General features: G+C 41.2%; 3 protein-coding genes across 4 annotated transcripts; 1 reads left to right on the forward strand and 2 right to left on the reverse strand.

Moving 5' to 3' along the window:
- Positions 1–25202: 25202 nt before the first annotated feature.
- Positions 25203–37706, reverse strand: cnot6a (CCR4-NOT transcription complex, subunit 6a). 2 transcript variants are annotated; one of them, XM_072439245.1, is made up of 12 exons: positions 37553–37706; positions 36147–36268; positions 34461–34647; positions 34299–34384; positions 34123–34227; positions 33818–33886; positions 33562–33719; positions 32016–32170; positions 30688–30842; positions 30383–30616; positions 29859–30061; positions 25203–29254 (listed from the first exon to the last, which is right to left on the reverse strand). In XM_072439245.1, exons 2-12 carry the CDS (start codon positions 36256–36258, stop codon positions 29039–29041), a joined length of 1680 nt encoding a protein of 559 aa, XP_072295346.1. In that variant the 5' UTR covers positions 36259–36268; positions 37553–37706; the 3' UTR covers positions 25203–29038. The 2 variants fall into 2 exon arrangements, with proteins under 2 accessions (XP_072295346.1, XP_072295355.1); XM_072439254.1 differs by having other exon boundaries at positions 36147–36260; positions 37553–37683.
- A 439-nt stretch (positions 37707–38145) lies between these two features.
- simc1 (SUMO interacting motifs containing 1) lies at positions 38146–43340 on the reverse strand. The gene is made up of 10 exons (XM_072439268.1): positions 43162–43340; positions 40740–41846; positions 40043–40278; positions 39905–39974; positions 39487–39635; positions 39299–39373; positions 39091–39222; positions 38781–38937; positions 38544–38628; positions 38146–38458 (listed from the first exon to the last, which is right to left on the reverse strand). The coding sequence occupies exons 1-10, from the start codon at positions 43303–43305 to the stop codon at positions 38247–38249; spliced, it is 2367 nt and encodes a 788-aa protein (XP_072295369.1). The 5' UTR covers positions 43306–43340; the 3' UTR covers positions 38146–38246.
- Positions 43341–53890: 10550 nt separating this feature from the next.
- Positions 53891–55344, forward strand: adra2db (adrenergic, alpha-2D-, receptor b). Its single transcript, XM_072439277.1, has one exon. It carries the CDS (start codon positions 54070–54072, stop codon positions 55342–55344), a length of 1275 nt encoding a protein of 424 aa, XP_072295378.1. The 5' UTR covers positions 53891–54069.
- Positions 55345–70392: the final 15048 nt, after the last annotated feature.

Consider the following 70392-nt stretch of genomic DNA (forward strand, 5'->3'; position numbering starts at 1 on the left):
GTAACCGCACCCCCAGCCTGCTCTTCCTTTATATTACAGGTGTAAAGCAGCCATCTTCAGGGCCACCGCCTGACACACAACGCATCATCATTTATGAACAAAGTTGCCGGGCCAGTTTGTGATCGCTTTATCTATTCTGGACACGGTTTCTTGACTATGTGAAATATACACCAAAGACTCAATGGATTAAGAGTATACACGCCCGCTCTAAACTCAGATACATTTTGCGTAAAGCCAGCTATTTTGGTGGCACTGCGACGGTGTCAAGGTAATATGACATTTGGAATTTATTGCTGCCTTGGCGGTGTCAAGCTGAAAGAGTGTGCGGAGTCTATGGAGCGATTATTAGAGCGCAGAGCCCAGGACGCAGTGAGCAGGCAGGCTGCTCTCCTCAATGTCACTGTCTTTCTTTGCGCCTTGTTCTGCTTTTTGTCTGCCTCCCACCTCCCCTTCCTCCAGAGTCGCTCCAAGTGTCTTTGTCGTGCCATTTTCCCAGGGAGACATCTTTTGCCTCATCCTAAAGGAAAGCCGCTTGAGTGGCGCTGGCAGTGGGGCGGCGGCTCGCTAGCACATGTTTGTTCTTGTTGAAGAGGGCGACACTATTAAGACGAGCTCAGAGCCGTCCGTCATCCTCCGCTCCCGCGCCGCTCTCTTTTAACTTTTCAGAGGTCAGGGGAGCAGGAGCGGCACGTCGGATAGGCAGCGTTCCGGCCTGGCATTTTGTGCTTGAAAGTCAAGACGGAGAGGAACAGCAGCGCGTCTCTCCGTTGCGCTGGGTCAAACCACAATAGACCATCGACAAACATTCAGGTATCGCCGGGCCCGGGTTAAAGAGACGGCGGCGAGAACAGGCCATCTCGAAGGTTGTGTAACTGCACCCAGATCAAAGACTGTCCTTTTGGTTAGCTAGGTTACATAAGAACAAAAACACAGGGCTGGAAAAAGTACTTCCACATCCACAGAATATATCAACATTCATGGCAAAGTATAGTAAAGATGAATATCAAATCATGTCAAATTTTAGAATTACAAGAAATACAAACACAATTTTACGATTATTATTCACGATTGTTGGCACTCTGACCAGACAACAGTGAAAGCCTTAAATTGCTTTCTTTCATAAGTCAAGATCAAGAGCTGTTTACAAGATTACAAGATTTACAAGATACAAGATTTCTAGTATTACGTATTCATTGCAAATTACTTTCACTTGTCATGATTTGGGCCGGAACTGAGCCCATTTTAGTCCTAATCTGGACTTCGTTTGGTCCTGTTTAGTCCTGTTTAGTCCTGATTTAGTCCAGGTTTTGATGTGGTGAATGTACAAGTGAGATCGCACCCTTAATCTGCAGGTTTTACATCAGATGCCCATCCTAACACACTCTCAACCCATTTACATTGGCAGAGAAACTTGTGACCACTTGTGATTATTGTAGTGCTGTTAAAGCTTATGCAAATACTCATATAATCACTACACTAATTACAGTGTTTCTCAAACGGTGGTACATGGCGGAACGCAGAGCCCTCTCTATTCTAAGTATTTGTTGAGTATGTTTTTCTCAGTATTTAAACCCAACTTATTCATGATTCTACCATTTATTCATGTTTTAGTCCATGTGTTAGACCATGTTTTGCCCTAATTTAAGCCCAATGTAGTCCGGGTTTAGATCTAGTGGTTCTCCAAAAAACAAATATGATATCGATGGTGGAACTCGGTTTGACCCGTTTAAGACCATATTATCACCATAAACTACGATATAGAGCTGATCGATCTTATTGAAAACAACTAAAAATTGCATGCTGTAGTAAATTTCCTGAACATAAAAAAGACAGACTTTTAATTACTGCCAAATTTAACTCTCCAAAGTCTGAAATCAGCTGCAAACCACCTGCTTTTATTGACAATTAAAGTATTTCAAGCATAACATTTACAATTAGAAAAGACTAAATCTTAGAATCTCACATCTGATGCTGAGAAGAGCGGCGCACACAGAGTTCAGAGCATCCAGTTCCAAAGCAGTCGTAAAGAGTCCATCTGGGCGTCGTTCAGACTTTTCAAAGGCTCACACACATGTGCGCACACACTTTCTACACACACTTATTACACACACATGTGCGCTCACACTTACAAGAACAGCTGGGACACACTCACAACAATGAGACAGCCAACTATGTAAGAAAACAATGGACTAACAATAGCAGTGTCTATACATCTGCACACAAGGCCGCTTTCCCCGCTCTGCTGACAGTGTCATGTGATCGACAGCTCCAGAAGCACTTTTTCCAGAATCCTCGGGGGCTCACACACCGACTGCATCATTATCTCTTCTCACCTCCACTTCTTCCCCTCACAATAGTTCTCAGGAGATTAGAATCAATCCCTCGTTGGCCAAAGTTGGATTTATGTTTTATTACTGATCTTATTATTTCACCCCGAAAGAGAGAAAAGGCTGAGGCAGAGCACAACTGGACCTCGGCCTCAACAATAGGTGTTTATACAATCCTCAAACTCTAAATCAGATTATTAAGTGTTAACGATTGGCTTCACAAATATGCCACGTTCATCTTATTGCTTTATGTCCTTTCAATTGACAGAAATGATCTATTTTCTGTTGAATACCGAATCACTTTCTGAAGCTACAGTGGAAAAAGTAGTTCCCTTTTTTAGTCTATGCTAGAAGATGTTCGACTTTGTGTCACTTTTTTCCACGTGCTTCGGTTGTTATTGTAGTAGATCCACGGGTTTGGTCGAGTAATTACAGAGACGTGAACCTTAAACCAGGTCAACAAAGCTTTTTGACAGTTAAACATTACACCATCGAATCTTGACCTGACCTCCCGCTCGGTTTCACATGGAGTCAATCAACGTTCAGCGATATGACAGACAGGTTTGCACAAGTTTGACGGGGGGAAAAAAATCTACTGGCAATTGGACATTTTTCTGATGGAGCGATTGAAAAAACACAGCAGATTGTAAACAAGACAGGAGAACTAATGAAAATGCTGAAATAGGATGTGCTAAACTAATAGTACAAAAAACATGTAGCGATCTTAAAGGTGCACTGTGTAACATTCACACACACACACACGCACGCACACACGCACGCACGCACTCATACACACACACACACACACACACACAGACACAGACACACACACAGACTCACACACACACACACACACAGACACAGACACACACACAGAATCACACACACACGCACTCACACACAGACACACAGACACACAGACACACACACAGAATCACACACACACACAGAATCACAAACACACACACACACACACACACTCACACACAGACACAGACACAGACACAGACACACAGACACACACACAGACACACACACAGACACACACACAGAATCACACACAGAATCACACACAGAATCACACACACACACACACACACTCACACACAGACACACAGACACAGACACACACACAGACACACACACAGAATCACACACACACACACACACACACACGCACGCACATGTTTTGTCATTTTGTGCATCTCTTGTATCAGTTTGTAAAAAGAGATATGTAAAAAGGGTCATTTCTGCACTTGTTTTAGCTACTCCGAGTTAACAGCTTTTTCCCTTGGACCAAACTTTTGCACCATTTAACAGGCCTATATTTTGCAAAAAATGGTGATTGGCAGAGCCCTGGGGCCACTCAGTCGAGCCTCGCACAGCACTGCAGAATAGGGCTTGTCAAGTAACGCCATTCCACTTGCCTCACTCCTACTTTTCGTCACCATTTTACTGAAACAAGCCAAGATGATGGAAAGCATAATAATAATTGCATATGTGATGGCGTTTGTTGATCAGTTCCCAAGTATCATGTTAAAGTGATGTTGTTTGTTCTGCGCGCACATAAACTCATGCAGTGTGTGACTCAGTGACAGAACATGTTGGACTTAAAAGTACTTGGCGGATCAGTAAAAGAGAAATAAAAGCTGTGTTTGCTGTGCGCCTGCTGGTCACTGCACGGGCTACAAATCAATAATGAAGTGTAACAGTGTTCAAGCAAAACATGTTACACACAAGAGAGGAATACAGTGGCCCTGAAGGGGAAACACACACGCCGATTCAAAACACACACACTGGTTCAAAACACACGCACATTGATTCAAAACACACACACTGATTCAAAACACACACACACTGATTCAAAACACGCACACCGATTCAAAACACGCACACTGATTCAAAAAACGCACACTGATTCAAACACAAACACACTGATTCAAATACATACACTGATTCAAAAAGACACTGATTCAAAACACGCACACTGATTCAAAACACGCACGCTGATTCAAAACACACACTGATTCAAAACACGCACGCTGATTCAAAACACACACTGATTCAAAACACGCACGCTGATTCAAAACACACACACTGATTCAAAACACACACGCTGATTCAAAACACACACGCTGTTTCAAAAAACACACACTGGTTCAAAACACTCACATTGATTGAAAACACACACACTGATTCATAACACACACACACTGATTCAAAACACGCACGCCGATTCAAAACACGCACACTGATTCAAAACACACACACTGATTCAAAACACACACGCTGATTCAAAACACGCACACCAATTCAAAACACGCACAACTATTCAAAACACGCACACTGATTCAAAACACGCACACCAATTCAAAACACGCACAACTATTCAAAACACGCACACCGATTCAAAACACGCACACCGATTCAAAACACACACACACTGATTCAAAACACACACACTGATTCAAAACACGCACACTGATTCAAACACAAACACATTGATTCAAATACACGCACACTGATTCAAAACACGCACACTGATTCAAAACACGCACACTGATTGAAAACACACACGCTGATTCAAAACACGCACACTGATTCAAAACACACACGCTGATTCAAAACACACACACTGATTCAAATACACACACACTGATTCAAAACACGCACACTGATTCAAATACACGCACACTGATTCAAAACACGCACACTGATTCAAATACACGCACACTGATTCAAAACACACACACTGATTCAAATACACGCACACTGATTCAAAACACACACACTGATTAAAAACACATTTTTTACCATATGAAACACACACATTGCATATGACTTAACTATCCCTGCACAAGCAGACTACACCAACAAAAGCCCCACCACCCATCCCCCCTCGCCTCTCACCTGGTCCCAAACTCTCCTTGGCTACAAAAGCCCCACCACCCATCCAACCTCGCCTTTCACCTGATATCTCCCATAGCTAGGATGCACTGGGTCTCAGCGTTGCCGGGACTTATTGTCACATTAAAAATCAAACCAACCCGGGGCCCTATGTAAAAAGAGCCCCCCCTAGTGCTATTTCTGTAGTCACATCAGCACACAGATGGAAAAACTAAATGCGAGTCAGGCCCAATCTGAGAAATGTGATTCATATTCCCTGTGAAAAGATAAAGCCCAGTCCCACTGAAACTAGTCTGAAACTTGCTGTGCTAAATGTCAGATCCTTATGTAACAAATCTCTCTTAATTAATAATTTTATTTCTTCTTATAATCTTGATTTTATGTTTTTAACTGAAACATGGCTTGACAAAAACACAGAAAATGTAGTTCTGATAGAATCTGCTCCACCCAACTTTAAGTTTGAATCTGAAACACGAGAAAACAAAAAAGGGGGTGGAGTCTGTGCTGTCTTTAGAGATGAAATAATTACCCGCAGGTTGTCTTTTGGGGTGTTTTCATCATTTGAGTATGTATCCTTTAAAATGGAGCTAAAATGGTCTCCATCCATTCTCTTCATTGTTTTATACAAGCCTCCCCAGCACTGCCAAAGTTTTATTGATGATTTTACTGAGATGCTTTCAGTCGTATGCACAGACTTTGATGGTTTGGTCATTACAGGTGATTTCAATGTGCATGTTGATAATATTTGTGACAGAAACGCTAAAGAGCTTGATACTGTCCTTGAAACCTTCAGTCTTACTCAGCATGTGAGAGGCCCCACCCACAGCAAAGGACACACTCTAGATCTCATAATTACAAAGGGGGTAAATATTTCAAATGTTAATGTGATCGATGTTGCTCTGTCTGATCATTTCTGTGTCTTCTTTGACCTGTCTGTTTCTCCCAAACCTCCGGTTGGTCCTGCAGTTGTTCAGAGGAGACACATAAGTGATGGCACAGGTGCACTGTTTATGGAAATGATAAACTTTGAAAATGTCTCATGTTCTAATGTAAATGATTTGTTGAACTCTGTTACATCTAGTGTTTTGAATGTTCTGGACACCATCGTCCCTATAAAGGCTAAAATGGTTAAAAATAAGCAGAAGGCGCCGTGGAGAAATGATGATTCGGTCAGGGCACAGAAAAGGGAGTGCCGCAGGGCCGAACGGAAATGGCGCAAGTCAAAGCTCCAAGTTCAAAAAGAGATTTACAAAGAGAAGCTGAACATGTACAACCTAATCTTATGTAGAACTAGGGAAAGATATTTTTCTGAAACAATTGGAAGCTGCAGTAACAACTCGCGTGTCCTGTTTGCCACAGTAAACAGATTAACAAACCCTCCAGCTCAGCTGCCGTTAGAACTCATTTCCACATCCAAGTGTAATGAGTTTGCATTATTCTTTAATGACAAAGTTCAGGGCATTAAAAATGCTATAAATCCAACAATGCAAAAAATTACCCTAAAACCACCAAGACACTTAGAGCTAACTCACTTTGCACCAGTAACTGACAAAACTGTCCATGAGATCATCACCAGTCTGAGTTCATCTACATGCTGCCTCGATGGGTTACCCACCAAATTTCTAAACTCTGTGCTGAACAGTTTGTTAGCACCATTCACTCACATAGTTAACATGTCGCTTCAATCTGGAACATTCCCAATGTCTTTGAAAACTGCGGTCATAAAGCCTCTCCTAAAGAAGAGCAGTCTTGATGCTGCAGTACTGAGTCATTACCGGCCCATCTCTAATCTGCCATTTTGGGGCAAAGTCCTTGAAAAGGTTGTTTACCAACAGCTCACAGATTTCCTCTTAATAAACAACTCATTTGATGTTTTTCAGTCAGGTTTTAGACCTCATCACAGCACTGAGACTGCTCTTGTCAAGGTGACAAATGACATCCGCCTGAACACTGACACGGGCAAAGCCTCAGTCTTAATTCTGTTAGATCTGAGTGCTGCTTTCTGACACTGTCGATCATGGGATCCTCTTACAGAGACTAGAGGACTGGGTGGGCATCACTGGCACTGCCCTAAACTGGTTAAGGTCCTATCTGGAAGACAGGAAGTACTTTGTTGAAATTGGTAGCTGTGTCTCAGACCACATGACCCTGACCTGTGGAGTGCCCCAAGGGTCAGTCCTGGGTCCCCTTCTGTTCAACCTCTACATGCTGCCGTTAGGTCAGTTGATACGCAGTGAAAATGTGTCCTATCACAATTATGCAGACGACACTCAGATCTATGTTTCACTATCGGCAGGTGACTATGGACCAGTAGATTCACTCTGTCACTGCATCCAACAGATCAGTTTGTGGATGCAAAACAACTTTCTCCAGCTGAACTCAGACAAGACTGAAATCATCGTTTTTGGCCCACAGAAACAAAGAGAAAGTGTTAGCGGTCACCTCCAGAGTCTCGCTCTAAAACCTACAAACCAAGTTAGAAATCTGGGGGTAATAATGGACTCAGACTTGAACTTTAATAGCCACGTCAAATCAATAACATCAGCAGCTTTTTACCATCTAAAAAACATTGCCAAAATCAAAAATATAGTGTCAAAACCAGATTTAGAGAGACTTATCCATGCGTTTGTCTCCAGTAGATTAGACTACTGTAACGGCCTGCTCACTGGCCTCTCCAAACGAGCTGTAAAACAGCTGCAGTTCATCCAGAACGCTGCTGCTCGGGTCCTGACTAGAACCAGGAAGTATGATCACATTAGTCCTGTTCTCAGGTCTCTGCACTGGCTCCCTGTGGCTCAGAGAATAGACTTTAAAGCAGCTCTGCTTGTGTACAAGTCTCTCCATGGCCTAGCACCAAAGTACATCTTGGATATGTTAGTGCCATATGAACCATCTCGGACTCTGAGGACCTCAGGGACCGGCCTCCTGCTGATGCCCAGAGTCAGGACAAAACATGGGGAATCTGCGTTTCAGTTTAATGCAGCTAAAATCTGGAACAGTCTTCCTGAAGATTTGAGACAGGCTTCTACTCTGACAATGTTCAAATCTAAGCTAAAAACAGTTTTGTTTAGCTGCGCATATGACTGAAAGGATTTTTTCTTTGCACTCTTCTCTTTTGTTTGTGATTGTATTAGTTTAGACAATCAGTTGGATTGATAATTTTTAATTTAGTTAATTTTATTGTATTTCTGTTTCTGTAATTTCTTTGTGATTTGAATGCATTTTTCCTGCTGTGTGAAGCACTTTGAATTGCCTTGTGTATGAAATGTGCTCTACAAATAAACTTGCCTTGCCTTAACTATGTTTGCAGCAGTTACACACCAGGTACACACCAGTTACACACCATTTACACACCAGTTACACACCAGTTACACACCAGCTACACACCAGTTACACAACAGTTACACACCAGTTACACACCAGTTACACACCAGCTACACACCAATTACACACCTGTTACACACCAGTTACATACCAGCTACAGACCAGTTACACACCAGTTACACAACAGTTACACACCAGTTACACAACAGTTACACACCAGTTACACACCAGTTACACACCAGCTACACACCAGTTACACATCAGTTACACACCAGTTACACACCAGTTACACACCAGTTACACACAGCTACACAACAGTTACACACCAGTTACACACCAGTTACACACCAGTTACACACCATTTACACACCAGTTACACAACAGTTACACACCAGTTACACACCAGTTACACACCAGTTACACACCAGTTACATACCAGCTACACACCAGTTACACACCAGTTACACAACAGTTACACACCAGTTACACAACAGTTACACACCAGTTACACACCAGTTACATACCAGCTACACACCAGTTACACACCAGTTACACACCAGTTACACAACAGTTACACACCAGTTACACACAGCTACACAACAGTTACACACCAGTTACACACCATTTACACAACAGTTACACAACAGTTACACACCAGCTACACACCAGTTACACACCAGTTACACACCAGCTACACACCAGTTACACAACAGTTACACAACAGTTACACACCAGCTACACACCAGTTACACACCAGTTACACACCAGTTACACACCAGCTACACACCAGTTACACACCAGTTACACACCAGTTACACACCAGTTACATACCAGCTACACACCAGTTACACACCAGTTACACACCAGTTACACAACAGTTACACACCAGTTACATACCAGCTACACACCAGTGACACACCAGTGACACACCAGTTACACACCAGTTACACAACAGTTACACAACAGTTACACACCAGTTACACAACAGTTACACACCAGTTACACACCAGTGAATTTGAAAACATGGCTCGGATTTGCACAACTGTAAACACAATGTCTGCTCACACACAAAACAACACACACAGTGAACACTACACACACTTGTGTATATCACTGTATCACCACACATGACACAAGATTCATGCTGTTGACAATGTCATTTATTTTTTTCCATAAACTCAAGCCAACATGGTGAAAAAAAACACATTTCCCAGTTTTCATGAACATAACATTTCATCCAGTACAAAAAAGAACCCCAAACTCCTCCCCCTCCTCCTACTGCTTGAAGCCTTCCTCTTCCTCTTCCTCTTCCTTCCATTTTGGTTCAGTTTGGTGAACTCACCTGCTGCATTTTGATAGTGCTTAAACCTGATTGGTGTGTCTACAATTAAGCAATCTTGTGTTTGCACGCCTGATGACAGTGTTCAATGGATTGGCACATGGGTGTGGTCATTTGGCACATGGGTGTGGTCATTTGGCACATGGGTGTGGTCATTTGGCACATGGGTGTGGTCATTTGGCACATAGGTGTGGTCATTGGCACATGGGTGTGGTCATTTGGCACATGGGTGTGGTCATTTGGCACATGGGTGTGGTCATTTGGCACATGGGTATGGTCATTGGCACATGGGTGTGGTCATTTGACACATGGGTGTGGTCATTTGGCACATGGGTGTGGTCATTTGGCACATGGGTGTGGTCATTGGCACATGGGTGTGGTCATTTGGCACATGGGTGTGGTCATTTGGCACATGGGTGTGGTCATTTGGCACATAGGTGTGGTCATTGGCACATGGGTGTGGTCATTTGGCACATAGGTGTGGTCATTTGGCACATGGGTGTGGTCATTTGGCACATGGGTATGGTCATTGGCACATGGGTGTGGTCATTTGACACATGGGTGTGGTCATTTGGCACATGGGTGTGGTCATTGGCACATGGGTGTGGTCATTTGGCACATGGGTGTGGTCATTGGCACATGGGTGTGGTCATTTGACACATGGGTGTGGTCATTTGGCACATGGGTGTGGTCATTTGGCACATGGGTGTGGTCATTTGACACATGGGTGTGGTCATTTGGCACATGGGTGTGGTCATTGGCACATGGGTGTGGTCATTTGGCACATGGGTGTGGTCATTGGCACATGGGTGTGGTCATTTGACACATGGGTGTGGTCATTTGGCACATGGGTGTGGTCATTTGGCACATAGGTGTGGTCATTTGGCACATGGGTGTGGTCATTTGACACATGGGTGTGGTCATTTGGCACATGGGTGTGGTCATTTGGCACATAGGTGTGGTCATTTGGCACATGGGTGTGGTCATTTGACACATGGGTGTGGTCATTTGGCACATAGGTGTGGTCATTTGGCACATGGGTGTGGTCATTTGGCACATAGGTGTGATCATTTGGCACATGGGTGTGGTCATTTGACACATGGGTGTGGTCATTTGGCACATGGGTGTGGTCATTTGGCACATGGGTGTGGTCATTTGACAACCAGTGCTTTAGAAGGAAGTGACATCTTGATAAACTTCTGTGTCTAAATGCACAAGTGTGTTCAGTGTTGTAAATCACAGTGTGTGTTGTTTTGCACAAAGTGTGAACAGACTTATTGTGTTACAGTGGTGCAAATCTGAGGCCGAGTTCTGCTCCTTGAGTCTAAGGTTTTGATAATTGTGCAAAACTTTGGATTTTAGTGTTTATTCAATTGTAAAAAAACTGTAAATTTGCAAGGTTCAGAACCACACAACCAAGTGACATGCACGGGTTATAAATCATTAAATGTTTAATTAATATTAACACTTTTAGCAACAACATCCCATTTGACTGGCTTTGCACAATCAAATAGATCTTATAACTGTCACGTGGTAAAAAGCAGCACAGTATCTTTTTTTCCTTTTTGTATTTCGGTGGCCATGCGTCCTTGGGCTTCCGTTTTTGCTGTTGATTGTTCTGTAATGCAGCCTGTGTTAGTGGACAGGCCTGAGTAATGCAACAGTTTAAAGGTCAGATCGTCTGCATCTTTGCATCTTGCCTAAGTTTTGTCAATAAAATTCTAATGTAATTTTCCAACGGAAGAGGAGGGTCATTTTATAAACCTAACATCAGTGCTCAGGTGTATACTTACGAAGAGCTTAACATGTTCTAAACTCTGGAAACGAAGCAAAAGTGAAGAAGGGAAATGAAGAGTAACCACAGAAATATGAAAAAACAAGCTGGTTTTGTGAAATAAAAGCACATGTGTGATATCCAAGCCTGGTTTAAAAACATGATTAGGCTCCATTTTTATTTATTTTTAATTAAAGGCGCAATGGACGATTTTTCGGCGATTTGAGAACGCAGGCAGAAGTGCACATGCGCACTCCCCCGTGCGGACTGATACAACACACACGTGCGTTTGTTTATTAGCGCGACGGATCACATCGCATCTCTCATCTCCCGTAGATTTCAGTCTCTTCTGAGTCAGCTCGAACAGTCTTTCTCCGTCTTCACTTTGTCCCGTACACGGAGGGAACTATATTATGATAGATCCATGCGCTTACGCGGAAACGTGGGGACGAGCCGCACGCGGCTGCAGTTAAGCGGTAGGTGCGTTTTATGATTGATACGTGGCAGGACTAATCGGCAGTCCACGCCACGAGGAAATAAGACTAAAATTTGGGCCAAAAAAATTGTCCATTCAACCTTTAATTTATAATAGAAAGCAAACATTTCAACCCTGGAATTTAAAATTTTTGCTTATTTTGTTTAGATATAAAAAGAAAACCCTTTTTTTCTTAATTCCAGAACTTTTGACATTCTGATGGGGAAAATGTGGTGGAAATAAATAAATTTAAAAAACACACCCTCCACAATGAAAAGCAGGCCTTGGTCAGAGTTGATTAGTGAAATTTAGTGGTGGGATTATATCGTCTGGTGCACTCACTGTTGCCACAGACAGTGCATTGTTTTGCGTCTACTGTTTTTCTCTTTCCACTCTTATTTCCCCCGTAAATCTCCAGCTCGGTGTACGACCCACAGGCCTTTGAGGCTCGTAAATTAGCGTTGACAGTGGAAGTGTCTCTCTCTTAAACCTTCAGACGCGTGCAGCAGCAGCCTCTGAAACAGTGTGATTGGAAAACGTGTAAAATCTGGATCCTGTGGCCTCATCTGGGCTGAATTATCTTTTAGGATTTACTAAGTGGGCTCTGTATTTCCCATAATGCCTGCTGTTTACAGTTCAAATCACAGACTAAGTAGATTTAGCATTATCGTGCTTGTTATCGGCCCGTCCCACGTGGCTCCAGGTGTAGCCAGAGTAAAAGGATTGTTACATATTTACTGAGTTATATTATATTGTTCAGTGCTAAACTAATGTTATGTCCAGAGGTGGTTAGAAATAAAGTACAAAAGTTAAAGTACTGTGGCAATAACATAATTCAATTTAATAGTGATTACTTTTTCCTTTTATTCCACTACATTTTTAAATGGACTGAAAAGTATTTTTATCTTTCTGTGAGCAAATGAAATCATATGATAAATTAAAAATACCAACTGAAATTAGGAAAGTGATTTGGTCGCTTCTGTTGACCGAACTCAGCACAATTCTTTATCAAGGTCATCCATTTTGATTCCTTGATGTTCTCTAAATCATTGGTTCTAAAACTTTTTTAGCTATGACCCCATAATAACCCCCAACTGTTGCCACAAAAAATAGACTACACGTAAAGTGATAAAGTTGCCTTATTTCTTTGATTGATTATATTTTCAGGGCGTAGTCCTAGATACATTTGATACACCAGCAAACAGAAACCTGTTTATCAAGCCGTATTTCAAGCACATTTTATTTGTAGAGCACAATTTGTACAAAAATACAATTTAAAGTGCTTTACAACGTTAAAAACGCATACAAATACAATACAATATAAATCTGAATAAATCTATAAAAACACATTCAAATAGTATTTAAAACAGTAAAAAACAGCAGTCTTTAACCTAGATACAAACAGTGCTGGGGGTATAATACTTTTGAGCACTTGAGCCAGAGTAACTTTACTTCAAAATATTATTACTCAAGTAAAAGTACAAAGTAGTGATCCAAAAAAGATTGTAAATAAACATTTGGGAAAATTCCATTCTTCGTACATGACTTAAAAGCGATGTACTGTTGAAGGCGGCGTCATGGCTACAAACACGGTAAACGGCACAAACATGCAAACTAGCACCAAGAATAATGACATTTTGATTGGTTTCATGCTCAAACACCGATGGGGTATTTTCAGCTTCAGCACCGCGCGTCGTTAGCACTCGCCTTATCTCGCTCTGTTGTTCAGGTCGGAAGGCGTTTGGAAGCGGGGAGCAAAAGTCACATTGAACTTGTGAACCTGGATCGTGGATTAACCGCTGACCTTCTCCTCCGTGCGCGCTCAGAAACTATCATTAGAGCCCATTTAAGTACATTCTTTGGTTGCGCCTGTGCATTTTAAGTGAGCCACAGAAGACGGAGACAGAGCCATATTGTCAAGAGTAAAATCATGAGACACCACGAGAGCAATTCAGACGTTTTTTATATGTTCGGGTGATTATGAAAACATGCACAGACTCAAACTTCAATCAGCAGCTCCAAATGCGTCGTGTACCTCAGAAACACAGATGCTTGGATAAACAGTTTTGGAGTTTGAGCTGGGGCAAGGTTATTGCTGCGGTTAAAGTACAGCCTCCAGACAAGAATAGCTGAGGAGTAAGATCAGGATTTGTTTTTACAGGTGACGGTCGATTGACTTGACTAGACACATGTTTTTGGAGATATTTACCTGTTGTTTGGCATACAAGTTGGCTGCAGTATCAGTACATGTAGGCGGTGAATACTTTGGAAATGTATTTAGTTACAGAACACTGAATACTTGCAATTAAAATACTTACCTGGTCCAATCAGAGCACTGTATTCTGACAGTTGCACGTTGAGTTCAATTATATTATTGTGTTAAAATGCAACAGATGATTATTGTGTCATGTTATGCATTTATTTATCGCAATTTAATAAGAAAGAAATCACATGTACTCACTCTTTTGCTCACAGGAATTTTATGCCACTTGTATCTTGTCTCTTGCCTGCATGTTTCTTCTGTGGTTTTGTTACTGTCTGTTGTTGTCTGCTGTTTGAATTATCTTTTAATCTCTGTCTTTTCATTGTGAAGCACTTTTAAATGTGCTATACAAATAAAAAATACTTACTTACACTTATACCGTACAGTTTAAAGTCTAAATTATGTAAATAAACACTGCCTTGTTTCCCTTTTTAATTTAGGACAGTAATCGTGTTCTGAATATAGGTATTTATATAGGTATAGGTATATATAGGTATAGGTATTTTCGGTACATTTACTTACCCACACATAGGGGGCGATGTCTGGACCCTGCAGAGGTGGCACAGACACTCCCGGACGTCCAGGTTGCCTTTGACGGATTCTTTACTCTCTCCCAGCACAGTTTTCAAAGGTGTGCGCGGGGAGAACTTAGCAGGGCAGTGGAAGGACAACAAACCATCATGAAACACCACTTATTTGCTCCTTGGTGTAAAAAGAGGAGCCCGACGACAAGAGCTGCCAGGGCCAAACAAAAAGAGCTCCAGCTGTGAGTGTGTCTGAGTAAACCTTTAGAAACAGACTTCATCCGGGCGGCCCATAGTCCACCATGAGATACTTACTTTATCCAACAGCAGGGGTGGGTTTTCGGAGTATCCCGTCAACGATAATCAGACGATATTAGGTCAATCCAAAGGGAAATGGGGTTTAATTATCAGACAAATGTGAAATGCCTGTAAAATGAATTGGAAAAGGGCAGAAATATTCATACCCTTTCATTTTTCTTTTCAGTTAGCTCTGTTTGTAGCATTTTGTAGTGATGTAGTCTGCTCATGTCAGACATAAACAATCCAATAACAAGCTGCACCTTCTTCTTGTTACGTCCCGGAGTAAAACACACAGGAGGAAAACACACAGGAGGAAAACAGTCGGCGTCTTCGGAGGCGGCCGTTTTTGCAATCACAGTGTTCCCAGTGCAATGAGCAGGAGCAGGTATAGCACAGCACTATATAAATACCAGAGACTAAACAGGAGTAAACAAGCAGCGACCGCAGCCAGCGCCTCAGCAGACTTCAGCAGCAGCAGCAGCAGCATCTCCGAAGTGAACGAAACATACCAACGCCTCCTTACGATGAAATGCTGGTGAAAGCTGAACACAATCGGACAGTCTTTTGATCAAATCTTATACATGTCTTCGCGGTGACGTCATTCAGCCGGGACTTCGCCATAGCGGCCATTTTAAAAGGGGCTCGCGATATATAAAAACCAACACGACTGCATCCTTTTCTACGGCATAATGAGCTACGAATACTCTGATTCTTTAGACGATAACGGAAAACTAAGGTAAACGACAAAGCTATCATTTCTTGGTCGGTCAACAGAGCAATGACCGAACAGAACGCAGGTTTTTGGCATTTTGGCCTCATATTTCCTGGATTTCGTATGTAGTAAACGTGCTGTTGTGCCCCTTTCAAAATGGCGGACTCGGTTGCCACTGCACAAGTTCTCGGATGTGCGAACGCATGTAGCTAACCCTAGCAGCAGGTGATTTCACAAGAGTTACCTAGCAACCATGATGTAAACAAGGCCAAAATGCAGTCAAACTACACAACAGTTATGGTTTGACACATAATAATACCTGATAACCCTTTTGTTTTGTTAAATGACTGATTAAACTGTCCGAAAAGTGTGTCAGCTGCGTGTACATTGCTCTACTTCCTGTCATTTTCAACTTATTTTCCAAATTTTCTCCACAAAACTGCCACTTGACTAATGTGAAACTATGATAAACCCGTCAAAACAAAGTACGGTAAGCACAAGTCACCATCTTAGGCACTCATCAGGCCATAAATACATTAGTTCTTCAAAATAAGTGCACTGCATGTACACACCAAAAGAAGTGTTTTCCTAGAATAATCACTATGCGGCAGTTAACGTTGACCTCAGATCTCTTGCACAGTCTAAAGGCTTGTTTTCATTGTTCTAAGAATGTTTTTTTCTCACTCAAAATACGTGCCGTGAATTCTTGTCGTGACTTCACAAGAGAAACCGGCTTGTTTTTCTGTGCTCTCTGTGGATAATATATTTTGACTGTGGCGCGGCCTCTGCCTGTAGACGGATCATTTATGTGCGTGTTTACGACAAGGTGTTGGGCAGTGCCTCCGCCATCTCAATTAGTGTTATATGTCTCTTATCTGCTCTGTTATGTCCACAAGAGAAAACCAGACGCGCCTGAAGTCATCTATTCTTTAAAAGGGAAGCCAATACCGCTTCAATATTTCAGCGTCTGGTATCATGCGAGGATTCTTACGCAATTCACGCGTGAGTTGCAAGAATTTCCGCAAATCCATCAAATCAACACATGTTTTTTTCTGTGTTTTGTTCCATCTTCCGTCAGCTGATAATTACCATTATCATGAGTCAGAGGGCGCCAAACTGATGATTACACCACAAGACAGCAGGAGGCCGGTCCATGTTTAGTCCTGACTCTGGCACCAGCAGGAGGCCGGTCCATGTTTAGTCCTGACTCTGGCACCAGCAGGAGGCCGGTCCATGTTTAGTCCTGACTCTGGCACCAGCAGGAGGCCGGTCCATGTTTAGTCCTGACTCTGGCACCAGCAGGAGGCCGGTCCATGTTTAGTCCTGACTCTGGCACCAGCAGGAGGCCGGTCCATGTTTAGTCCTGACTCTGGCACCAGCAGGAGGCCGGTCCATGTTTAGTCCTGACTGGCACCAGCAGGAGGCCGGTCCATGTTTAGTCCTGACTCTGGCACCAGCAGGAGGCCGGTCCATGTTTAGTCCTGACTCTGGACACCAGCAGGAGGCCGGTCCATGTTTAGTCCTGACTCTGGCACCAGCAGGAGGCCGGTCCATGTTTAGTCCTGACTCTGGCACCAGCAGGAGGCCGGTCCATGTTTAGTCCTGACTCTGGCACCAGCAGGAGGCCGGTCCATGTTTAGTCCTGACTCTGGCACCAGCAGGAGGCCGGTCCATGTTTAGTCCTGACTCTGGCACCAGCAGGACGCCGGTCCATGTTTAGTCCTGACTCTGGGCACCAGCAGGAGGCCGGTCCATGTTTAGTCCTGACTCTGGCACCAGCAGGAGGCCGGTCCCTGAGGTCCTCAGAGTCCGAGATGGTTTATATGGCACTAACATGTCAGAGATGTACTTTGGTGCTAGGCCATGGAGAGACTTGTACACAAGCAGAGCTGCTTTAAAGTCTCTTCTCTGAGCCACAGGGGCCAGTGCAGAGACCTGAGAACAGGACTAATGTGATGGCAGCGGTTTTACAGCTCGTTTGGAGAGACCAGTGAGCAGGCCGTTACAGTAATCTAATCTACTGGAGACAAACACATGGATAAGTCTCTCCAAATCTGGTTTAGACACTAGAAGTTTAATAATTATTATGCTTCCTACTGTCATGGACAATCACCACAAGCGGCATACTGTATAAAAAGCATGTTCATTCTTTATGAATATTACATTAAAGACAGTTGTGATATCAAATTTGAGTGTTGAGATTATTGCACGAAAAAAGCAACACAATTTAATTACTGAGACCAAACATTTTTCTTTCATTCCCGTTGTTTAACACGTATTCCTTAAGTTTGTGACCAATTTTATGAAATTGAACTTAAAAAATATAATTTATGTGTATTTTCTGGACAATAAACAGAAAACGATTAATATTATTATGTATTAGTTCTTACTATTACATTGTGACCAACCTACTAATCTTGACATCCCTTTAATACGTATCCCTAAAATGTACAGAAAATATTTTGAGTAAGTATCATATGTATCTGAAGCGAAAGATCCTGGTTTGAGTTTATGTCTGGACAGTCTTTACCTCCCTCAGGATCTCTACTCAAACTGGACACTAAAGTCCAAATGCTTTTTTTTTTTTGGACTCCTCTTAAATTCCTTGTCCGCCTCAGACAGGCCCAAGTTAATCTTTTTCACAGCTGGCCTGAAGCCACCTGACCACCCTGAGCAAGCAGAGGCGTGTGCTGCCCCTCGCCCCTTTTGCTTTGTAATGGGCCCTATATCCACACCCATGGCGTCAACGACAGCTGTAAAGCCTTCACACCCACATGTGCTGTTCTCATTCTCCAAACGGTAAATACAGGAATCAGACATCGTTTGGGTCCAATTTGTTCCATTTATTCGAAGGCTGAGTTTGTTGATATGATTTGTGCTTTTGAGAAAGAGTCAAAGGAATGCGTGCATGCTTTTAGGTTGTGTTCAAGCAAGTACTTTGAAAACATTCAGAGATGAAAATATTCATACTCAGTAACTTTCTTTCAAGTCTGACTAGTATTTTGCACTGATCACGGATATAAAATGACCCGTTATGGTATTTGCAAATAATATGAACCTGTAATAATGAAATACATTGTTATTCGATGGTTATATTTTAGTAAAGCAATTCAATTATATTCCATTTCTTTTTGTAAGTGAAGACTACTACAACTGAAGCTTTTCTACAATGAGGCACAAATATATAAATCCAAGAGGACATTAATAAATGGTAGAAATCAGTGGTGAAAGTACTTTAATTTGAGTATGAATTACATACAGACACAGGATAAAAAACCCAACATCTTTTGAATAGTTTTTTATATTTAGCAGGAAGCCTGAGGGCCAACAAAAATTTGGCTCCTGGGCCATAGTTTGGACCCCTAATCTAACCCTAATTCCAAACACTAACCTTGATTAAGTATTTACTAAACCTGAATCAGTGAAAGTATAAAAGTTATCTAACCTAAACATTTCACTTAAGAACAGCACTTTTGCACTTTGTTACTGTTTCCACCACGAATAAAGAAAAAAAAGTCATATAAGAATGTTGAGGTAAAACGTTGCTGTTGTTACTTCTTTATTCTGTAATTTACTTACTTATTTTGATTTAGAAGGCCTTTTAATTCTTAGTGCTTCCGAATGATACATTACAGATATTTCAACAGCTCATTTCTGCAGCTTTACGACAACTTGAAGCCTGAAGTTTTCTGTGTGTATTTGTTGGCTGCACATCACACAGACGACTGGCCCAGTATTCGGGCACATATACACTCGAGTCAAGTGGGACTTTTCACAAGGAATGGATTAAAAAGAGGGTGAAGAGGAAAGAAAACAGGCCCTAATAAGAGGAGAGTCAGAGAGTCTCCATGTGTGTCTGCCACGTCCACACCAGGCTGAGCAGAGGTGGCCAACAAAGAGCTGCACAACAAAGAGCTGCACACCTCCTTTTGTGTTCTCAATCATCTGCGCTCACTTACTTAAAGGTGCACTGTGTAACTTACTGGTAGAAATGCTTCAGTTGTAGTCATCTGGACTCAGTTAGAAAAAAAAAAAAAAAAAAATTTCTAACTGAGTCCAGATGACTATAACTGAAGCTTTTTCCTTTTAAATGCACTTGTTTTACGGACTGATTTTACTGTATATTGTTGTATATGTATTGTTCACTGTAAGTTGTTTGTGTTTTTATTGTTTTATTCTGTGTTTTGTGAAGCACTTTGTGACCTCTGTCTGTGAAAGGTGCTATATAAATAAAATTGACTTACTTACTTACTTACTATGGAACACGCCTGGACGAATGAGGGATTACACCGACATGTGTAACTTACTGTTTTCCTAGAATGTTCTACTGTATGAAATAGAGACAACTTCATGTGAGTTTGTGACAGAAAATGGAAAAATAAAGTTTAAACTGCTTAAGAGCTCTAAAGCAGGATCCCTCTTGGGTAAGTGACGTCACCATGACAGTTTAAACAACAATTTAACAAAATAAAGGTGTTAATAGATATTACTTGTCATATCATAACTATTGTGGAATTGAAATGGATTTTGGCCCTTGTTTACAGTATGGTTGCTAGGTAACAGCTATGTCACATCTATTGCTCCAACTAGGAAGAAAAACTGGGGAAAGATTGGAAAGATGTTAATGAAATATTGAAAATAATCATGTTCACTGTTTTAGTGTGATGCGCAGTTCAACTGGTCGTGTGCACTCGACAGAACTTAGGTTTGTTTTTTCCTTCAGATCAAGCATCAGAGATCATGACTTTTCTTCCATCCAACCATCAGGCCAAATACGAGATTAGGGTTAGAAATGTCTATCAAATTCATCATGATATTGTTGGAAGTAAATGACCATTTAATGTATCTGGTTGGATTCTGAAAGTGTAGTCCTCAGTATTGTCAATTATGTGAACACACTTACACCATCATTCAGCAAAACTCTTTCAAATGTGATGCAAATCTTCAGAGACTTAATTTGTTCGCACCAGTTTTCTCCATCTGACTTGAGTTCAGGGATTATCCTTTGGCTCCACCCTGTGTCCAAATGTAGTACTGCACACAGCAAAGCCTACATCTCAGGTTATTTCAATCTTTTATTAGCCCCCAAATGTGAGGCATTAGCATTTCATTTTCAACCTGCAGGAGGAGAGCGGAATAAGAGGAGACGTCAGTGAGAGGAGACGTCAGTGAGAGGAGACTTCAGTGAGAGGAGACTTCAGTGAGAGGAGACGTCAGTGAGAGGAGACGTCAGTGAGAGGAGACTTCAGTGAGAGGAGACGTCAGTGAGAGGAGACGTCAGTGAGAGGAGACTTCAGTGAGAGGAGACGTCAGTGAGAGGAGACGTCAGTGAGAGGAGACGTCAGTGAGAGGAGACGTCAGGGCGAGGAGACGTCAGGGCGAGGAGACGTCAGGGCGAGGAGACGTCAGGGCGAGGAGACGTCAGTGAGAGGAGACTTCAGTGAGAGGAGACATCAGGGCGAGGAGACATCAGGGCGAGGAGACGTCAGGGCGAGGAGACGTCAGTGAGAGGAGACGTCAGTGAGAGGAGACGTCAGTGAGAGGAGACGTCAGGGCGAGGAGACTTCAGTGAGAGGAGCTATCAGGGCGAGGAGACTTCAGGGTGAGGAGACTTCAGGGTGAGGAGACTCCAGGGTGAGGAGCTATTAGGGCGAGGAGACCTCAGGTCGAGGAGACTTTAGGGCGAGGAGACTTCAGGTCGAGGAGACATCCGGGCGAGGAGACTTCAGTAAGAGGAGACTTCAGTAAGAGGAGCTATCAGGGCGAGGAGACTTGAGGGCGAGGAGACATCAGGGCGAGGAGACATCAGGGCGAGGAGACTTCAGTGAGAGGAGACGTCAGTGAGAGGAGACGTCAGTGAGAGGAGACGTCAGTGAGAGGAGACTTCAGTGAGAGGAGACATCAGGGCGAGGAGACATCAGGGCGAGGAGACATCAGGGCGAGGAGACGTCAGGGCGAGGAGACATCAGGGCGAGGAGACTTCAGTGAGAGGAGACGTCAGTGAGAGGAGACGTCAGTGAGAGGAGACGTCAGTGAGAGGAGACGTCAGGGCGAGGAGACGTCAGGGCGAGGAGACGTCAGGGCGAGGAGACGTCAGGGCGAGGAGACTTCAGTGAGAGGAGACGTCAGTGAGAGGAGACGTCAGGGCGAGGAGACGTCAGGGCGAGGAGACGTCAGGGCGAGGAGACTTCAGGGCGAGGAGACTTCAGTGAGAGGAGACGTCAGTGAGAGGAGACGTCAGTGAGAGGAGACGTCAGGGCGAGGAGACATAAGGGCGAGGAGACATCAGGGCGAGGAGACTTCAGGGTGAGGAGACTTCAGGGTGAGGAGACTCCAGGGTGAGGAGCTATCAGGGCGAGGAGACCTCAGGTCGAGGAGACTTCAGTAAGAGGAGACTTCAGTAAGAGGAGCTATCAGGGCGAGGAGACTTGAGGGCGAGGAGACATCAGGGCGAGGAGACCTTAGGGCGAGGAGACGTCAGTGAGAGGAGACGTCAGGGCGAGGAGACGTAAGGGCGAGGAGACGTAAGGGCGAGGAGACGTCAGGGCGAGGAGACGTCAGGGCGAGGAGACGTCAGGGCGAGGAGACTTCAGGGCGAGGAGACTTCAGTGAGAGGAGACGTCAGTGAGAGGAGACGTCAGTGAGAGGAGACGTCAGTGAGAGGAGACGTCAGGGCGAGGAGACGTCAGGGCGAGGAGACGTCAGGGCGAGGAGACGTCAGGGCGAGGAGACGTCAGTGAGAGGAGACGTCAGTGAGAGGAGACTTCAGTGAGAGGAGACATCAGGGCGAGGAGACATCAGGGCGAGGAGACGTCAGGGCGAGGAGACGTCAGTGAGAGGAGACGTCAGTGAGAGGAGACGTCAGTGAGAGGAGACGTCAGGGCGAGGAGACTTCAGTGAGAGGAGCTATCAGGGCGAGGAGCTATCAGGGCGAGGAGACTTCAGGGTGAGGAGACTTCAGGGTGAGGAGACTCCAGGGTGAGGAGCTATCAGGGCGAGGAGACCTCAGGTCGAGGAGACTTTAGGGCGAGGAGACTTCAGGTCGAGGAGACATCCGGGCGAGGAGACTTCAGTAAGAGGAGACTTCAGTAAGAGGAGCTATCAGGGCGAGGAGACTTGAGGGCGAGGAGACATCAGGGCGAGGAGACATCAGGGCGAGGAGACTTCAGTGAGAGGAGACGTCAGTGAGAGGAGACGTCAGTGAGAGGAGACATCAGGGCGAGGAGACATCAGGGCGAGGAGACATCAGGGCGAGGAGACATCAGTGAGAGGAGACGTCAGTGAGAGGAGACGTCAGTGAGAGGAGACGTCAGTGAGAGGAGACGTCAGGGCGAGGAGACGTCAGGGCGAGGAGACGTCAGGGCGAGGAGACGTCAGGGCGAGGAGACGTCAGGGCGAGGAGACTTCAGTGAGAGGAGACGTCAGTGAGAGGAGACGTCAGGGCGAGGAGACGTCAGGGCGAGGAGACGTCAGGGCGAGGAGACTTCAGGGCGAGGAGACTTCAGTGAGAGGAGACGTCAGTGAGAGGAGACGTCAGGGCGAGGAGACATAAGGGCGAGGAGACATCAGGGCGAGGAGACTTCAGGGTGAGGAGACTTCAGGATGAGGAGACTCCAGGGTGAGGAGCTATCAGGGCGAGGAGACCTCAGGTCGAGGAGACTTCAGTAAGAGGAGACTTCAGTAAGAGGAGCTATCAGGGCGAGGAGACTTGAGGGCGAGGAGACATCAGGGCGAGGAGACCTTAGGGCGAGGAGACGTCAGTGAGAGGAGACGTCAGGGCGAGGAGACGTCAGGGCGAGGAGACGTAAGGGCGAGGAGACGTCAGGGCGAGGAGACGTCAGGGCGAGGAGACTTCAGGGCGAGGAGACTTCAGTGAGAGGAGACGTCAGTGAGAGGAGACGTCAGTGAGAGGAGACGTCAGGGCGAGGAGACATCAGGGCGAGGAGACATCAGGGCGAGGAGACTTCAGTGAGAGGAGCTATCAGGGCGAGGAGACTTCAGGGTGAGGAGACTTCAGGGTGAGGAGCTATCAGGGCGAGGAGACCTCAGGTCGAGGAGACTTTAGGGGGAGGAGACTTCAGGTCGAGGAGACATCCGGGCGAGGAGACTTCAGTAAGAGGAGCTATCAGGGCGAGGAGACTTGAGGGCAAGGAGACATCAGGGCGAGGAGACCTTAGGGCGAGGAGACGTCAGTGAGAGGAGATGTCAGGGCGAGGAGACGTCAGGGCGAGGAGACGTCAGGGCGAGGAGACGTCAGTGAGAGGAGACGTCAGGGCGAGGAGACGTCAGGGCGAGGAGACGTAAGGGCGAGGAGACGTCAGGGCGAGGAGACGTCAGGGCGAGGAGACTTCAGGGTGAGGAGCTATCAGGGCGAGGAGACATCAGGGCGAGGAGACATCAGGGCGAGGAGACATCAGGGCGAGGAGACTTCAGTGAGAGGAGCTATCAGGGCGAGGAGACTTCAGGGGGAGGAGACGTCAGGGCGAGGATACTTCAGGGCGAGGAGCTATCAGGGCGAGGAGACCTCAGGTCGAGGAGACTTTAGGGCGAGTAGACTTTATGGCGAGGAGACTTCAGTAAGAGGAGCTATCAGGGCGAGTAGACTTTATGGCGAGGAGACTTCAGTGAGAGGAGACATCAGGGCGAGGAGACCTCAGGTCGAGGAGACTTTAGGGCGAGGATACTTCAGGGCGAGGAGCTATCAGGGCGAGGAGACCTCAGGTCGAGGAGACTTTAGGGCGAGTAGACTTTATGGCGAGGAGACTTCAGTAAGAGGAGCTATCAGGGCGAGGAGACTTCAGGGCGAGGAGACTTCAGGGCGAGGAGACATAAGTGAAATTCACATTTGATTTTGTGGTTTGCATTTAATTTAAAGAATCTTCAAGAAATCAGATCTTTTTTTTTGTTTAGTTACATGTAAACATAGCCACTGCAACAACAAAAAAAGATCACTGTGTAGAAGCGTTGTGAATTGTGAAAAAAAAAAAAAGTAATTCAGTGATTTGGAGAAGTGGCACTTTACTAAGACGGCCTTTTAAACCAACCCACAGTGGCAGCGCTGGGTCAAGTGAAGTATGGAAATGTTCTTTTCATCGAGACATCGTTAGAATTAAACTCCAAAACCAAACTCCTTCAGTCAACCAACAAATAAAAGACTTGAGACTTGAGTCAGAAAAAACTATGAAAAAAGGAAGTCAAAGTCTAGAACAGACATAGAATTCATTTTGGATCACCATGCAAAGAAGAGATGACACCGCTTGAAACAGATAATATAGAATTTATTTTCAACCAGAAGTAGGAAAATACATAGGTAGGTGTAAAGGAAACAAGCAGATCCCGTAGTCAACAGAAAAATAAAGAACCAAACTATAGTCCAAAAGGAATGGAGAGGACGGCTAAGGGTACAACAGAAAAGCATTGTTTACCATTCAATTCTTTTGCAAACAGTATTGATTTGAAAACAGCTGCCTTGATTTCTTGTCTGGGTTAATGGACATTCTACATCATTGTGCAAGTGTTTTGTCATTATTATTCGCTTTTTTGCTGGTATTTAATGAATGGTAAACAATAATTGGTCCAGTGCATAAAACACAGTGACACAGATCAATATATGTACTCAGCTCGACTACAGATAGACAATCCTGATCATTGAACAACTACCACTAAAAACTGGCAGGGGCAAAAGAGATGAGTCAATTTACAAGATGGAGGTGACCAAAGTGTTAAAAAGGTATCGGGGGCAACAACCAAACTAATCCAGGGGGTTAAGAGTGAAGACGCAGAGTTTAAAAGCGAGCACAATTCGAAAGACTAAAGAGCTACATTTTTCAGGTAAAATATTTAAAATCAGAGTGAGTGAGTTGGAATGGTTGGGGGAATTATTGCCAAGTTCTTGGAGGAAAATGATGGAATGGAGAGCCAAAGTTGAAGAACAGGTATGGAGTTTGGAGGTGTTCATGTGAGTCAAGGAAAAGGACAATGCTTTCCTTTCAGCCCTACAGTTCATGAAGACTATGGTTAGTACTGGATGGACATGTTGGTCGGTGAAATGCGCTACAAGCAGCTTTGGTGTGCACCGTGACAGAAAGAAAGCGGCGCGGGAGTGGAGAGCAAAACAAGTGGCCTCTCGCCGAAGCATGAACTCAGCAAAGAATGAGCAGATTTTTGTCAAAGCCACAGTCACAAACGATGAGGGCGAGGGGGGAGATGGAAGTCGACCTGAAATTATGTAAAAACAAAATCTGTGACCATCAATAGTAGCTAGCTAGTGTAACAGAGAAACCACTGTGATGCACAAGAACTAGTGAGATGGACTAAGTACTGAAAACCATCACAGGATCAACACAACGGCACCAGTGATCTCTATTCACCTGCAGCCACTACAGAGACAGTGCTGCCACTACACTACTGGAACCGGCTCATCCGGCCAGTGCCACATCAAAAAATAAAGCTGAAAGATACGACCAAAAAGACTGAATATCCCTGTGCTTAAAGTGTCACCAACACCAAAGACCAGAGAAGATCCTCCTACGGCATTGCAAGAACAACCATCTACATGTCATGATTTCTACAGAGGATTTGGTTTGTGATGAGACAACATTTTATGGAAATTATTGAATTCAAATAAAAACAAAGTAGCAAACATAACACCATCATAGATTTCATGATTTACACATCAACAAACACAATTCAATATCATTTTAGAAAGGAAACATGAGATACATCTTTTATTCACACTTTACAAAAAGCTAGCCTTTAAATCTACTACAATACTAATGCCATTCAGAGAAAAAAAAAACTGGACACATTGGTTTCCATTAGAAAAAAATATGTTTAAAAACAAGAATGTGGGGCAAATAAATGGGTCAAACTTTATCTGAGGGCTAAATTTATAACTATTTACTTGCTTCCCACTTGCTTTAAAATGTTTTCAGATTACATGAAGAGAACCTTTAGTGGTGGACCAGGGCGGCTCAGCTGGGCCTAAGTGCTCAGTTTGTGGCCCATGTTAAAACACGGCTGCCTGAATAAGACGGGTGAGGTTTTCTCACAGCTTTAAGATGGGACAGGTGTATTCAGAGCAGCAGCTGAGGTCACCGCCCTTTTCTCTTGTGTCTCTAAAAGCAGAGTGGGCCTTCCACCTTCAGCAGGACAAAGGTAGGGTCCACAAATGGCACTATAACTGCAGTGACGGGTAAAGGAGCTGTACACAGGGGGATTAAAAGACACAGCTTAAATCTGTTGGTGGAGGTTAGTCTGAGGTCAGGAGGTTACAGGTGGGCAGGGCAGAGGGTCTGGACATAAAGCTGTGTGGGTGCTAAACAGGTGCTAACTCAGACAGTGGATTCTGAGGAGACGACCTGTCGTGTTCCAACAGGGCGATGAGAGCGGGGCAAAGGGGAAAGCATACCTGATTACTAATGAGCTTAATGAGGAGGAGGTGATTATACACATCATCATGACATTGTCATAGCTCATAAAAAAAGAAGTTAACAAAAATGACATAAAATCTTCAAATGTGTCGACAGTATTTAAAAATAAAAGGAGAAAAGGTTGTTCAGGCGTTCACCGAGTGTAAATAGTGCAAGACAACAACTGCTACAGCGAGGCACGATGTTGGTTTGTACAAGTGGGATTTGAGAACAGATGTGGAATCACTGTGGGCCGCTTTTAGTCGGGTGTGTCCAAATCTGATGGCAGCAGCGTGGATCAATGGCTTTGTTAATGGGCAAAAAGCAACAGGCAAACTTGACTGTGTATATTTACAATCGCAGCAATGTGCCAAAAACAAATGAGCAGAGAAGGGCGAAATTAAATACATTACTGAAAGTTAATCTCTGGGGAGTGCAAAGTAGTGACAGCGAACGCCTCGAACAACCTTTTCTTACGTCTTTTGTACAAGCTGGTAATATCAATTCATCTTAACATTAACTGGATAAAAATTTAGCCATAGTTTACAATACAATCTTTTTTCAAATCTGATCATAATTTACTCCTAGTACAAAAAACGCCAGAAAACAGGTCTTTTGTGGTTCATATACAATCATGTAAAGACTGAGTCGAGATTTCTATTCTGTACAAATACTTGTGAAAAACCACTGCTTTTGTGTATGGATTTTATGGCTGGGGAAAGTCACTACTGGCCTTGGAGACAGTGCTACAAATCTGTCTACGAATTAGCTGTGTTAGCATGTATGTTAGTCTGTGTACGTTAGCATGTGGGAGGACAGTGAGAGGAATGCTGGTTTTACTCCTGTGTCTCAGCCATTAGTTGCTCTCCTAAAAATCATTCAAATAAAAAGGAAAGATTAGTGGGGAAAAAGTGCCCCTCCAATCCCTCTCTCTTCAGCAGAGTTCCCCTGCCTAAAGGTGACCGTTTTGTAAGCTCCTAACACTAGACTAGCCTTGTGTTCACTATGAAAGGGGGCTAAACAGTCTGCAAACAGGACGGTAGCTGCACTTGTTGCCTCACATCCTCCCTGGAGCTCAACACTACAAGGGAAATTGAACTGTTGTAAATTCTTGTAGCACCAAAGGAGACCGAAGCACCACAGAATGACAGGAGGAAACGAGCGGGTGAAGCTGCTCTAAAGCGCCATCAGAGACCCAGAGCTCGGCGGGCATCTTACAGGGCCCTGCGGGCGCTGATCAGAGGTCTGAAACTGGTGTGTGCAGTCTTTGCTGGTTTGAATAGCAGCTTATTTTGCGGTGCCAATAAAGCCTTGGTTTCTCTTGCACTAAACAGACTGTGTGTGACAAACTAAATGAGCTACCGTCTGCTTAAGTTAAAAAGATAGCAACAAATAATGTGGCGGATTTGATAAAAAAAGGGGTTTGCAACCGAAAATTTTATACAAACATTGACTGAATTGAGCAGTTAAAAATAAAAACAGGAGAAAGAATAAAGAAAAATATAGAATATCTATAACATTATAGGAAATCCCTGTCGGCCAGACCTAACTGTACGTTTATTTTACAGGTTGTGTTTTGTCTTCCCTCCGTGCCGTGGGGGAGAGCTGGTAGTGGGAGGGAGAAGATTTAAAAACAGAGCTGCTGTGGTGGCGGCTCCCTCTGGTGGTGTGGCAGGGACTCACTACCTGCGCGCTGGCAGGTGCAGCCCATTGACCTGTGGCGGCGTGTTGGGCAGGAGCAGCTCCAGCTGAGCGAAAAGGGAGAAGTGGTCAGAGGGGATGTGGGGGTGCGGGCACCCAGTCACATTGTTCTCAACCAGCCAGTGGGGGTCCAGGGGGCCTAGGATCCCCAGCACGTTCAGGTGAGGCTTGGAGTAGAAAATGTAGTCGATCACACCCTGAGGACCACAAGAGCAAAGGGGGTCAAGCAAAATAAAGTCAGCTCAATAGGTCTTGTCCATTTGACACGCTAGAAAATGCTTAAACCCTGCCATCCTTTTGAAGATGGAAAGTAAAAGAGACTTACTGCAGCTATTTTCTAACAGAGGTGGGTTTTATCTGTCACTTTTTATTTTGTGTGAATTTACCCAGGAATGACAAAAACATGAACTTTAAAAGACTATGACCACTTGGCTTTTCGTGTCAGAATTGAAGAAGCTTGTAATTCACATGCCACGCATTGTAGAAAACAATCCATTTAGACACTTTTATTTGGTACAGTTGTTTGAGGAGGAGGAGGAGGACGACGAGATGTACAACTTATAATAGCCAACATCATAAACACACGTCCCTCTGAGACATTAGATTTACTGGAAGTTTATTTGGCAAATTGACAGAAGACAATCAAATTGTGACAAAACAATGTCATATCCTGATCACATCATGAGTCCTTCACAGGACAGATGGACACTACTACAGATCATTCACTGAGGTCTCCAGACTAACTGGCCTCGAACAAAATCTCAGAGTACTGTTGTAGGTTAAAGTTCTTTCAGTACGTACCTTAAAATCGAAGGTGTAGTTGGTGTAAGGCATCAGGCCGTTCTCGTAGGCGGTCTTTAGCTTGAAGCCGTGGGTGATCCTGCCGTTGGACGTGCTGTTCTTGCCGTTGCAGTTAAATTTGGTCAAACTGTCGCTGTAACGCAGCTCCTTGAAGTCTTTGTGAGTGCAGTCCACTCCACCAGAACTCAGGTACTCCACAACACCTGAGGAACAAGTCAAAGAAAGCCATGTGGTCATTCAGGTCCCTTTATGAGCGCTGCTTTTAAAAAGAGTACATAATGAGCTTAGTCATTTCCATATGTGAGCTGCAGGGACAGAACAGACCTGTCCCAAGGGCAGCGGTCTGATATTTATACATTTGACTAGCAAATCTCAACTCTATCAGTGACAGTGAAGATTCTGATAGTTCTGATCTTTGAACAGTTTACCATCTTGCCTTTGGAGTTTGCATTTGTGACCAGTTTTGTCACATATTTGTCACAAGTTTGACAGAGCCCAGCCCCAGCGCTGCGAGGACAACCTACCAGAGTCTGGGAGGGAGTTGAGGTCAGCGCACAGCACCAGGGGAATGGCATTGGTTTCTCCAGAGACAGACGATAACTTGAGGCTGCGCGTGGCCTTGTCCACAATGTTCTTCACCTCCGACAAGAACATCATGGTCTGGACCAGTTTGACATCCGAATACTCTGGGTCCCAGTGCATGTGAGCGTTGGCCACCAGGAGCAGCTGCTTCTCCATGCCGTGGAGGGATTTTCCGGCTTGAATGAAAAATATATTTTTAGTTCGTTTTTCCTATGTTTTATGTCGGTGTAAGAATCCGCAAACTTACAGGAGAGCTCCATCATCTCTTTGCGTACTTCGAGCAGCACAGCCACCCCGATGTTGTCCTTTGTCATGACTCTGTTGAGCATGGCCTCTGAGCCCTCAGAGTTGGCCATGGCCAGCTGGTTGAACTCCACCGTGTGTTTCTGCACTGCACTGAACCTGAGAAAAACAGTCATCAGCTGGAATTACAAGTTTGCCATGGTTTATTGTCAGCAGGGCTAGGTTTAGGGATCACATTTAGCAATATTTTTTTTTATTTTTCAAACCCAAATAAAAATGGCTTTCAGAATCGTTTTCCTGAAATTAGATATTTAATAAATGCCATTTAGCACCAAAACCACCACAAACGCTGCTCCGAACCACACGTTTTTACTGACCGAGTAATGGCCGTGGACCTCTGAAAAGACCAAAGCATATCATTGGGGATTGCAGATGACTGGATCTCATTCTCCAATAACATTTGATGAATTGCCCAGCCTTAAATGTCAGTACATGGAATTATGTCAAACCAAATCAGAGTTGACGGCAGTGGACAGCATAGTCGATCTGATACAAGAACATTTCAGTCTTTTCAGTAAAATGCTTCTGAGAGTTGACCTGACACTGCCTCTGGAGTTCACACATGTTGCACTGAAAACACGTGTAGTTTTTAGAACAGGGCGATAAATCTCCCATTGAGACATCAATGTAGTTCATTTTTATCAATATGAAAAATGATCGGCTCAGCAGAACTACTACTCAAAAATGTAAATTATATTTAGATACTGGATAAACATAAGCTACACACAAATACCATTGCTGTCCGTTCATTAGGTTTGGTAAATGTTATTTAAATCTGTCAAATATGGTTCATTCTGGTGGACTTTAAGTGGAATAATGCTTTCATTAGAGCATGAGTAAGACAAGTTTATACAGAACTTTATCACATAGATAAGTATAGGGTATAATCATTTTCAACATAATAGTACTTCTTTATGTGGTCTTAAACTAGTTCTGATAAAGTTCAAAATGAGTAGACAATTTTTTGTATCGATACTTCTTCAAATGCGTATTAAGTTTTAGTATCTGATACTTTTTACAACACTAATCTCCAAGTGAATTTTTTTTTTTCTATATTGAGGAAGTAGAAATGTTAGTCTACAAAGATTAGACTAGTTTTGGATATTTAGCATATAAACTGTATATCAATATATTTTTGGGTATGTTATTAGTTTTAATCAGGAACATCGCCCAGCCCTCGTAGAAATAAACACATCTACGTTGTTAAAACTGTGATATTCAAGTTACTGTGAGCATCGCTGATCAGTTTGTGTGGAAAATATCTGGACATACTTTTCCGACTTGTAGAAAATGGCGCAGCCGTCTACATGCTTCCGGTCCGACTCAGACATCGTCCTGGCTCGAGACTTTGGACTGAAGAAGCCTTCGTAACCCTGCTCTTTCAGCTCGGGCAAAAAGAAGTTGTAGTATTGCTCGGTCTCCACTTCCTGTAAGGCAGAGTGCGTCAGAAAGCTCTCCAAACACTAGTCATCTTTTGGATTGTCCATCAGTCAGACAATAGTAGCCTTGGGGATTTTATTGCCTCTAAGCATATTAAAATGGGGCAAGAAGACAGTTTTCATAGATTGCAAATTTAACATGTGTTTTTGCATCAACTTGTCGACTAATGAACAACTAAAGTGCATATGACAGATTCTCATTCTCATGTCTTTTTAATTATAGCTTAGTTTGGTGGGATAAAACCTGTTGTAAATAGTTATTATAAGAGCTGAGCTCTAAAGTCATCAAAAAAGGGACAGTCTATCAAAAATGCAATGACAATTTACTCAAAATTGTTCAATAATTTAACATAAGTGTTAACAAAGGATCATCATTTGTGTCCCTTGTTTACAATATGATTGCTAGGTAACTGTTGAGACATCGATTGGGTAATTCCACATCTGTGCAGAAGTAACATTAAACACGTTAAACATTACAATTTTCAAACGGAGTAAAAATTGGCAACTTGTTTTGGCATATTTTAACTACAATCATGTTCACTATGTTTTAGTGAAATGTCTAACTTGTCATACAGACTTTAAAGAGGTAGTAGACTAGTAAGGGTGAGACGAGACAATTTTTACGAGACAAAACTCGAGACAAGAGATTTTGAGCGAAATGCCTCAGAGAAAGACAACGTTGCAACTTTGGCCCCCAACAAAACAGTCTGCTTCAAAGACCAACTCAGCAGTGTGAATTGCCACATGAATCACAACTGATTATTATGATTGTAAAGAGAACTGACTGAATGAAGCTTTGTGAGAAACGGCTACTTCACTTTACCAGAACAAGCTGGTTTCATCGTTTCTACCCCTTGCCCAACCTTTCCCATGTGAAGACCCATGTATGCAAACTATAATCAAAACCGCCTCTTTTGGAGAAGAATTTAACTCTGCACCTGATGCACTTATGTCTTTACCGTTCGCGAAAATTCATCAAATAAATACTCACAAAAAATACATTCCGTTTTCCTTAGATTTCTACATTCATTTTTCATTAATTTCCAGAAGACACTACTCTCAATATCCAATACATCAGTAAAACTAAGGTCATTTACATGATCTGACGCTTTCCTTTCCGACTTTAAACTAAATTTGGGTGTGACTTGATTTCAAATGAGTTTAAAGTGTTTTGTCAGAATACAGTATGTCCACTATAAGCCTGTGTGTGGAGGGGTTTAACTGCAGTCTCAATAATCTGGTGTTAACAACATCGTCAGACTAGTCCAAGTCCCTATTGGCGTTTTTAATTAAATTAATCTGGTGTGCGTTTTTTTGTTCATTTTCTGTACACATGCAAAAACTAGTAACTACTAGAGTAAATCGTTTTTGGACCTCACCTGCAAACTGATGATGTCTGAATTGCAGCCGAGGATTTCTTGTATGATGGACTTCTTTCTGTATTCCCAGTTTAGAGCCCAAGACGGACAGTAGCCGTACAGTTGTCGAGTGGCGTACTTATCACACAGCACATTGTAGCACATCACTGAAAACAGCGCTAAAGAAAAATACATTGCAAGGCTTAGCTTTATCATCATTTACAAATAACACATTTCCCATCAAGCCAATACATCTGTTTTTTCTAGTCCAACTCACCTGATGGCCGCGCTCGGTCAGGCTCCAGCAGTGAAATCCACGACCGAGCCGGAGGCTGCTCTGTTGGTACTGAAGAGACAGAGGAATCCTTTACCATCTTTTAGGGATTCAACAATACCTTACATATTATTAAAGACAGATCATTTAGAAGGAAAACCAATCAAATAAAGTCAGAAACCTGTGTTTACCACAGAGTTGCGAGTTAATTTAATGCCACGTCTAAACTGGTTCTAGCTTTTAAAAGTTTATAACCGTCATTTCTGGGTCTTTTGACATAGGGACTCTTAAGGATTTTTAGAACTCACTGCGCTTGATCGCTCCTGCCAGATTGTCTAACAAGTAGTTGAGCAGTCTCCGTGTGCCATCAGGCTCCTGGTAGAGGCTAATAATTTCTTGTGCAAGTGGGTTTCCTAACAAAAGATGTCAGTTTCAAAACACAAAAGATTGAAATTATCAAAAACAAATGTTGCAGGAAAGTCACCTTTCAAGCCCAGTGTTTGTAACTGAAATAGTTTTCCCAATTCAAATGGTAGAACCCGCAACTGGTTGTTATTTAAAAGCAGTTCCCTGTCGAAAACAGATACAATCAGAGTAATGCAAACATAAACTCTGGATAAAATACAAGCTAAGATCGAAATGCTACCTGAGAGAAACCATGTTGCCGAGCTCAGCCGGCAGACTCCTGATCTTATTGGATGAGAGATCCAGGTACACCAGGTTGTGTAGTTTGGCAATGTCTGGCGGGATGCGTGACAAAGAGTTATCACTGATGTGCAGGGCAGTAAGATGGGTAAGAGACCACAGAGCTGTGCTGAGACTCCTTACACGACCTGTAACAGGTAAGACAGACAAAGAGTTAGGATGGAGGTTTGGATCAAGCCCCAGTGGTTCTGCTCGGAGGAGCCACTGCAACTATGTGCCACCACAACGGGCCAACCTCATCTGCACGTTATTTGGGAGGTGGGTGAAACTTGCCTGGGATCCAGAGCCGTGTAATCAGGTTTGTTTATTTCAGTGATGGGGGGGAAAATAGAGGAGCTAATTGGCCAGCTATTATTTACAACAAAATGAAACTTTTGTTTTGTGCTTCGCTCATTGTTTTTGCATAAAACTGATGTTTTTTTACTTCCCTGTGCTTCCCTCCTTTTTTCCTCTAAGCAGCCACGTTTGTTTTGATACAACTTTGCCAAACTGGTAAAACCGCTTTCCAGTCCACACATCTTTGTAAAGTATTGCAGAGGTGTGACCAGGCATAGAACCACCAGAGGGAACGATTTTCTTCAGAATCATAAAGTCTGAAGTCTCCTGCAGTTTTCAAGACCATTGGCAGCACGAGGGAAGAGTGGCCAGCACTCTCGCCTCGCAACGAGAAGGTCCCAGGTTTGACTCCCAGGCCAGACATGGTTTTGTGTGAACAGGACACTGGTTTCCCCCATCAACTCAAAACATGTACAATAGGTAAAGGACTACAGTAGTCCTGACCAAGCCTGGCACAAGATCTGGAGAAGGCTCCCCCGTGCACTGCACTGCAGAGATCACTGCTCCTGAAGATTGGTCAAATGCAGAGGCCAAATTTTCCCTACAGGGACAAGTATACCTTAACCTTCAACCATTGCCAAAACTGTTGAGCATTTCTACACTCAAATTTCAATTACTACGAGCCCATGGATGTATATTGGTATCATGGCTCTGTTACTAAATGTTTTCTTCCTTTTCTCCCTGGTTAGTGTCTTGCCGTCACCAGAAGGAACACAGATTTAAATCACTGGAAATGGGGTCTTTCTTGTTAAGTATTTGCCCAAACAGGGGCATATATTTTAGTTCTAAAATGGGAACAGAATCTGCTTTTCTAGTGCATGACTCTGTAGTAGAGGTGGGGAGACTATGTGAATATCGTATTGAAAAAAATGCAATTTTTAAATATAATTTAGAAAAAAAAAATAGCAAACTGAAAATGGGGAAAGAAATAGTGCGGCAAACGTACAAGTAATGGTATACCAAGTGATCTTTCTGCACTTTTAAGGGTAATTTTAGTCATTTCCATTTGTTTGACACTTAACACAGATGTTACCGTCTTACACCAGCTAGCCGGTTCATTTTTAATTATTATTTGTCTACATTACTTTTTGAACTCCAAAAATAGCTTATAGCTCAGGGGCAGATATTCATTCTACAAAAAAAATAAAACACCAATTCACAAGTCACTACACCATTGTCAGCACCGGAAGTGATTGCCCTTATTTTGATTAGTTAAAAATGAGAAAGCCATCATTTTGGTAGAATCTTGTGACAAACACACACCATAAACACAGACAAAAACACAACTCACCACTAATTTCCAGCTCAGCCCAATATGACTTCTTCCCGTTGGCTGCTTCCTCGGTGGACATAATTGTGTACATCCGCCTTGGATCCGGCGGGTCATATTTTTCCTTGGGCATTCCTATAACACTAAAGTAACATCAGTCAGTTAAACAAATCGGCGTTTCAAAGGCTATGCCACATTTTAAAAAATAACATGACTCTCAATAAATCCTTACTTAAAGCAATACAATGTATGTTTTCTGGTGGAAGACATACTTGTTTCATAAAAATGGTAATTGTATAAACTTATTTGCCTCAAATATTTTTAAAGTAAAAGGTGTTTTTACTGCCCAAAAATACTTTGTTTGCTGAATGTTATTAAACATTGCGTTACATTCCAGTCAAAATAGCATCATCTCCAAGAAGAAAGGGAGAATTGGGACCCTCCACCTTACAACTCACGAAGTGCGCCTGTAAATCATAGTCTTTTAATTCTAATTTATCTCAGATTATATTTTTACCACTTCTAGAATGTTTTCCATCACGTTTGATACACTTAGTTTTATTAGAAAAAGTATACGCCAGTTGATGACGGGGCATTACCCACATCTTATAAGAGCAACAGAACATTTAATGATACTGGGCATTTGCTAACTAAAATAGACGAAAGGCGCTGCTAATTGGTGCAATGCCCAGTTAAACGAGTGAGATTACACTTTACATAACACAGACCAACCGGCAACATTGTGAAGCTACAGCGTGACTGCCGACTGCAAATGAAACAGTAAATGTTTAAGACAACGCACACCGTAAATATCACAATGTGGCGCTTCCCGTGCCACGATAACGTTAGCAACAACACATGAAACTGGGCTAACTGATTAGCCTAGCTTAACCTAAATAGCCAGGTTAGTCATCAAAGTAACGCTGCACATAAACATTGCCGGGCCCGATTTAATTTCCATATAAAGGAAGGATTACATGAGATAACATCAAGGGCATTTGCCTTTGATTGAAAGTAAAATGAAGAGCAGGCAATTTCTAGAAATTGAAACTGGGAGATTTTGTGCATGTTGTTTACATAATAGCGGAACACTAGCATGCGCATTAACAGCTAGCTAGGCCACGAAGTATCAACTCGTTCAGCCGACAATTGTCCTTTGGAACTTGATAGAACAATAATATTTACATTAACACGGACGACAAATGCACGCAAAGCTTCACATGTCGTCTGGAAACAATAGTGAGCAATTAGCCTAGCTTCTGTTAGCACGTTAGCTCGAAAGATCCGAATAATTCTGAGCTACGTAATGATTTCTGTTCAGCTGTGCTTTATTGTAAGATATTGTACCGTTCATAGAAAATGCGTTAGACGTGCGTTAGAATTAGAGGGAAAATGTTCATATCACGGGAGGAGGATTTCAGTTTTACCTTCAAGAGCATACCAAACAGCGAGGACGACTGCGTGTTCTCTTTTGTTTTCTAGCTACTTCTCCCCCGTTTCCGCTGCTGTATCATGGCGACTGTCAGGGCTTTTTTCCTCTCTGACGATAACTGCGCTTCTTCCCATTGGCCACAGTGTAGACAGGCCAACCAGCTGTTGAGCCGGGCTAAACACACCATTTAAGTGAAAAAATAGGCCCAAAGGTAAAAAAAAAATGCATAAAAACGTCTATGCCACAAGACCGAACAACAAAATGTGATCGCGTTACAAGCAGTGGTGGGTAAGTCACTTTTTGAAGAAACAGTTGTTTTGTGTCATTTCGTTGGGGATACTAGAATATGAGCGTTATTTAATGTGATTGGCTGTCCAATAAGGCTACATAAACTGTACCCAAGCTGTAGTTCTCAAGTAAAGGTACAGTAAAGTAAGCCAGTCACATTTATTCTTCGTGAGAATTTTTTTTTTAATTTTGTACTTCTCTTTATACCTATTCATTTGAAAAAGGGTTTGAGCTAAACCATTTAAAATGTGTAGTCAAAATAAAGACATAAAAGACGTAATTGTTGTGTGTATTTGTATTTTTGAATTACAAAGACAATTAAAAAAATAAATAGGTTCAACAATTAAATAATGGCAAAAATTGTACATCTCTACATCAAACATCTTAAACGTATCAAGCATTTAACACTGACAGACATCCATTAAATGATCCTGCAGGTAAGTGAGTGACTCCTCCACATGTAGGGGTAGTGCTTCACCAATGTCGTCCTGAGATCTGGACAGGAAAGCCTCAACTGCTTCACGCACCGCACATTTGGACACCATGTCTTCAGGCTTGTAAATCCATGAGCCAACTTTGATTGTTTGTTCTGTCCTGGAACCACTGAAACATTCTAAATTGAAAAAAAAATATATTTTTTAACGAGAAGGGTTATGTAATTTAACCATGGCTTGTTGTAAGTCGTAGGGCAGGCTTACGTTTCATTGTATTGCTGTAGCTGAGCAAAAACATCCAAAGATGATGGATTAGTTCTTCCCATCGCCGCCACTTATCTGTGCCATCCTAAGAACACATGTAAACAATAGTTTAGTTACGACATAAAGTAAAAGCTTTTCAGCTGACACAGCAAACCAGTCACATGGTGTTTTGGCTGCCAATGTCATCTTTTTTTTACTGTATGAAAGGACAGGGGAAAATACAGTTGTAATATTTACAATCGGGTCCAGTGGCAGGGTGCAGTTCTTCAGAAAGTGGAGCATAAGACTGAGCGACATGGGCATAGAGGTTTTGACTGGGCAGAAATAGTCCAGTAGATGTTGCAACAGCTTACACCTAAGCTGCCTGCTCTGCAGACTCTCCAGCAGCAGCATTCTGCAGGCCAAGAACAGATCACTATTATAAAACAACAAAACTACAACTAGTGTAACAAATATAGCGGAGTCACAATTATTAAACAAAGAAATGCCCTTTCATTGAAAAATATGATTATTTGCTATTATTGCTCTAGTATATGTATTATTGAACCTTTGTGGTCGCAGTGGTACGTTGCTGACGAGCATGTGGAAAAACTCCTGAGAAAGCTTGACAGAGTTTATAACTGGAGAGCAGTCCACCTCTAAAGCCAAAGACAGCATCTTCTGGAAGACGACCACCCTTCTGCAGAAGCAAGGGACCAAAGTTATTAATACATATTTATAATTTTATATTATGTAGAAAACCACAACTTCCTTACCTGGTGTGATCTCCTTTAACATCACTACCATCTGTTGATTTCTCAATTGCAGAAAACAGCCACTTACAGATGTCCCTAAATAGAGTATTAACACTATAGATCTTCGCTTCTCACTCACACGCTTGAAAGTACCGGTAACAAAACTAAAAGTCCAGTTGCACATACAAATCTATTAGACAACTGCTTACCTAATATGAGGAAACTGCCGATCAAATGACAACAAGGCTTTGGCAATAGACAGATAAAGTTCAGAAGTTGATTGTTTGGTTTTGAAATCATCCTCCAAGGTCTGCACTGCATACTCCAGGAACATGCACACACTTTCAGGACGCAGTTCCTTGGGGCCGGAGAAAGGAAAAGTTTAAGAAACAACAAATTATAAAGAAAATATGCACAAAATACACAAGGTTTAAATTTAGAATGTATAAACAAGGGATGTTTTGTGGTGGGATTTTTAGTTACACATTATTCTCCACATAAGAAATGATCATTCTTATGTTTGCTTCTAAATTTCATCGTTAACTTTTGACCTGATTACCAATTGACCAAACAATTCCAAACATCCCAAAGGCTGAAAAGGTCATGCAGTCACTAGGTCAGTATAACCTTCTTTTCCATGACGCTGTTTAACATTTCCCAATTCCATGAAACAGATTCATCATCCACAATGTGATGCCTGTAAAACAAAGAATGCATTAAAACATAACACTAAAACAAATAAACATTTAGCTCTCACTGTCTAACCTTTGTGTTTTCATCAGAAGCCTGAAAGCTTGCAAACTATTGTGATGTGGAGACTGTGGGTTGAGCAGGATGTCCTCCAGCAGGTGGAGGGTGATCTCTTTGGGCAGGTAGAAACCAGGCTGTAGCAGGTCTGACAGAAGCTCTAGAGTTCCCTCTGGATAACTTTCCTGCATGGTACTGTACACCATACTCAGGCTCCGCTGATTAAGCATCTGTGGAGGACTTTCTCCAGCCCTCTTTAAATAGAAATATTATAATTATTACAAACAAGATCCCTCATTTGTCCAGAAGTGATCCGGCGTAGAAAAAGATTCACCCACGAGTGTTACAGAGAAAACAGCCACTGCACAAAAGAGTGTATAAACACAGAAGGCATTCCAATTCCAGTGAGGTGGAACAAGAACAAGAGATGGATTGAAAGAGAGGCCATTTTTGTGATTAAATAAAGTTCCTCTTTGAAAAGAAAATGTGGTGTAATATGCCTGTTGTCAAGTGAGATTGCAATAGGACTGTAATGTCCCAAAACAGGTCTTATTCAGCTCAGAGCTGTATAAAGTCAAGCTGTATGAAGGCAAGTTTCCCAGCACCTTGAGTTGAAAATGACGTTCGGTTGGAAGACATTACTGGTACTTTTTGGACGATTATATTGTAATATAGCAAAAAGGTACGGATAAATATTTTAAAACAACATTCTTACCAGATCATCACCTCCACAATGCATTAATCTCTTGACAGCAGCAGGACATACATAATATTTATCATCTTCTGAGGGTGATGTACAGTCCATGTTCAGTCCAAGTTCAAAGTCTGCCATCTCATCATCTCTGCTTTCCTCCCAGCTAAAAGACACTGGACTATTTTCTTCAATATTATCCCCAAAGGTGTCCGAATATATTGTTCTAGACACTGATAGGACAGATTCAGGGGAAGGACTACGGCGAACGGACTCTTTGTCAAATGTCACTTCATCATATTGTGATTTAAGTAGTTCTGTCATGTTTAAGCTTTCACATATAGGTCTTGTTTTCATGAGGTCATTGACATCACAACAGGGAAATGCAGAGGGACAGGCAGGAGAGCAGTTAGATCTACTAAATACTGGTTGAAGAGTTAGAGTTCCAACAGGGAGAGAAGGGCTGGAGGCACGCAGCTCATTTGATAATCCACTTTGTCCTTTGTTGGACGCAGAAGCATATGCTGGCGAGGGAATAGATGAAAGTTCCTCAGTGCTTTGTGTTAAAGTTGGCTGAGAGAGTTGATGCTCTTGTTGTAAATGGTCAGCCTGGCTACGCTGAGCCACAGAAGAGTTTCTGTGAAATCCGGTGACTTGTTCTTGGCAGGAAATGCTCCGTGGCATCTCCATAGAGGGCTGAAGGCCGTGAGGTGTTGTTGTATTTGACGAGTCTCTTGGATCGTTGCCGTCACATCGTTTAAAATGCAATGACATTGTCTCACCACTTTTGATCACACTGACTTTATCAGATGTTAAAAGTTCACTATAGTTCTTTTCAAGAATGGAGAGTCTCTTTAACACTACTGATGTTGTCAGCTGTGTTTTTTGTCTCCTTTCTACACAATCTTGGTTTCTTTCTAAACTAATTCTTAAGTTTCCTGGACACTCAAGGGACTTATAATCAGTTTTAACTAACTGGCTGTCACCTGATGGTACATTCAATAACTCCTCCTGGTCTTTACACCTACTTTCATTCTCAGTCAAGTCCACGACTGCTGATGTTGGAGTAAATCTTGAAAATATGTTTAGTTCTACAGGAGCCAATCTTGGGTTTGTGAGGTCACAGTTACTCTGTAGAAAAAAACATAAAAGAAAAACGACATACCTAAGTCAGTATAGAACGCCTTCAAGACTCTCAAAGCACTTTTCTTTCATTCACTTGATTACTGTAGCCACGGCTGCCCTGGAATAGGTTTTGTGCCATCAGCCTCTTGGACCATGAACATATTCATACACTGAGGCAACGTGGGGGGAAACAAAATATGATGTCTTCTGAATGGAAAAAGGCCTAAAAATTTGTATAAAACAGGAAGCTGAACTCAAAGAAAACTGAACTTAAGAAACAATTTAGTTTGTCGAGTCATCTTTGCGAGAATTCATAGGATTTAATATGACTTTTTCCTCTTCGTCAGACAAGACAAGACATTTGACAATTCAAAAGATAAAATAGTGATGATGATTTTAATTGTGTTGTATGGAAGCATAGAGTCAATAAAACCAGCTATTATCACTTTTTTTGTATTAGATTATGATTGTTGATGATTGAGTGTTTTTCAAACTTCCTATAAGTTATCTGTTCTTTTCCTCTGTATCTACCTGCGTTGCAACAATGAAATTTCCCCATGTGGAACAATAAAGGATTATTTTATCTTATCTTAAAAGGTTTATTTCCATTGTCAGTGAACAAAATTCACAGGTTAGGAACTTGCTTTGGTGATTCGGTGCAACATACAACAATGAACAACAATGAAGAAAAAATATATAAAATAAGGCATGAATTAATAAAAAAAAAAAAATTGACTAATAATATCAAAATAGACTTAAGTATACACAAACTTGTACAGTTAAATCTACAGCAGTGCAAAAGTTCACGTTTTCACCTGATACTATCACGAAATAATGTGATACTATCACCAATTTCAATAAATTAAAACATGAAACTGAAGACAAAATAATAATAATACTACAATAAAACTAAAAATATTTTTTTTTAACGCCATGTCAGATCAACGCTTCCATAGCCTCGCTATCTCAAGTGTCCTTTTTCACCACCTGAAACAGATATAACTAGTTAATTACTAAACAGATAACCCTAAAAAATAACTTAAATTGAGTATTTTGTACCTTAAAAAGGACATTACTCAAAGTAATGTATGATACATTTGAATAAGTCATAAGATAAAATAACGTTATATAGTTTGATAATTACTAGCTAGTTGAGTTTATAGTGTATGTTATCCTCACCCTGGGTTAACCCAAACCTCTCACGTTATCCCAGAGTTCACTTTAGATGAATGAACAACGTTGTCAGATAGAATTACCTTGTACAGGTGAAGTGCTTGAGTATAACGCGGTAGCAGTGCATTTGTCTGATTTGTAAACATACCAATGGCGTCTTGACGTCGAGGGCGGAGACGTCCACCCGCACCGAGGACAGCGGCAACATCGCGTTTTTATTGGAATAATAGCCCACAACCTCCAGCTCAGAATCACTGTCGGAGTCCGAGCTCAGAGTGATCACTACAGCCATTTCTGACGCTTCTGATCAGCTTTCAGTAGAACAGTAGAACAAAGTACAACCTGACGCAGCCACTACTGACGTCACAAAGGTAAAGAACACTACGGTAGTCTTGCTCTTGACAGATAGAATCTCTGGTTTGCCAGTGGCTCCTGAGACAATCTACTGCCCATGGTCCAATACCGTGGTCAAAGCGATGGTTGTTCCCGTTCAGGACTTGTCCTTCAACATAAAAAAGAACCCACTAAAACGTACCCATTTGATTACCAAAGCTACAAGTTTGCATTTACGAAAAAACGGTGAGACGTACTTCCGTGTTTTCATCAAGGAACACACAAAGAGAGACACTCATTGGATAACCCGAGTGACGCAGCACGTGGGGTTAAAGGTTAGCGCGTATATGATCCTCTCTTAGTGGTTTGTTGCCATCTAGTGGCCGAGTATGGAGACTACACCTGCAATCCTGTGATAGGTCCATAAAACGATCACTTTGAAAATACGTGCCCTATTTATAATTGGATACATTCCGAAAAATAATGTCTCATGCCCAAATAATGTCTCAAAATCCAACAAAGAATGCTATTGTAAACGACATACATTTTATTTATACGTTTTGTGGATGGAAATGCAAACAAATGTACAAATGTTTGCATTTCCATATAATTTCATTGACGTATTTATATATCATTATTATTATTTTATTATTATTATTATTATTATTATTACTATGATGTTTTATTGACTCATATGGTCTATTAATGTATTGATTGGTTTATGCTTTGGTTTCAGAGTGACGCAAATCCAGCACCGTTTACATCAAGATTGAATAGACTACTGCCCAGCAAGAAAACGTGCCTAGTTAAAATAAACCATGCATTAGGCCTTTTAGTGCCACCAATGCATTAGATGCGCGCGGTGTGTGCGTGTAATATTCTCATTGATCACTGGACGGCGCACATGTTGCACAAGAAGATTCAGTTATATTTCAGTTCAGCGTCAGGGTTTATTTATGTCGCGTCAAAAATTGTAAAAGGACTTGCAATTCCTGATCCCGACAGCGTGTTTAAGTTGTGTGCTGTGGGGTGCAGTAGACTATTGCAGAAAATGTCACAGATGACCTCAAAACGGTTGGCTGTTAGTCTTGCTTGTGACACTTTGAATCTATCCAAGCTTAAAGTAAGTTTATAAAATTGGGAGCTGGGAGTTGGGATATTGTTGGTGCGGTATATTATTCTGGAGGCAGAACTTTCACTGCCTCTTATTTCATTCTGATAAGCTTTGCATGTATAGCAGTCTATTCCACCGGCTGTTTGAGGTTAGTGCCATGTCTGTTGTGCAAGTTTGCCATCTGTTTGACGAAAAAATAAATAAATAATAAGACTGAATGAACGCTGTGAATAAACAAAGTGTTAGAATGTGAATGATCTTTTAAGTTAATCTACAGCCCGCATTATAAATCTGAAAATGTCATTACGAGAGAAGTTTGAGTAAATGTAAGATAAGTGTGCATTCTTTAACCGAGTATGATGAATCGTTTGACATTAAATGCACATCACTGTCGGCCTATTTTGACTTTATCTCAATAAATTAACTATTTACCTCTAAGCTGCAGTCACAGATTTGTCCCACTTAGGTGAATCATGAGTGACAGTGATCAGTTAAACCTTTTTTGGCTCTTTTCGGGCTTGACGGCCTCTGCGCAGGGATAAATGCTCTGAAAGTACAAGCCTCTGAAGCACATCTAATTGCACTCCGAGAAGGAAATCCAAGTTCAATTAGACACAAAGCAGACCGACGAGTCCTAAATCTGCCTCCACAACGCTCCTGTCCATACAAGGGCAAACACAAACTAAACCCCTGCAATCAGAGCATGCAATAAACCACAGCACGACCAAACAAGAGAGCATTGAGACGTCGAAGATGGGGCCAACTGGCTTCAAGACAACGTGCAACAGAAAGTGAATCACTCTGGACTGAAAATAGAAAGCAACATCTTTTCAGTGTCAAGCTGTGAAACGAGAATGGATCATATGGAATCAAATTAAATCGTGTGGAGGAGGACACAAATTAACATAAATTATTTGTTTTTCTGTTTTTGGGGAGCTCCAACGTTCTCTTTGTGCTGATCCATTGTCTGTTTCAACACCAAAACAAAATGTGATGATTTGAGGAGTAAACCTTTAAATAATGGTGATGAACAGAGGAGTTAAACCTGTGTTTCTTAAACAGGTTTGAGCAAAGGCTGTATTTGCAGGACTCTCATGTTTTGCAGGTCAGTTGTGCTTTCTGTTAAAAGGGGCAAAGAGATGGGGACATTTTATCAAAAGGGTGGATAGAATATGGAGATATGATAAAAGCGGGAGGAAAGGAAATGCCAGATCAGAGAAAGAGACAGACAGTGTGCATTATCCTAAAGAGAGAAGATGTTTGGTTTGTTTCCCTCCACCTCAAGGTTTGTCCTGTCATCCTTCATCACCAATATTCATCATAAATATAAATGGATTGCGTTGAACTGAGTGAATTTATTGATTCTCTTGCCTTGATGTGCTTTGAAGTGTTGAAGCTTTAAGTCAAATGGCATACATTTGAATTAATCATTTAACTATTTTTCAATTCAGGCCTTAGACAAACGCCTTGGATATGGCACAGGTTGACAACTCATAAAAGATTATATCACATGATTAGATAGATTAAAAAGAGCACAGATAGACACAGTGGATGAATAGATAGATAGATGAAGCCATTTAAAGTGTTTTATAGAATAGAATTAGCCTGCAAAATATTGTGGAATGTTTTTTGTATCACAGAGTGGAACTACAGGAACTAGAGACAGACTTTGGGGACTGTTTTAGCTCCTGCTCAGGGGTAGATAGTTTCCTGACAGACCAGAAACTTATGCATTTAGAACACTGCCTTTCATTTTGCATTAACTCTCAGACAATGAATATTTGGTTTTGGACTGATAATATAATTTTTAAATGCACACAACAGTTTAGCTCAGTTTATGGTTCAAAATGCAGCCCTCTGAAAAAAGTTTGCACACCCCTGGTTTAGTGTTCAATAGAAATAGAATGAAGTGGAAAATAAACATTTACCACCCCCACTTAATAAAATATTTAAATGTTCTACTCTATGCTAATGTTAAGTTAGACCCACTGTCAGTCACTGTTGCTGGTGGGCTGGGTGGATCCTCTGACTAAACAGGAGCTGGAACTGTGGAAACGCCTAATTTCAATATAAATCTTTGCAATGAGTTTGGCTGTATTAGTAAAACTCTTGTGACCAATGCACGTCATCAGGTAATCTGTTTAGTGAAATGTACAAAGAGTTTATTGTGCCATTTTTCTAATTAAAGCCAGTGCACAGACAGGGCACAGAGCTGTCGCGACACCTCTCAATGAGCCTCATTATAGAACAATATGGCTTGATTTACTCACTCACACTTAATTACCATCAAATCAGAACTAAATAAATTTTGAAGAGCCTATTTCCAAACTGTAAAGAAGTCACTACACAGCTAAACAATATCACGCTGGCAATGTCAAATAAATATATAGACATTCTTAACTATTCTAAAACTGCTATTTAGACACAATTACAATTGTTACAACATGTAAATAATTCTGCTGGACACAATAGCTCATTGTGCCAGTGTCCAAGCGCAGCCGCAGAGCAGGAGCCTGGGGAGAGGGTTAGAACCTGGTCAGATGGTCAGTCAGCACTAAGGCTACTGCAAAGTCCAGGAAGAGCCTGGCGCACCCGTCGATCAAGAGTGAGTTTTAACAATAAAAGCTTTGGTCGAGTTTTGTCTGGGACAATTATATAATTTTGCACCTCTAGGGAGAGGGCAGACGAGACTGGGTCCGTCGTTAAAGATATAAAAGCTCCACACATAAGGTGGAGGCGTTGACGAGAGAGTCGTCGTAAAAGATACATCCTCTAAGAACAGACGTGTGCAGAGGCAGATAGCGCGTTGATGTCTAGGGACGGAAAATAATCAATCTAAAAGTGATGTGCCCATCCCGGAGACAGCTGTCACACTGTCAATGTCAAATAAATATGGGAAAGAGTATCTGGAGAGTCTGCCAGTGTGGTCCAATAGATTTGGTTTTCCATCTGGCGGATCACTAAGCACCATCAAAATGTATGATTCATGTCAGCAAAATAGTTAAATTGAATGAAAAGAAATTAAGGTTTTGTGATTTCTGTCATGTCTTTGTGATTTTAATGTTTGTTTGTTTTTCCTGTTGTGTGAAGCATTTTTAATTACCTTGTGTACAAATTGTACTCTACAAATAAACTTGCCTTGCCAACTGTGCTCCTGTCTTTATTATAGAGACACTTTTTGAAGAACGCCTCATTTTCTTCGCTCTTTCAAAATAATACAAATTTCATTAGTTTGTCCAGATTTTATACAGACACCATGTTTTTATGGCCGCACTTTGCATCCGACTAATTTGAATGAAAATCTATGCAGAAGAATACATAGGGGATTATGCAAATAAACTACTTCAAGGAGACACTGTGTGACCATTTAAACTGTACTTTGATTGAAACACAGACTCTTTTTACCAAGCACCAAATGAAACATGATAAATCTGCCCTATCATTTATCTATAATTGTGACACTGCCCAACAGTTCAACCACCTGGAGAGGAATAACATAATTAAGGTTAAAACTTTGCTCTCATACTTTTTTTCTGGCATCTGACCTTCAGGGCTCCATTAACACTGTGGGACTTTCCTTTATCGTTATCGCTGCTGTTTTCGGACCAAAGTTGTGGAAACATCAAGTGGAAACCTCATTATTTGTTTGGGACACAACAAAGGTCATGTAACGTGTATTTGTCCGAACTTACTAAGGATTTTCTGACAGCTAGTAGGAGTGAGAAACTGTGAATCACGTGCCCCCAATACAGATATGCTCTCCCACTCATCAGTACATAGCACATACACATCCACGCCTAAAGGCAACACATAATTATGCACATTTGATGGAGAAATAACTACGAAGCATCCTTTGGTTCCACGTGCAAGTCCTGGAAATGTTTACTGTAACAAATCACCTGCAACTTCCAGTGATATTTCCTTCAGGCCTGAACCTCGGGCCATCTATTTCTAAAATGTTACATAATGCGATTGGCAGTGCTTTCAGCTCAAATATCCAACCTCCTCAGAAAAATGTAAGAGGATTCAGAATGTAACCCCGGGACCGCTCTGTGTGGCTGCTGGCTTTCTACCAAAGTTGCATGCTCCTGTTTAGAGAATAAAGGTGCATTGTGTGCCAAAGTACACCTTGAATCATGGAGAAGAGAGAAGAGGACTTGACTATCTGTGAGGAAAGCTGGTCATGAAGTGGAGTCTTTGTGAATGATTGATGTGCAGACAGGAATAAATAATCCAATAAAAGTCAGCTTCAAATTTATTCGGGTTGTTGGAGCCGTTAAATAAAGAAAATTCCATGTTTTTGTTAAAGAAATACTTATTTATTTATTTGACTTGACTGAAAAAGGCTTGAAAGAGTACATCTGAATACACTTTCACATCCATCAGGCACTCCCCAAATAAATGTAATCTATAACCATGTCTCAAGTGACAAAGAATGAGGGCCGGCTTCAGTACAATAGGCCCCCTGCCAGTTCACTTTTACCTCCAGGCGCTGCTGAATTCAAATGTGCACTTTGGAAAGTTCAAGTCTATGCATGGCTTTATATACAGAGGTTAGACACTGAAAATACTTCTGAATCATAGTGGGAGCCAGTGGAGAGAGCACAAAACTGGTAAATGTGACTGTTCTCGAAAAGTTTGTGAGCAGAGCAGCAGCATTTTGGCCCAGCCACAGGCGATACAGAGTGAACTCATGGTTTACACCAACACAAAGCTGTGCAATAATCCATTTGAGAACTGATAATGGCATGTTACTTCAGTCTGGAAGTAAAGCGCTTAACTTAACCAAAAAATAAAGCTGAAAAAGACAGCTTTTTACAACTTACTGACAAGCTGATCTATTTGTTAAATTAAACACAGTCATCAAATTTCACTCCCACATTTTTAGGACTGGTTGACACTAACTATTTTTTAATGCTTTAGAATAAGGTTAGGGTATTGCAAAACCACATAATAAACTACAAATTAAAGGCATCTGTTATAAGCAAATTATAAGCATGTTTATTAAGGAATTGAACATAACTCATGTATCACTTGGCTCGTGATAGAAGTACAATACAGATGATTAATATACTTACAAATGTAATTTACATGGGTTATAGACAACGTGTTAATGGCTCATTAACAACTTCTAAGGTATTATAAATAGTCTACACATGCTATTACATTTCTCATATAAGGGCTTATGAACAACTAATGCCTTATAAATCCTTTACAAAGGAACCTTACTGAAAACACTAGCCCTGTTTCTAATACATCCATCTGAATAAAAGGAAAGTGCAGGAATAGGTTAAGCTGGTATCTTTGGTGAATAAAAAACACAGACAGAATCATTCAGTCCATCTCTCAAACTTAAATAACTTTCATCTTTTCTTGCAAGAACTCCCCATCAATCTGACGAGGGAGGAACATCCTTTCTCAGCCTTGGCCCGAGAGCTGATGGCGCTGGATATTTTCCCTGACAGAAAACCATCAGGGCACCCTCGGGATCCTGACGAGAAGAAGAGCTGAGATCCTTCAAGAGAAATTCAGAATGCTTTTCTCACAGCGGGGATGTGAAGAAGAACAGGAAATAACAGATAATTGAACAGAACAAGGAAGCCGCTAAATTGAATATGGTAATGCTCTAAAGAAAACTAATTGTGGCTTCTTTATACATTTCACACGGTACTCCTCCTACTTATTATGAGCCTATGAAAGATATCGCCTGTTCTCACAAGACGAGGTGTAAAGAGTTTCACATTTTGCCATCATTTTGAGAGTGTAAATTAGATAATGAAGAAATTGGTTAATCCTTGCTATTCATCTGGGTCCATTAGGTGCAATCACATTATCAACAGGAAGCACATCAGACTAAAACAAGTCTTCAGGTCACCTCAGGCAAAAGCATGTAATCGCTGGTCTGTTTTATTACAGCTTCTCCATTAGTATAAATCAACATCATTCGTTGCAGAAGACAGTAGGATTTTTTTTTTTTCACCTTTAGTGACTTTCAGTAGGTTTCTAAGGCTAAAAATGCAAGAAAAATACATGTACTAAATCCTAATTGATAGTAAACGTGCTATATCTGGCTTGTAGCTTATTCCTGACCTGATTCTATAAAATCTTTGTTAACTTTTGTTGGCCAAATTCTAATAACACTCTGTTCTGGTTGGAAATCTGTCCAACTGCTTTGTGAAAAACAGATGCAGATGCTAATTGCCTCAATGCTAAATCATGCACACCCAGAGTTTCTCATTTGTTATAATTATTTCCGGTTACTCTCTGTCGATTTGTGTCTCTGACTTCTGCTGCTTGGAGTCATCGTCGCCCATAGAACGTGGTAGGAGAATGTATCGAGAACGTTGAACAAAGCAGAAAAGCTCTTCCGTCTCCTTGTCCAAATACCGGATGATTTGCCTCGCTGTGGCCTCTAAAGCATCGGCGCTGGCATCCCTCACAAACCAGCACATCCACAAACCTCCAGCAGATGAAATTTACTTTATAGATGGATGTTTGACTCTCTCGGTGTGTCTCTGAGTTACAACAATGAGCTGGTGTGAAAGTGAAGACATAGCCCTATTTATTAGTTAGCTACAGTGTATAATTCATATTTTCCAAGGCATGATTTATATCCAGTGGTGGAAAGTAAGTAAATGTACTGGTTAGGTATCTGTGCAATACTTTTTAATTTTCCTTTTCTGCATTTGAGAGTAGGTATTTGTACTTTCGACTTCACAATAAAGTTTAATATCTTAAAGCACGTTTCTGGAGACGAAAAACTGTTTTAAGACATTGCTTTAAATTTGATAAAACAAAAATTGGCTGCATGGAAATAGTTCTCAATAGTTCTCAAAATTACTTGACTATTTTTTACTCTTTAAGTAAGTGTATATTATGTTATTAATTTTTTTACGCGATTAGTTTTTTTTTGCTCCTTTATCTGTATTTTTTCTTTAAAAAATTACATCAAATTAGCACTTACAGCAATTACTTCTCCCACTGTCCCTTAAATTACTACAAAAAAATCTTATCTTCAGTTATCTGTAGTTGTCTGTGTTCAGTTGTGCAGATACTCTCATTACATAATCTAAACCAATTTATTGCACTGTAGATTAGACGATTAAACATAATGACTTAATTCACAGCAAGATGTAAACACTGCACCAGTTATGGCCTTGACTGCCTATTAAACTCAGTGGAATGTAGGTTTGACAAGAAGCATGTGTTTATGTGGCTGCCTCTGCTGATAAATATGTGTTGCTTTAAAAACCAGTCACATCTCTCTTGAAGCAGGTTACATAAGTGGACCTGCAGCCATCACTCTCAGTAACAGCACCTCGCACTTCCACTGTACAGAGGACCACACTGATGCTGCCGGCTGATAAAGTGGAACCAAAGAGACGAGATATAATGCCCTTCAAATAGATAGATTCAGGGCACAGGGATCCACATATATCTATTCAACAGCCAATAGATGGATGTGTTTTCACTCAGAGCTTTTAATTGGCCTCCTAAAGTTCAGAGTACATCTCCTGCTGTGTCAACCCTCCTCTTCAATTAGTGGCTCTGATGCATGTGTCAACTTCAGATATAGGATTTGTTGCACTGCCATACAACTCTTGAATGTAAAATGTATATGTTTTTGTATGATTATGTACATTGATAGGGATAGGACATTTTTGGATCGTGTCACGTGGTGATTTAGCACGTTTTACACCAGATGCCCTCCCTTTTGCTACCAGCCACATTGGAGTAACTAAGTATCTCATCGATCAGAACCGCGTCTAACTGTGTCTGTCATGCAACCAAGTTATATGTCGGTGTAATCCCTCATTGGTCCAGGAGTGTTCCATTGTAAAAAAAGATTCAGTTGTTGTCATCTGGACTCACGAGGGATGAATTGAGAATGACTCTCGAATGAGGGTCGAAACGTTACATTTTTTCCTAAAAAAAAACAGAGTCCAGATGACTACAACTGAATCTTTTTCTACAACCTAGTTATATATTTACAATGTCTTTCTAGACAGAAGTACACAAGTCCGAACTCACTTCAGGCTAAAAACGACAGTTGTGGGTATGATAGTAGTTATATTTCTACACAAATGTGTTGCCCCTGTATCATGATTCCTGACCATAGATCTAACAAATTCAGTGTTTATCTGGAACCAAAATGTCCATGGGCAAAAACACATTAGGTTTTCTGGAAATCTCGTGCAAGGAGTTGATATGGTCCACAGTGTGGGTGATGACAGCAGAGGTGAACCGTGTTAGCGCTGCAGGTGGGAGCAGAGAAGCAGCTCAGGGCCCACTCAAAAAATAAAATACAGAGAAAGAGACAGAGTTACAGAGATTTGGCTGCTCACTCACCACATGGAACTGCAAACTAAGATTTAAGGTTAAGGTATACTTTATTGTCTCCTTAGGGAAATTTGTCCTCTGCATTTTATGCACTCTGTAACTTCAGACAAAGCAATAGCATCTCTAATCAGGTCATTAAATTAATCCCTCATGCATTGAACCAATTACAGTTTTTATTGTGCAAAATACCTTAGAGTCTCGTCTCTCCACAGATCTGACAAATAACTTTGCCTGGTGGCGTCACCTGAATGTACCTCAAAACCCCTGTCATGGACACAATAAATGATACCTCTGGAATGTACTTTTGGCGGCAGGAAACAAGGCCATCACAAAGAAAGGCACAAATCACACAAAGTATCAAGGGCTGTACAGACGTCAGACAAATGGAAAAAAATACATTCAATTTTGGACCAAATAGGACTTTTATTTTAAATTAATTGTGCTGTGATTTTGTTTCTTGTTACTTGTTACTTGTTTCTTGTGTTCTTATTTAGATTTTTGCTCTCTGGTTATGTTCTGTATTGTGCGTTGTTTTGTGTTTATTATTTTTAAAACATTGAATTTTTTTTAAATTAAATAAATTAAAAGAAAGAAGACAATTGTTAGGATATTCCTATGAATGGATATAAATGTATACTGTGGAACATTCCAGGCTTAATTGAGACATGACGGTGGCTGCGCAGAAAAAAATAGCCAGCCAACTCAAATGATGATTATATGAATTAGACAGTTAAAGCCAGTCATGATTTCAGACAAGTATTAAACTGTGCATATTTTATAACACGGAGAATGCTGTTATTTTGTTCGAATTTCTGCTGCATAAAAAAAAAAAAAAAAAAACCGGATGGAAAAAACCTGAATATTCACTCCAAGTAAAAGATGTAAATAACTGAAACCCGGCTGCACAGCCCCTTCTCCCTCTGCTCTCTCTCTGTGTAAGTTTGGAGAGGGGCTGGTCCTGGGAGTGATGTCACTTGGATCCTGCGTGCGCTCTGAGCAGCTTTGCGCATCACTCCGCACAGACACTCTCTGCGGCTTTACGCGCGTCCCGGACCATCACGCGCGCTCTGTGCTATGATCTCTACTACAACATTGGAGTACATCATGGGAACTTTTTGTGGAGTTATGTTGAATCACCAGCGCTTTCTGCCAGACTGGAGCGTGGTGCGTGATCCAACCCAATAGTCCAGTGCGCAATCCACTGTCGAGAGTAGTGGTCAAGGGAGCACGAACTGCCAAAATGAAGCACATGGACACTTCGAAGACAGAATGGATTTGACCCAAGTGACTGTGCTGCGTGAGAACGGGTCGAGTGATGAGAACAGCACGGACGCGCCGCTCTCTTTCCCGCACACGGAGGTGGTGGCCGCGCTTATCATCCTGGTGGTGATCGTGATCATACTGCTCACCATTGTGGGCAACGTTCTGGTGATTGTGGCTGTGCTCACGAGCCGGGCTCTGCGCGCGCCACAGAACCTCTTCCTTGTGTCTTTGGCGTCAGCGGACATCCTGGTGGCCACACTGGTCATCCCGTTTTCACTGGCCAATGAGGTCATGGGCTACTGGTACTTCGGAAGCACCTGGTGCGCATTTTACCTGGCGTTAGATGTGTTGTTTTGCACCTCATCGATCGTGCACCTGTGCGCCATAAGTTTGGATCGCTACTGGTCAGTCACAAAGGCGGTCAGCTACAACTTGAAGCGCACACCAAAGCGCATCAAATCCATGATCGCAGTGGTTTGGCTCATCTCTGCGGTCATCTCTTTCCCTCCTCTCCTCATGACCAAGCACGATGAGCGCGAGTGCCTCCTCAATGATGAGACCTGGTACATTCTCTCCTCGTGCCTCGTGTCCTTCTTCGCCCCGGGGCTCATCATGATTCTAGTTTACTGTAAAATCTACAAAGTTGCAAAGCAGCGCTCCTCCACTGTGTTCGTGGCTAAAAACGGCCTGGAGAGACAGCCTTCTCAGTCAGAGACATGTTTCGTTACAAATAAAGACCGTTTCGAGACCGAGAGTCCCAGCAGTCAGAGCTCGGGGAGTCATCAGCAGAGACGCGGGGAGCTGGATGACATTGACCTGGAGGAGAGCTGCTCCCAGTCGGATCCTAAACCTCGCAGCAACCGCTTCACTAAACGGAGGAAGGTGGAGGGCGCGAACTGCTGCCCTCCTCAGAACTGCCGCCTCTCGTGGGCGTCATCCCGGGCCTTACAGACGCACCCCGAGCAGCAGAAAAACCCCGGCGCGCGGCAGCAGCTCGCCGCCGTGAACAAGACCAAAGTGGCCCAGATGCGGGAGAAGCGCTTCACCTTCGTGCTGGCGGTGGTCATGGGGGTGTTCGTGTTGTGCTGGTTCCCCTTTTTCTTCACCTACAGCCTCCACGCCGTCTGCAGAGACAGCTGCTACATACCTGGCGCGCTCTTCAACCTCTTCTTTTGGATTGGCTACTGCAACAGCTCCGTGAATCCAATTATATACACTATTTTTAACAGGGATTTTAGGAAAGCGTTCAAGAAAATTATCTGCAGAACTAAACGCACATGAAAACAGGTCACAAGACAAGTCCGGAGCGCTTGTCACGTCATTAATCCGGAGAGAATGTATGTATCACGACTGCAGCCCCCTTCCAAATCATGTCAATGTATAGCCTAATATTACTGACTAAGTGTTGTAAAGATCTAAATGTCTAAATGAATAAATGTGCAGGTGAGTACCACTGGGACATGTTTATGTTTGACCATAAAAATGTCATAAATCTCAGATGAGATGTAGGCCATTTCAGTCCTCCTGCAAATGTACACTGCAACAACTATCTGAAAAGTTGGAAATAATGTGCTGTGAATCCCTCTGTGCTTGTCTGCAGTGAGTGATGCAGTCACCAAGAGCCGATTTGGTTCACACAAGCTGTATCTAATCTGTTCGACAGACTTAAACAAGCAGGAACAAGAGCCAAATAAGGCTGCTGCAATAGATAACACATGCAGACTACATTTAAAAATATGTAGCCACTTTAAAAATGAATCATATATATATTAAATAAATATTGCTATTTCATTTTTCTAAAGGCTATGTGCCATATCATTTTCAACACTAAAATATTGTGTGGTGGCAAATTCACTTTCACTTTCAATTCTCGATTTATTAAGCCATTTTAATTCATGTTGTGTTTATCTACTGCTTGATTTAATCCTTCAGATAAATGTTTAATCCTGATTCCATCTAAATTTAGTCCTCAAGATTTGGACAAGCTCTTTGTGACTTAAAAAACAGCTACTTTTGAGGTCTGAGTGAAATATTCAACAATTACTAGGTTTATGGAATAGTCTGTTTAATGTGTGATACTATAAACAAATATTTTCAACATTAGAGTGAGAAAAAGCATGTTTAAAACTCCTTATCAGAGAACAGCCAAACATAAGACCATAATCGCACCCTCCGCTCTCACTACCAGCTCTGTGCAGAACAGTGTCCAGTGTTCCGCTGTGTGTGCAACATCTATGAGGTATCAGACAGATGTTTGATTTCAATTTGTACCTCACAATACGGCGCGTGTCCTCTCTTGCATTCCTGATATTGCCTTCATTCCTTCCATCAATTCCATCATACCTTTTGCGATATAGTTCGAAATTGCCACTGTCCGACCGGCTCTATTTTGAAAACACTATTGCTCTCGACTGTTATTGCACCAATTGCATGTCATCATCCACAGAGATAATATACTAAAGCTTGTGTTTTGTGTTTTGAGAGGAACAGGCTGTTATTGCAGGAGGCATCTTGTGGCGTCCCAATTTATTTCAGCATCTTACTGATTTGAACATATCGACCACTTTCCCCCTAAAAACTGTCTGGTTTTAACCTTTTTTCTAACTTTTTTCATGTTAAAGCTGGTACCTGAGAAAGTATACGTCTGACTAACTAGTTTTGATCTCACAAACCCTTTATCAAAAAGCTAGTATTCACATGCATGACTTTTTTGGGATACATGCTTTTTCAGAAACAAGGTGGACCACCTTTACACAGCCAATCAGCTTTCATCTTAATGTGCCATAAAGTGATACACAAGTTTACAATATATCGAATGCTTTCATCTGTTTTAATCAGACACTGTGCTTGTGATTATTGTCACAAAGTTCTTATTTTACAACACACTTGAGCAAACTTGGGTTATTCAGCTTTAATCGGTGTTCAACAGTTTAGCAGCAGCTCTGGCATTTGTTTCCCACAAAATATGCATATATAAATATGCAATATACAGACACGATTCCTTCATTTTCTCATCGTATTCGTTGCAGTATAAGATAGAAATGTTTACAGTAAACCTAATACTGTCTTCAGGCAGGACGCCTAATCTACCTTCCTGACTGTAAGAAAGTGTGTTTGTGTGTATCAGAAACATTTCATTTCTGTGGCTTTACATCAAGAAATGTGGCGATTGGAGAAAAGATTAATAGCAAGTATATTAATTACTTTTTTTTTAAACATCTAAACTGTAATGATAAAGAGTTGTGTGGTTGTACTGGACAGAAAACAGATGGAATGTCAGATATTTTGTAAAACGGAGTCTCTGGGGAAAAGAGAGTGTAGCTGACCCACTCTATTTCACACTATTGTCTGTTTATGCAGCGTCCCTGGTTAAATACAGTATTTATATCCCTTCTGGAATGTCTCAAAACACTTCTGCACCTCACTGGCCTCTGACCAAAGATAATCACCTTTTTACATGAAAGCAGTCATCTCAAAAGGAATTTCTAACATGAAAAGTTGAGCAATATTAATGAGAAATGTGTTAAAATGTCACCAAGGGATGGCGACTGTGAGAGGTGCATGCATTTTATGCAAGAGCAGGATCAAAAGAGGAGCTTTAGCACTAAACCAATGATTTAAAACCTCCTATTGAAACAAATGAAACAAACCCACAGCAGTCTATATAGTATATACACATGCATAGTGTGACAGATTCTTTACTTTGCCTAATTCTATAGAATGCCCATAGGCAAAGTTTAATATTGATTCATTTATTTTGCCTGGCTGTTTCAGACATCCTGTAGCAGTAATTCTGTGTTGTCCAGGTCAAAGCCGAGAATCCTCACTTATATTTCAATACAAATGTACAAAAATACCAAGTTTTAAACAACACTGTAAATACAAATACAAACTTAGTTGGTCAAATCAAGGAACCTTTACTTAAAAACTGTCCAAGATATTAGTGAAACATTAGTAACCTTTACTTTTCAACACAATATGTGCAATAATGTTCACCTTACTTGGAATAGTTGATTTAACTTTTCTCAAAATGGTTTAGGAACCCTGAAGAGTACAATGTCACTTTGTTATTAAATAAATCTTCCACTTAAGTTTACTCATAATAGCTGTGTAAGCTTGATTTTGGACACGGACAAGCTCAGTTGAGTTGGCCCTAAACTGAAATACATCGGAACAAATCCAGTTTGAATGATGCAGCCTCTGCAGTGGGATTTACAAGTTTTGTCTTCAAAAAGTCACCTGGTAAGTAAATTACATATTTACTGAAATATTTAAATAATTGAATAATTGCACAACCATATTTTAAGAAGGTGTGTTTGAATGTTCGAAATAGCTATATACTGTCTACAAAACAGTTGTATTGTTACAAATATTGAATTATTTGACATTGTGTTTTGTGAACAGTGCAGTGAGTGATTGATTAAATTATAGTTAAAGTGACAGTGTTTAAGAAGTGTTCACGGGTCCAACGGCAGAGGGAAAGAAACTGTTCTTGTGGCGGGAAGATCTGGTCCGGACTTTAGCCTCCTGCCTGAGGGGAGTGGCCTCCTGCCTGAGGGGCGTGGTCTCCTACCTGAGGGGAGTGGCCTCCTGCCTGAGGGGAGTGGCTCAAATAGTCCATGTCCAGGGTGAGAATGGTCGGCTGTGATCCGACCGGTTTGACCAGTTCGACCAGTGTGAGCAGGCAACAATTGTGCATTTCAAAATCTGACCTATGTGTTAAGGTAGTGAAGCCAGAACTAAACTCAGACCATCTCTCACACAGGAAGGCTAAGATTTAGACTAAATACAAGTCTGTCCCAGTCCTGTCCCAGTCCTCTCCAAGTCCTGTCTCAGTCCTGTCCCAGTCCTGTCCTAGTCTTGTAAGTTCAAAACTCTGCTCTACATCAGATGCAACAGTAAAACAGTCTTTGTGACTGTATTTAAGTGTTCTGGTTTCTCTGTGATGGTTCAGGGGAAATTCACTTTGGTCACTGTCAGAAGAGTCCTGGACCTCCAGCCTCTGACCTGCTGCTGCTGTGTGGACATGACTTCTGATGAAGACTCTCTATAGGATCTCATCTATGCTCTGGACACTAGACCTGGAGTCATACAGTAATGACCTGCACATAAACACAAGCTCGTCTGAGCTCAGAGCAACTTTTCTGTACAGACTCTGGTGTGTGATCCTCATCTGTCTTATGTCCGATCATTTGTTTATTAATGTGGACTAAAACAGTATTGTTTGACTATCTGGTGATTTATAAAAATAAAGATCTTTATGCAGGTGACATTGTTTTTTTCATTATTGTAATGGAAGTATAAGTTTAAAAAGTTTTTAAATAGTAATGAATGAAATAAATAAGAGAAAAGTGACGATATGTAACCTTTACAGGAGATACAGGAGAATGATAAAGTGTGCATTACCAATACACAACTTTATCCAATATAAGAGTAAAGGGAGGTCAACCATTAAGTTACTTGATTTAGTTAAAGCAATAAGTGTACAATGGCCTTTAATGGGATAACGTATGTGCTTATCCTTTACTTATTTATTTTCATGTTTATAGAATGCCTGATTTTCAACTTTGCCTGCAACATATATGTTTCATTTTGTAAAAGCTCTTGTAAAAGCTTCACACTGAACTGAAAAAATTAAGTTACAAAATACAAAAGAAAACAACAGTCACAGATGTATTTTAGACCAGAAACAGCATCTATATCGCTTTAGTAGGAATCAAGTTAAAGATCAGATCACTCACAGAAGTTTAAACCATATTAAAACTTTCACAGACTCCTGCTCATTATAGACATTACAGGCCATTTGCTCCTGCATGTTATAGTTTTGTAGCAGGCTGATTACAACTCAACAAAACCGGCAACTCCCTCGGCAAATCGTACTTCCCGATTCAATTATCTTTCTAATCAGCCGCTCAGTTGCAGCAGAATGCCACACAATGCTTTTAATTCGCTCCAGAGTCTCTTTTACTTTTCAGTCACATGTGATGCACTTGCAGTTTTGGTGCCAAAGAGGTAAGATGCTGGAAAAGTCTCTTCACGTGACACTGTGAAACTGACATTGTGGACATTGGCGTACAGGCTGAGGCTTTCAGACCTGGATAAATACAAAAGCTTCAACCAGAAGGGCATCTAATGTCAAACCTTTGCAAAGAAACACACATTGCTGTGGAAGACTGTCCGAAAATACAGGAAATACGTAAAGAGATATAGTTGAACGGATATTTGCCCAAAAACAACTAGGATTGCATCACGGTGTTTTGACATATTTCTTGGTCCTTTTACTGGTTTAATACAAATAGACTTGAACAAAACCAACCAAAACTATAACTGAATAGCTTTAGAAACAGAAGAGAACACAAATGTAGAAGGAAGACACTCACATAATTGATACACTGAATTTATTGAATAAAATGCGGCTACAAATCCAAATAATAACAGTATTTTGAAGTGCAGGGTATTAACCTGGAGAACCATCTGACCAAAGATGCTGTAAATGTCTTCTCTTCCTGGTAACTCCGAGTGGTGTAAGCGTGTTGGGTCAGAGTGCGCCGTCAATGCTGCTTAGGGCCAGGGGTGTTTGTCCGAAACAAAGGACACGGTCGGGATAAATGTTGCACATTGGCCCTCTAAGTAGCACAAAATGAAGTGAGCAGTTCCTTATTGTTCTCTGTAATAATTGTTTTTATTTTTTCCTCTTTTTCCCCACGATAATTGATCAATCACAATTTTTCTATTTTATTTGATTTTGCCAAATGAAAATAAATACAACGGCTTTCAAAATTAATGTTCTAACCATAAACAATACAAATCCCCTTTAATTCTTTATTTAGCACACAAAACAAAACAAGGTATAATAAGTGCTCAATCGGATGCGATAAAACATAATACATTTCAGTCAAATCCAACCCAAGCAAAATCGTAAAACAATAAAATAGCAATAAATAAGATGAATAAATTAAAACAAATAAAAAGGATCACAAAACTCACATGGTGCTCAAAACCAGTGATTAAATCCCTCCAAAGTCTGAACTGCAAAATGCTTTTACTGGCTTGGCTGTGGACCTCCCGACTAAAATGAACCCGGACTCATTGAAAAGACTCTCGAAAGTTTGATTAATTGCACTGCACTATATGGGACCAGCTTTAAAATATTGCATTGTTCAACACCATTGGCCATTCCACCAGTTCTGATGTCGTAAGAACAAGAGCAACTTAGATCTGCCACTGACAGTTTATAGCTGTGGTCTTCGGTGCGTTTGTGCGTGAAAGGAAAAGCGTCCGTAAGATACAAAACACTGTTAAATGAATCGCGCATGCATTTCTGTCATTTAATTATGGCAAAATGAATAGCCAAGCAAGTTTTGAAATAATCCACTCCACTTATTTAATCTCTGCGCGCAAGGTCAGACATTTGGTATTTGTGATGAGTGATTATTTGTCCTCTTCTTTAATATTGAGCGGACGGAATATGTCTGAGTCATTCAGCTTGCCAAAGGTTAAAAATGGCTGGCCATCGAGTAAAGTCCGAGCACCTTTCTAATTTGGTTAATCTTCTGTACAGGAGCGTATATGAGAGAAAGAAAGGGAGCATGCGGTAGAAAATGGATGGATGGATGGATGGAGTTTTGAAAAGGAGTTGCAGCGCGTTTTGAGAACATATTTAGCTTTTTAAATGAGCATTCTCACACCGACACACACAGCACATGGGGTTTGTGTGAAGACCTAAACCTGAACGTAAACCTGGACTAGATCAGGACTAAACCAGGGCCAGAACAGGACTAAAGCAACAACAGGACCAAACAAAGGACCAAACCAGAGCAAGTGTGAGCACAAGTCTTGGCGTCCCAAAGCAGTTGTGTGTGCGTGTGTAAAATGTGCAAATATAGACAAATTACAGCGTAAATGACAATTTTTGTGTTGTTAAATGGGAATTGACACTTTTCCAAGTTGAAGAAAAGGAACTCATTGTTTAGTTAACAAAACTAAAAAGAGACTAATATAAAAGCATGATTTTCTATTTTATGATTTTGATCATTGCAGTTAAAACAAAGCAAAACAAGCATCCTCACTGTGACCAAGCTTGCATCTCCACAAACCTGACTGGTACTTGGCCTAGAGGAGCCTCTTCGTATGATATTACACAGAATGGCATAAGCCCTATCTATATCCATAAAGAATACTGTTAATTTATCTCCAAACATGACATGATATTATTCAATAATAAATGACATGATGAAAAATATAATAAGAGCTCCATATTGTAGGTAACCATTGTTAGTTCACTATGTTGACATGTGAGCTGGGAAGGGTCAAATAATCAACAGCGTTACAGCAGCATTATGAATATGAACTACTATAAATGTTCCATAGTGTTATTTATTCATTGCAGCTGATGTTTTATTAACAATATGGTTCATTTAGGGGAGGGTTGTCATGGTTATTGTGTCATATGCCTTCAATACATCTCATTAATAATAGTTTCTCCAGTGCATTGCTCTTCAAAATGTGTAATTGTGATGATTCTCAACATTTTAATCATGAGTATGAGTTTTTTTTTAATAGATACAAACAGCTTCTCGCCCAGAGTGAAAAAAGGGTGTGAGGAGAGTTTATTTTCAGGCAAAGTCATAATTGCTGCTTTAAAAGTCCACCACACACACTTTTCACGCTCCAAAAAAACCTGTATTTCCATTAATAATATAACGATAACGTTTTTTGTTTTATTTTTTCTTGATTGTGTTGGTGGGTTTTGAGTTAGACCTGCCTCACTGTCATTTAAAACCATCTGGGCTTTCTTGGCTTGACACAGTGTTTAGAATAGACATTTCAGAATGTAACAATTATATTTTGCTTGGTCTATGTTTGACCTTTACAGAAAATTGGATCAAATTCCGAATGTGACACACTAACAGAAACGCAATTTGATGTTTTCCATTCAGGGGGGAAAACAACCTTCTTCAGGAGCTGTAGAAATCTGCTTTAGGATGTGGATGTTTTTGACTTTCTGATGTAAACATTCTACTTTTAAATCCATGCTTCTTATTCAGCAGCTTCACTCCAGGCTGCATACTGAGAAGTCTCGTGTCGGATTCTGAGTAGCAACAGATTTTGAGTGTGGGAAACAAACACGTCAGGGTTGAGACACAATGGAGGTGGAATATGCGGCGTCTATAACATGATTCCAACAAAGCTGTGCTACTGGACTCACTGTTTGTCTTTGCAATTCAGTGAGAGTTGAATCGAGCACACATTTCATAACCTGAGCATTTGAGATTACATCTGTCTTTGTCCACTGTACCAGCCAAGACAAAGACAGGCGACAGGAGAATTCTTGTACACATAAAATACTTTGTGTATTTAAGATATATATATATATAGTGGAAAATGTGAATCCATAATAGAAATAGATCGATATTTACACTATGGCTATTGGCCTTAATTCTCCAGCAAAGGTTTTGTTTGTGCTGACAAACTAAAGGGAAGACAAAAAGCTTTATTTTAACACTCACGCGCAAAAAGTGTCTAAACTGCTTCATTATAGATTAGTAGGATGTCTAAAACGTATTTTCTACAGATGTTATTTATCTTATTATACTTTTATTATTCAGACCAGTACATTGTGTGCATGGGTTCCAGACAAATGATTCCTTCCTGGATTGAAAGATTGAATAAAGAATATATAACACAACATGTCTGGACCCTGCGTTTAAATAAAGTTTAATATCCGACAGGTAAAATAGTGATAGGAGTTTTACTTTACCTTTAGTTTTTCCCTACTCACTCTCACTGTCTGTGAACCTGCTCCTCCATTGAGCTAAAGCAGTTTATACGCTCTGTGATGCTAATGTTGCTAACGGCAACACAAAGCCAATTTCAACAAAATCAAAAATTTACTCTCAGACAAAACTTTATAAACTCTACATATAATAACACTATCCAGGTTAATACATTGGATCTGTATTATCGGTTGACTGGAGCACTTTCCTGGATCGTATTACTTGTTTATGAGTAGATCATTTGCATATACTGTAATCCACTGCTCACTGTTTTCTACGATTTGACAACTGGAACACAGAAACTCATAGAAAACATCTCTCCAAGGTCCAAGTTCCCACCTCTGAAGACAAACAAAAGTGTGAGGTGAGTGATTCGTAGCAGTCTGGGTAAAAGTTTATTGTCAATCTACTAATTATATGCAAGAGTATGTAAGATTAGAGAGTAATGGAAATGTAAAACCCAATTATTTGTTAGATTTTGTGATACATCTATTAATCCAGCCACAGGAGATCAGCAAAACGTACATTTGGCCATTTGTGACAACCCTAATCAAACGCCAATTAGCACAAAAGTAAAACCCCAAAAGCAAAAAACATTTCCACATGAGTTTCTGCCGCCGCTGCCGCCTCAGATGATTGCTGTGATATAACATCCATCAGCCATCAGTAAATGCGTCTGACCCTTACCTCTGAGGGATTCTCATTGCTCCATTAACTCTGACCTGATGTGAATGCACAGGAAGACTGCAAAACAAACAGGTTTCAATCATGGCCCTTATACCAACCTTCAAAAACAACCAACAAGTATTATAATGTCCTAACAACGACTATTATTATACTTTTTGGTTGTTTTTGATGGTTATCTTAGACAATCAACATAACAATCTTCTCTTGCTCCGACTGCGCATGCCAAGATGTTAATCACTCCATCATTTCCAAATCTGGCCTGTACAAAATGGAAGACAGATATTGTAATTACAAAGGTTTAAGCTGAATAAGAAGTGGAGTGTTTTCTCTTGGGCTGTGTCAGATTCAAGAGACTTTTAAAAAAGCTGACTGCGTGAAGAAAAGCCTGCACTCTTCAAAAGTGATATTTGAAGGCGCATAAGTTCAGGATGCAAGCTCGATCCGCTCCTAACCTACATTCACATTTGATGTTGAACACATGTTAAAAATAGCACAGGTACAAACTAACAAAAGTTTGCCTTCCCAGTACTTCAGCCTTGAGCATGTTTTTATTCTGGAGCTATGTGAACATTTATCAAAGTCAGCGTGTCTTCGTTCTCATATTAAAATGATTAATTTATGCCTATTGTAGGTGAAACATTTGATGTGAAAAAAGACAGATAAAAGGATGTGAGGGGCGGTGACGTGGTTGTGATTGACAGGTGTAATTAACAAAAGCACAAACATGAAAGAAGTGGGTCAGTATTTAACACACCCTCGAGACTTCTTCATATCCACATTTTGTTCAACTCCAAATTTTGATAAAGTGGGGGCGTGTTGCACCTCCAGCCCAGAGGCCACAGCCCACCGGAAAATCTGGCCCTTGAGAAAAGTAAGTTGAATAGCCCTGATATATAATCACATCATAATTAATTGTTCATACATTTATTTTTTTATATTTTATATTTTCAGTAAACGCTGTACATGTTGATGAGAATCAAAATCACTGTATTTCACAATGTGAATAAACCCAAACATCTTTGTTGGACTCCAGGGGCCTCAGTTATAAAGTGTGCATCATACAAAAACATGACTTTCCAGGTGATCTATTAAAAGACATCATGTGAAAAAGGCCAACATTTCTGAATTGTGCCTTTAACAGTTTTTTGATGATGAGGCAGGAGAAAAGGAGAAAGAAAGAGAAGAGGAGAGCGAGTTTAAGGGAGTTTTGTTCCTTTACTTTAGTTAGAATTCCACATTAAAGTTTCTCAATGAGACTCGTGTTTTCAAACTGCAGCTTGGAGATGTTATTGCTTCACCTGGAAGGTTCCAAAGTGTGACATTAAACCTCACAACTGATAAACATTTGTTCTTACTGCGAGTGGGGTCACCGCTTCATAGATCTGACCTGTAACATGCCTCCATGGAAATAGACAATAGTTTAATACTGGCCAAGGGCGCGCAAAATGTTTTCCTTGGTAGGCCAAGATTAATAAGCATAAGCGGGCAGAGGACTAAACATTTTTCATTTCAAGCCAGTCTGCAAAGGTATTTATGAGTCTAATTATTGTGCTCTTCAGGGTTATATGGGCCTCCTTTCATCTCCTGTCTTTTCAGCACAAAATGTAATCAAAACACCCCCTGCCAAATCAAACTCCCCAAGTTTGGCCCACGGGATCCACTTTGGGCATCCCTGTTCTTAGGTGAGTGTCACTCTAGATGCAGCTACTTCCAGGTCCAATAGAATTCTAGCCATATTTGTTATAATGGTGTATTTAAACTTAAAACATTTGCTGATTCACAAGGGGCATTTTGATGATTTTAACCTTCTCCAGGGCTTTGTACAAGTTACATTTTACCATTATAAATTAGACATGAACATGAAAGTGCTAATTGTAAAAATAGATAAAATGCAGTGTGACACAGTTTGATTCCCCTGATATGTCTTTAATTCATCAGGAGGTTGAGTCAAAGTTTCTGTTTCTGCAGGAGCCAAACAAACTGTGAGGAAGTCACACTTAACAATCCCATAGAATCTCTGTGGGGAAAAGCAGATGCTGGACCCTTAGAAAAAATACTTAGAGATGGGATGTTGGGACAGGAAGTGGAAACAGTTGTGGGAATGGAGACGGGGCTTTAGCCTGGCCCTGACCCCAGAGTCTCTGAACTGGACACAGCCAAAATGAGGCCCAACACCAAAGTGAGACTAAATCCAGGCCTGCAGCTCTTTTCTACAGTGGTTGACCCCTCTATGTGCAGTCAGTCCAATATCTGATACAGCATTAGCCACTGCAATAAGCACAGGGTCTTCTGGTCATTTTCAATTCCCACTGTGACACAACCTGCCACCCAGCAGCCACAATTCAAGGAAGAAAGCTTTTGTTTTTGCATTTCCTCTCGTCTCAATTCCTAACTCCAGACTATTTTGGACCTCACAGCTATAGGCCCAGCGGTTACTAATCCCCAATGCAGCCAACATGCAGCAGAAGCATCAAAGGGCAGCTCCGTGGACAGCCTGGAGAAATCCGACAACTTTCAGTGACAACAGGAAGCAATAAATCAAAGAAACAGCTGATTGAAAGTGAAGGCTGAGGACGAGCAGCTGTGTGAGAGATAGCGGCCCCTTCAGTGCAATGGAGAGGTCTATTCTAAAAGAAAAGGAGGCGAGAGGGGAATGACAGAGTTTTAGCTGATGACACCCCAAGGAACTTGTCCCATATAAACGGGAATAAGTCCAAATAAACTGATGTGTGTTGGAAAAACCTCTGTCTCACTCACGTGGCTTTCTTTTTGGGATCATGCTGACTCCGCTCACTAAATCACTGAGCTATATTCTCGTCAATAATAAATGTTTTCAAAATTCGATTGTGATATTGACGCTTGAACTTGATACCACAATGAAAGAATCGTGTAGGATTCCTTGACCCTAAACTTTCGCATCTCTATATCAGTGTTTCTCAAAAATGTTCTTTGTAGTAAATTGTATATACTCAATGTTTAGATGGTTCTTAGACATAAATATAATGAACATAAGAAAATATAATCGTAATAATGAAGAGTTCAGTTTTACAGGAACAGCTCTTGAAAACGTGAGAAAGGCCTCTATGTTCAAATCTGGACTGAATGGATTTCTCCTGCACTCTACTCATTTTATAATCATTATTTATGTTTTTATCTGTTCGGAATGTGAATTGAATGGCTCATTTCCTGTTATGTAATGCACTTTTAAATAATTGTGTACAAATTAGGCTCTATAAATAAACTTGCCATTCATTTGTACCTGAGTTGAGGGTACTTGACTGACACAAGACAAACAAGGTTGGCAAGCACTGCTATTTTATAATCGTAATTGTATGTGATATGCCACTTTTAACTATAATATTATTCGTTTTCATATAGTCCGGAACATGTGAATGATGGTGGTGTGGTGAAGTATGTAGCATCAGTAATAGTTTTATTATAAATGATCTGATTATTCCTATAAGTGCCTTGAGTTACACGCACACAATCAGCGTTATACATGTTTAAATACATGTTTAAAGAGTCTGGAGCACACACATCCTCATATTTTGTAAAAGTCCTTTCATGTTGGACAGGCATAATTAATTACGAATGCTTTGATCCAACCCGGGCTTGTTTTTCTCTGGCCTTTCTTTGTACATATAGACACTACTAATGGAATCTCACCTTTGACACAAACTATAACGCTTTCAAGATGAGCTTCTGATTTACAGCCCTGTACTCATTTTCCACATATTTGCAGAAACAAATATTTTATCAAATCTTTCTTTGTTTTGTACATATGATTTGAGCGGCCTTGAGGAGCCGGTTCTCAGTCTTGGGGGCTTCACAGACGGTACATCATTTATGAGACTCAAGTAACTCAGGGAGGAAGAGAGTGATGCACGGCCCGGCGCTGAACTTAGAAATCTCAAACAAGAAAGAGCCTCCTCCACCAAATTACTGTCTGTAATATGCATAAGTTCATCGTTTGTAAATACTGTTCACTGACGATGGCAATAAAACTTTTCTCAATGTGATTCCGATGTAATGTTTTAATGTATGTGAAACTGTGAAGCCAAATAATAAAAGTATTGTCTTTTTCTAGCATTACTTAAAGGTGAAAATGCCCTCCATTTCAAGATTTTAACTAATATTCCTTCCATGGCACACTTTGATCTACACCTCAAAATACTCCAGGCCGTATTAAATGTAAAACTAAAAGAAAAATGTGTTAAATAACAAGATTTTTGCACCTCACAAAACCTTTGCATATTTCTACTGTGGCTTTATTTATATGACAAATACAGAATATTTTAAGAAAATCAAATGGGTTTGAGGTTATTTGGTAATACGCACATCGAATTGAAGTTCACGGTCTCACAGTGCCAACCTATTTCTCATCTTCAAAATGGGCCAAGCCTAGTGGGTTGGCCTTTAGTCTAAAATATAGACTGTGAACCAGAACTGGGGCACAGTTTGTGATTTGGAATTTGCTTACTGTTATTTTCGGGGACTGTTGTTATCTACCTGCCCACTAGAGGTCAGTATCAAGTCCCCACCTGTGCACTACTCTGCTGGATCTAAATAAAGAACTAAAGACACTACATAAAGAGGCTATGTGAAATTGAGCATGAACCTACACTTAATTCAATGCCCTTGTTATGTTCTTGTCAGAAATGATACATTATCACAAAACCAATATTACAAACATATGTGTCTACACTAATTATTAGGCTACTTTTTGATGTATCTTACAATGAGTTTATTTTTGTTCATGTACGTTATTTGGTCTCCTGTCTTTGGCACTTCAACACCACCTGTCTAACCTGCAGGAGCAGCAGTGTTCCAGGTCTCAAGCTAGTTTTTGTCATACATAAATTACATGCTTTCTACATCAGTTAAGTCAGTCATATATTTTGGCTGCACTCTTGCAAACACCTGCTGAGACTGAGGTCCCTGGTCCACTTTTGGTCATGATCCATTTCAAATTTAAACCCGAGTTGTCATTTCTGACAGTTGGAACTGCACTGTTCAATCAAGATAATGGTCTCCATGGAAACGACTCAGTCAACAGGCACAATCCACAGATGAACAAATCATGTTCAGATAATTTTATAACTGGAAAATAATCTATTGCTGGATGATGAAGAAATAAATGCAGAAGCAAAGTTTGGTCTCGTTTTCAAAACTTTCTGGGTAATTCACAATCAACACACAGGTGTTGATTGTGAATTACCAAGTGGACTTTCCTAAAAGTGCATAAATATTTGAGAGATCGGCAGCCCTATGCAAAATAATAGAAATGGGAAAAGGATTTCCGGAAGAAAGTGAATAGACTAGTCTGCACCTAATGTGTGATTTTTGACCAAATGCAAAGCCGAGCAACCTTCATGTCCAAAAGAACTACTTCTGACATAGTAGAGTTGTTCACCATCCTAAACATTATAGCTCTCCTCAATGTAGAAGATTTGCTCACCAACAAATAATTCTGATGATCCATTGCTCACACTGAAAACATCTCTTGCTTTTCTTAACAAAATCCTTGACTTAATGATAATTACATCAGTTGATCGTTTTCATATCTCAGTGAAATAAAACACACAGTCTTACATAAATCTGAATGAAGTAAATGTAGGATAATATTAACAGTGAATATTGTAGCTATGTATATATTCTCTGCACAGAGGCTGTCTTTCTGCTCTCTTTTTGTGTTCAATATTTAAATGCACAGCTCTCAGGAGTGCAGGGAGATGAGTAAGAAAGACATGGCAAGATCAACATTTCAAAAGGTTTTGAACTCAAGCACAGAATATGCCTTCAATGGTTTTTCTAACATTCAAGATAGAAATTTGACTTTGGCCCAAACTTGTTCTTCTAAAAATAT

Source organism: Eucyclogobius newberryi, unplaced genomic scaffold (genome assembly GCF_026437365.1).
Source record: "Eucyclogobius newberryi isolate DKJ021-1_F unplaced genomic scaffold, fEucNew1.0.hap1 SCAF_11, whole genome shotgun sequence".
Taxonomy (NCBI): Eukaryota; Metazoa; Chordata; class Actinopteri; order Gobiiformes; family Gobiidae; genus Eucyclogobius; species Eucyclogobius newberryi.

Bases quoted from the DNA above. Each gene is read 5' to 3' on its own strand.
- cnot6a (XM_072439245.1), bottom strand. From the start codon at position 36,258: ATGCCCAAGGAAAAATATGACCCGCCGGATCCAAGGCGGATGTACACA. The intron at 30,843-32,015 runs GTATGTCCAGAT...TGTTTTTCTCAG, and splicing joins ATTTTCTACAAGTCGGAAAA to GTTCAGTGCAGTGCAGAAAC. The intron at 30,062-30,382 runs GTAGGTTGTCCT...CTTGTTCCTCAG, and splicing joins CAACTCCCTCCCAGACTCTG to GTGTTGTGGAGTACCTGAGT.
- simc1 (XM_072439268.1), bottom strand. From the start codon at position 43,305: ATGGCTGTAGTGATCACTCTGAGCTCGGACTCCGACAGTGATTCTGAG. The intron at 39,374-39,486 runs GTAAGCAGTTGT...TACTCTATTTAG, and splicing joins CGGCAGTTTCCTCATATTAG to GGACATCTGTAAGTGGCTGT. The intron at 38,459-38,543 runs GTAAGCCTGCCC...TTTTCAATTTAG, and splicing joins CTACAGCAATACAATGAAAC to AATGTTTCAGTGGTTCCAGG.
- adra2db (XM_072439277.1), top strand. From the start codon at position 54,070: ATGGATTTGACCCAAGTGACTGTGCTGCGTGAGAACGGGTCGAGTGAT.